The following is a 72089-nucleotide window of genomic DNA, read 5'->3' on the forward strand; positions in this document are numbered from 1 at the left end:
AAAAATATTTAAAAAAATATATTTTTTATCATATTAACATGAAAAAAAGTGTGACTAATAATACTTTTCGTATAGTTTTTAAGTACTGTAATTATAATTTTAAAATATTAAGTTAATCTATTTCAATTTATCTTCAAAAATTATTTAAAATTGCTGCCTAGAAATTATTAAGTTTCTAATAGAAATAGGATTAAGTAATTATAATTATATTTATATTGTAGATGTAGATGTGTACACACAATAATTTTTTATTTTTATATACATTTACTACTCATTGAGGTCCTTTTACAAATTATGTTATTACGTAAATTAATACGGACTAACTTGAATATTTTATTAAATAATTTTAAAAATTAAAATAAATATAATTTTAGTTAAGTATCACAAATAATTTAAATGTCAATAATAAAGCATTTTATCATATTGAATATAAACCAAAATTAGTCCAACAACTACTTACAATATATAGATGACAATGAAAATTATAGAAAACAAAGTTAAAAAATTTGCAGAAACAAAATTATCAATTTGTAAGTATGATTCTTTGGACATGACAATGATAGTCTTTTCTTTGCCTTTCTTTATCAAAAAATAAATTTTCTTTTCTTGCTTGTAATTCATGGAGAAAGAAAAACAAAACTTTAGGTCCAAAGCAAATAAGAACATATATATCATCAATTGAGTGTCGTATACAATTCCTACAAATTATAGTTAGAAGCATAACCTTTGATTTTTAGCCAATATAGCAATTGATTACATCATTTTATCCAATTCATTCCTTGATAACGTCGAAAAAAAACGCATACTATATTTTTAAGAGTTAAATCTTTGTTCACAAAAAGTTACTTAAATAGAATTATATAAGGTAGTATTTTGATAGTTTAATTGATTTAGAAGTGTACTAATTATTAGGAGTTTTACTTCTTTTAAATAAGTAAATGATTATATAAAGTAGTATTTTAATTAATTTAAAAATATAAAATAGTAACACTTTTACATATTTTTAAAAAGGGAAGATTACATTTAGTTAAAAAAATAAAATGAAACGGTTTACTTTTTTTAAAAAAAATATTTTTTCTTCTTTTTCCACTATTATGAATTTTGGTAAAATTCTTCAAAAACTTGACTGACCCAATAGATGAATCACATTGTTGATGTTATGGTCATGAGTCTCACTTCTATAATATATAAGATTGATACCTTTCTTTTGATGGTTTTAGGTTGTACAGCACCATTTTTTTGTAATTTTGTATTATTGATCCTGTGTAATTAAGATTTAGTTGGCTTCTTCGACTGTAATTTTGGAGTTTTACTTGTTAGGGATGTCAACCCAAGCTCCTACCGAGAACTCTTATAGGTGATGTTGGTAAAATATTTTTTCAAAAGAATTATAACTTTTTTCAAAAGAATCCTAAATTTTAGGTACATAATTCAAATAAGAAAAGGTTTAATAACTAAATTTTAATGAATTATTAAATTTTAAAATTATTTAAAAATAACAAAAAGATGATTTTGTCTATTGCAAAGTGTTTTAATGAAGGGCAAAAAGTTCAAATCATTTTTCTAAGGATCTTCACACTTTTAATATACTAGTTTAACTTCACGTGCTGCGCACGTCTAATGTTTGATCATTTAAAATTAAATGATTTTATCTATTGCGAAGATTTTAAATGAAGTATAAAGTTCAAATTTACTTTAATATAATAATATAAACATAAACATATATTGTAGTGTAAGCACATATATATTTTACCATCATAAATTCTAAGTGGTTGATGAATCATCACTTTTGCATTTGTCATGCAATACCTCTTTCCCGTGCTGCCAGAGGCTGAGAGAGACACAACAATTTGAACCATATTTGTGGTACGATTATTTTGTTTCTATATTTAAAATATTTTCTTGTTTTTAAAGTCAAATCTTTACAAAATCATTGATTACATTCTTATTACATACTTAAACTTTAAAAAATTGGTACTTCTTAAATTTTTCTTATTTAATGCTTTTATATTTATTTCTAGATTTTTCAAATCTTCTTAGAATCAAATTTAGTTGATTTAAAATTCCTAAACTAATGAAAAAAATATTAGTTGTCATTTATTTTGATGACTTCTAATAAGTAAATGTTTTCTCATAAATATATTTAATTAATTTTCAACTCAATATTAGAAAAAATTGTAAAAAGACGATTTTGTCTAATGTAAAGACCTTTAATGAAGAACAAAAAGTTCAAACAATATTTCTAAGGCCTTTCACACTTTTAATATATTATATCATAGATAAATTTATTATATGATTTTTTTTTAAAAAAAATATTTTGTACTATTTATTTTTGTAGTTCATTTTAAAAAGATTTTTTGTTTTAGTCAATATTTTATTTTCAATTTTTTTACCAGACATGTTTAAAATCATAATATTAATGACTATTTTGATATATTCTACATATTTTTAATCAAAACATAAGATGCAAAAATTTCTTTACTTTCTTAGACTCTAAACACCATGTCCAATAAGAATAAACATATAGATTAAAATGGAAGGAGTACCATTTATAAAAAAAAAATGTAAAAAGATACTTTTATAAGAAATACATTTACTTTGTCTCTTAAAGAATAAACGCTAAATATAAAAAATATTAATTATTTTTTAAAATTATAACACCTCCAATTTCTTTTTGACTTTAGGCCACTAACGTACTTGAGTCGCCCTTGATGTCACGGTGTTATTTTAAAGCACTTGTAAAATTTTAACTTAATTTTGTTGCAAATTAATTTTTTACATTTTCATGTACCCAACCCTTATTTTGTAAAGGGGTGGCATGTCATTCCTCAATTTTTAGGCGGCTTTTTGCATCCATGTTCTACTTTTTTTTTCCCCCTATAAATGAATCGATACGGTCATGTCAAACCCCTCTCCACCACAGAAAGACTTCAATAAATGACAAAAAAATATATAAAAAGTTCCAATAATATGAGATCCGAACTGTGATGAAATTAAGATAAGTCGACCTTTCTACTTTTGGGTAGTCGACGATCCACATACAGAACACAATTCTTTTATCGTCGGGTGTACTTGAGAGATTGATTTGTCTACTTGTTTATTTATTACATGGATTTAATGTGTGGAAGTTAAACCAACTAGAGTTTCGTCTTACTTGTTTTGATAGAAAGTTCGAGAGGAATCATGTCCAAGTAGTACACGTATTCATAAGAATTAAGAGCAAGAGCTTGCTCTTGTGTAAGTAATTCATACCAAAAATAATATGGATAGTGTGCCTTGAAAGAAAACGCAGCGAAAATCAATTTGCTACTGAAAAATATTTGTCCCAAGTCTTCTTCGTCTATTGTCTTTTGTTTCTGACCCGATTCTTCTCATATCCTTCTTGTTAGAAGAGTGAAAGAACATATAGGGAATTTGGGGCGGTAACAGTTATTATTGTATAACCGTTTCATCCTTTTTTGAAATGAGATTATCCATTAATCTCAATTTTTCTAACTAAGAAACGGGTCGGGTCCGTTTGGTATACATGGGCAACCCATGACACACGAAAATCAAACATCTCTCACTTTGCACATGCTGAACAAAACCCGAGCCAGTACGACATCAACAAGACACCAATTCATACGACAAATAGTTCGTGTGACCTGTAAGCATCACGAGCTTTACCTATAAGGTTTTACAAGTTACATATAGGAATCCAATCACAAGTGGAACGAATTCTCTACTAATATGAGGATACTTATACTCACAATACCCCAGAAATTATCCACTCCTTCAGTAGTTACTTATCTGATTCCTCATCCTCTTAAAGAGGTGAAATCGAGTACATGATTAACTTTATATATACAATTACACTTGACACCTTCATGGTTAGTGTAATAGCCGGCTTTTGTAGACAAGTTAATTTATTCATTTTAATCGTCTTCCCTGTCTATTCTAATCTATTAGTTTCAAATCAACTGCTTTCTTAGACATACACCGCATTGCTGAATTACTCATGGCTATTAGTAACATGCTAAAATAGCAACACTGATCAAAACTTCAAGAAACAGTCAAAGGTCCAATGGTATTTCAATCAAAAGTTAAAACAACTTTGAGGGTCTCACACAATGAAGAAGCAGGGATTCATTCTCTCATTAACCCTTTGGTCGCTAAGCACACATGGTATGAAACATGTTCTACGATATTCTCACCTTATATTGGTGCGCGTGTCTTAATCTTTTTAATCATTCAACATCGTACAGATCTAGATCTAGGCATCTCTAAATATCTAACCCGAGTTTCTTTCTTTAATAATCCTCAAATACATATTCTTAGCAAAACTCACATCTGAATTTACAAAACAAGTCAGAATTTGATAGTGGAACTTATCTTTTCACGTTCCTCAACGTAAGAGGTGATTGCTCGTGTAAGAGAGCCAAACTCGCGACTTGTTCGACACATGATATAATAAAACACATTTTCACTTGCATATGAGATTTAACATAAATTCAAGACTCTTATATTGATAATAATTACAATCAAGTCATCTTACAATACAGAAATACAATTATATCCTATGTAATCCTAGAGCCATAACATGTTTCTCAAACATGTCTCTAGATATCGCCTTTGTAAAGAGATCAACTATCATTTCTCGTGTAGAAATGTATTATAAATTTATTTCTCTACTTGCTACTATGTCTGTTACAAAGTTATATTTAATGTCAATGTGCTTGATCTTGCTGTGATATTTAGGATCCTTCGTATATGCGATAGTCGCTTGACTGTCACAATATAAAATTATGGGACCCTTAAATTTCTTTGCGATGTTCAAATGCTCAAATGCTTAAATAATCCATTCAACCAAACAACTTTTTGTACTTCAGAAGCACGAGCCATAAATTCGAATTTCTTAGTTGACAGGGCTGTTCAAGTTTGTTTCCTACTTTTCCATGAAATTGCAACACCATTTAGCAAGAAGGTATAATTGGAGGTTGATTTTCTATCATGCCGATCACCAACCCAATCAACATCTATATGATCACTTATGGATAAATCGGATCCACTATAGCATAGTGAATAATCAGCAGTTTCCTTCAGATATAAAAAATTATCTTTACTATTTTTGTAACGCCCCGAGAGTACACCCTGAACGTTACACGGTGCTTACGACCCTGAAGAACCACAAGCTAACTTATGACTGATATCTGATGTGAGTATTGAAACATGATATTGTAGTAAATGTAGAATAATAGGCTGAAATGCCAAAAGGTTCAAAATCTGTAAATACTAATAATGTGTATCAACTGAAATAACAATCTATAAAATTGAACACTATCTAAAAACTAGTCTGAAAAGCCTCTAACTGAAATTGTCTGAAAGTGGAGTTAATGGAACAATCTTCAACTAACTCCATCTACTGAAATACTGAGTCTACTTAAATAATGAAATATTGCCCTCTTTTCTATTGCCCTCTTTTGCCCTCCAACTAACAATATTGAAATATTGCCCTCCAACTAACAATATTGTCCTTTTTCGCCCTCTTTTTTATTGCCGCCTTCATCTTTTTTATCACCTTCTTCTCTCACCTCCTTTTCTCTTCTTTTGCTCCAGATATCAATTGCATGAAGCTAAATCAGATCCGATACAAATCTAATTAATTGTATTCCATTCTGGTATTTTCTTTCATTTGTGATTTTTCATTTCAGTTGTTAATCAAACTACAAAAATGGTTCTAAAAATTGTGTTTACTTTTCCATCTATTTAGATTTTTATTGCTAATTATTTAAAGAGTTTAAGGGTCAATAGTGTTAGTTTAGAAAATTTGACACATGACTTTAATAGAATAGTTGAACTAGAAGTGAGTGCTGAATATTAAGCATGTTTGGGTTTAAGAAAGATAGAGGTACAGATCAAGTGGCATTAAGCCTGTCAAACAGGTCGAGTTGATCCGGCCCAACCCGTCCTGTTTAAGAAAATCGACCCGATTTGACCTAATCCGGTCATTTCATGGGCTTAGGGTACCGAATCCCGGATCGATTTATTTTTTAGTTGGGTCCGGTTAATCCGATCTGGGTCCGCCGATTAACTGGCTCGAATTTTTTTTTCTTTTTAAAAAAGTGGGTTGTTGGGCCCAAACTAGCTGTTGGCCCAATGACTATATAGCCGTTTTTGGGTCCAAACGGTTAGTTTGGGATTTTTTATTAAAAGATTTTTTTTTTACTTTTAAAATTATTTTTTAACCCCAAAAAAATTTCGATAAATACCCTACACTTTCAAATCATTTTTCACACAATTTTTCATTCTCTTAATTTTCATTTTCTCTCAAATCTCAATTCTCAATTCTCAAACATTCTATATATTTAATTTCCTAAAGTGCTCACTTTAATTTTTTAATTTTGCGATTACAAAGTACGAGTGGAAGTTTCTCAAGTCGCAACCTTCGGATACTTCCAAAATTTGTTATTGTCGTTCCATCTCTTATGTTTAATTTTTATTCAGTGTATTAATTATTGAATATTTAATTTTATTATATTTGTGTATTTTAAATTTTTTTAGTTTAATTTATATAATGAATAAATTAAGAAACCTCGCTACTAAAGGTGTTAAAATTTTTTGTCCCAGAAGCGGAGTGATAGTAAAAAGCGAATTACTAGGGTAGAGGTACTTCAAGTAGTAGATATACCCGTGTGTCTTCGGCACCTCTTAGTCAACCTTTTGAGGAAGAAGTAGGCGTACCTTTAGGTGTAGGTGCCCACGATATGGATTATGTAGAAGCTCAGGAAAATTATGGTATAGAAGAAGAAAATAAAGTAGATGCGGTTAATTTAGACAAAGATGATAAAAATATTGGTGAGACACCCGCAGTAGAAAATGCTAACGTTAGATCTGAATCGGTTAATCTCCCTCCCCATCCTCCCCGTGTTCCAAGAGCTCGTAAAACAACTGGTATTGCATGATAATTTTTTGAACGTATATCAGATACTGAGGTGCAATGAAATTTTTTTCAACAAATATATAAGCATAAAAGCAAAGGCAAGCAAGGGGGTACGGGTTTGTTAATGAGACATATAGGTTATGCTCACGAAAGAGAGTTAAATATTGCACGAGGTAGTGTGAATTTTGGTGGGTCAATGCAAACTAGAATGGATCCAGCAACCGATCAGGTAATGAAGAAGTATAATAAATTGAGGGACCGGGAAGAAATAGCTAAAATGGTAGCTGTGGATTGTTTGTCTTTTAGCTTTCCTTCTTCTGATGCCTTTATTCATTATATTCAAGCAATTTATAATCCTATGTTTAATGGTATTCCTAGAAATACTTGTCGGGCTGATATTTTTAGACTTCATTCACAATATTATTTTTATTTATCAACATTGTTAAAAAATATTCAATGTAGAATGTCCCTAACTTCTGATCTTGGGTGTGCTGTAAATAAAAATAATTATTTAACTATTACTTGTCACTGGATAGATAATAGTTTTATTATTGAAAAACGTATTCTTGTGTTTTTATATTATGAAGGTCGTAAACATACTGGAGATTTTATTGCTGATTCGATTGCTAAAGTTGCAGAATTTTATGGTATCGAAAATAAAATCTTATGTATTGCTTTTGATAATGCTTCTAACAACAAGACTGCTATAACAAAATTAAAATCTAAGCTATCTCCGTCGTTTCCTAAAATTTTTCATATTAAGTGTGCATGTCATATATATAATTTAATTGTAAGAGAGAGTCTTGAGTTTTTTGAGTTTTATATTGAAAAAATTTGGCTTGCCATTGGTTTTATTCAAGGAAATAATCATAGAAGTAGAATTAGAGACTTTAAACTTAAAAGTGAACAAAATAGACTTGTACCGATATTGATGCCTGAAGAATGTGAAACTAGATGGAATGCTATGTATGATTTTTTAAAAACTTGTTATAAATATAGAGTTCCTATTACACTATCTTTTAACCAATATTGTGGTTCGTTTGTTGATCTGCTGATTGCATGTTACATGATTCTAATTGGGTTGTAATTAATGATCTTGTTAAGTTTTTGAAAAAAATTTATATAGCTACAGTTGAATTTTCCGGTGCTTATTATCCTACTATTTGTAATATTTTGGCATATATAACCGATATTTCTATTTCACTCAAAGAATATAAAAATAAAGAAGGTAACAAAGATGTTGTTGGTGCCATGTTTGCTAAATTTAAAAAATATTTTTTTTCGATTCTTCCTATTTACTTGGTTGGTGCTATGCTTAATCCGTGCATGAAATATAATAATATGTGCCACTTTAGTACTATTATTTATACTAATTTAGAAATAAATACTAACAATGCTTTTCAACAAGTACAACCTGATTTGTGGACTGCTATGGGTGATGCGAATGAATAGATAGAAAAATAATATAATCATTATGTTGATTTAGTTGATTTAGCCGTACCTACAAATATCACTACAACTGTCGCTCCTCATCCTCCCGATGAGTCATCATCTTCTAAAAGGCCCGCACATAGTGTTTTTTCTGATCACTTTTATGATTTAAATTGTTGGAACAGTATCGATGAGGGAGCTTACACATCAACTTATTGGGAAGAGCTTAAGTATTATCTTCGGTCGCCGATAGAGGATCGCAGACGAAAAATCAACGCGTTGGATTGGTGGAGGAGTAATGAAACACAATATCCTATGCTTTCAAGATTAGTTAGAGATATCTTGAATGTTCCAAAGTCAACCGTTGCATCAGAGAGTGCTTTTAGTCAAGGATGACAGCAACTTGGAGATAACCGACATTCATTGGGAAGCAATGCAATGAATGTTCTCGTTTGCCTCAGAGATTGGATTAGAGCCGAATGAAGAAATCAAGGAATGGAAGTGGAGCCAAACGACGAGCAGAGACTTGAAGAAGTTATGACTTCATGGGAGAACTCAGCAGAATCAAGTCCAATGCATGATTTTGCCCCTGTTGACTTTGACTATCCTATGCAAGTTCCCGCTAATATTAACATGAATGATTTGGAGAAAATGATGCAAAATTTGTAGATTTTTCATTCATGTAAATTATGAATCATTTTGCAATCAATAAAATTCAACATTCATTCACTCTTTAGTCCTTACTTTGTAATTTTTTCCATTTAATGATTTAAATTGAATTTCTAGTTTAAATTAAAAACTTAGTTTTAATATATTATTAATTTACTATTAAGTATTATACTATTATTAATTTATTATATTAATTAGCATATGTTTTATTTTAAATAGTGTATATATTTTCTAAAATAGTATATATTTAACGTATATATGTGTATATGTTTTATAAATTAGTGTATAACTATATATATATAGTGTGTGTATATATTGTAGTATATATATATTATAGTATATTTTATTTAAAGTAGTACGTATATATTGAATGATACGTATATATTGATTGGTACGTATATATGTGTATATATCTTCTATAGACGTATATATTTAACGTATACATGTGTATATGTTTTATAAATTAGTATATATATCATTATATTGTAGTATATATCTTGTAGTATATGTTTTATTTAGAGTAATATATATATTTAACTAACGTATAGTCACATACACGATTACACGTGTAATTGTATATGTGTATATATTTTTTAAATTCTAATGTAGTATATACTACATATATAGTGTATATATATTGTTTAATGTATTTAAAATGTATATAGATAGGTATATATAGCATATATTGGATTTTTTTTTTATTTTTTTGACTGATTTTGACTGAATTTCTAACCGAGTTTGACAGGATTTAGGTGGGTTAGACCGGGTTGGGCTAAGTGGACCGTTTCATAATAGTTTTTAAAACATTTATTGTTTAACTCGGACCCGGTTCGACCCACCTAACCATAACCCGGCCCAAATCGACCCACAACCCGGCTACCTGGCCCGACCCACTTGACACCCATAAGTGGCATGCACTCGAAGAATTTGCTACATTAATTCATGTAATTTTGATAATTCTTTTATAATATCCAAATTGGATTCGCAACTTTCTATTTATGAAAAAAAGTGTGTGCTAATGATTGCAGGGAGGGGTGTGGGAAGGTGGGAGGGGATTGTCTGATATCTTTCTCTCCTTTTTTTTTTGGTTAATAATATCTTTCTCATTATTTATAATGCATGAATTGATATATGGAACCACTTAATTTTAAAGTAATTTTTTTTTCTTTAATTTATTCCTCACGTTTTTTTTTGTTTTTTCAAGGTATCCCCACAGTCGGTAGTCGTGAGACTAATCTTCCGTTCCTACTGTCAGCGCACTAAGCGATAGAAAACTAGTCACAGAGTTTTTTCATTCACCAGAGGTGGGAATCGAATCCCCAATCTCTTGCTTAAGGGATGAGGTGCTGAACCACCACACCAACTCTTGTGGTTATTCCTCACGTTATTAAAATGGGCAGTAATATATATTGGTCACTTATTGATAAATTCATTATTGAAAATGGCACATAATTTTTTGGGATATATCTCAGTAAATATAGGCTCCTAATTATCTTATTTAATCTAAGTTTCAATTAATTACAATTCATAATCCCCTCTTGCATATTAATTATTCCTAATTACAATCCATAGTCTCTCTCATGTATTTGCTCTCGTTTTCTATCTTCTATTATTCTCCTTTTTTTTTTATTTTTCAAATTTTTTCCCTTTTTTGTTGTTTTCGCTTTCTTTTTTCAATTTTTTATTTATCATTTTCTTTTTATTTTTTTTCTTTTCATTATTTTCTCCTTTTTTTTGTATTTTTCCTCTATTTTCTGTTACTCTTTTCTTTTCTCCTTCCTTTTCTCTCATTTCTCTTTTTTTTTTTCTTTTTTCCTTTTTCATTTTTCCTCCTTCTGTTCATTTGTACGAACTAGCAAACACAAATACAAGTGCGAACTATAAATACAACTATAAATGCGAACTATAACATACAAATACAAGTGCGAACTATAAAATACAAATATAAATGCGAACTATAACATACAAAAACAAGTGCGAATTATCATTTGTATCTTTTAATTATTGAAAAGGAACGATTGATTTTCTTTCTACAAATATTTGTTTGTATTTATTAATACGAGTTGTATTTATTGACACAAATAAATATAATTTAAATTTCTATACAAATGCAATATATACAAATACATATTGTATTTGTAAAATCATTTGTTTCATTTGTTTGTAATTATATTTGCATCAAGTGATATTTATTTATTTATAAATTTGAATGATAATTTTGATATACAAATACAAAACGGTATATTTATATCAAATGATACATTACATATTGATATATTTTAGAATCAATAAAATACAAGCATTTACTTGTTAGTATACAAATACGAATGATAAATTGTACATAGTCACAGCTAAATACAATATGCAATCAATTTACAAATACAAATACAAAATAATTCTTTAAAAATAAAAAGGAATCAAAGAAAATAAAATACAAAGACAAGTATAATCCAAATATAATCTAAATATACAAACATAATAAAATCATAATATAAACATAATCCAATATAACATGCAGCAAATTATAAAATTCAAATACAAAACAGTTCTTTAAAATATAAGTGCGAATTATATAAAATATAAATGATGGTGCAAACTAATAAATACAAATACAAATGCGAACTATAAAATATAAATAAAGCACGAACTTTAAAATACAAATACAGTTGTATCAATGAATACAAAAATATAAATGACGGTGTGATTACAAATATGATAAACAATTGTGGTATTTACGTTATCATTCATGACTTGTGCTCGGCTAGTAATATTTTTTAAAAATACAAAAAATATAAAATAGAACAAAAAAATAATAAAGAAAATAAGTACAAAAAAAAAATGAAAAAATCAAAGAAGAAAAGAAAAGAAGAAAGAGAATAGAAGTTAGGGATTAACGAGAGAAAGAAAGAAAAAAAACAAAAAAAAACAGGAAAAAATAAAAAAAGAAGAAGAAAAATGAAAAACACGAAAAAGAAAAAAGTATAAAAAAATAATGGTATTGTTTTTGGCCAGACTAAATATATAATGTGTTTTTTTTGAAGATAGACCACTGAATAAAAGTGAATACAACGACTGAAAATCAAATATGACTATAAATAATAATTACGTAAAGTATGACTATAAAAGGAGAATTTTATAACAAATTGTGCTATTTCTGAAAGATACCCAATTTTTTTAAGTTCTCACACATGAAGGAGAGTGAGATCACTCTCAAGGCCACTTGACAATTTAGAGAATTTTACGCAGAAATATTAAAGTTCAATAATATTAAACCAATAAAATATGAATAATTTTTTTTTAGGTATTAACTCTAATTCTTATAGATTATATTTTCCATAAAAATTGATTTAGGCCAAAAATGGCATATTTTAAAATAAAAATAAAAATTGATTTAGGCCAAAAATGGCACATGTATTTGGTAATAAAAAAGAGAGAAAAAAGAGGAGGGGTATATGGCTGTACAGTATCCCAAGGAGCTCGTGATCCCATTTGTAATTATCAGGAAAAAAAATCGAATTTATTTCAATAATTTGATAATTAATTCTACCTGTGATAATTAATCATGTGATAAAGTATTTTATTAATTTTATCTCTATCAAATATGAATATGAGATAAACTCATTCAAAATTAATTTTCTCTTATTCATCACATCAAACGAGTCCTTACTATTATATAAAAGTAGTTTATTTCAAGAATTTAAGATTAAGAAAATTACCATTTTTATATTTATAACTTTTTTTTTTCACAAAAAAGAAAAAACTCAAATTTACTTCGACGATAATCACCACTTCTTTTGTGATTAACCTAAACCCATATTCATTACACTTAAATCTCATCTTAATTAACGTTGCCTCCTTACCCATTAATATCATCATCATCTTAATTAAATCTTATCGTAATTAGCATTGCCTCCTTACCCATCTAATATCGTCGTCATCATCCTTAATAACTATATAAGTATTGTTTCAAGAAATCAAGATCACGAAAATTCCATTTATTTATTTTTTTCATAATCTTGATCCTACTAGACATTTTGGTGATCTTGTTTATTTTTTCCAGTAATATATAAGGCAGCTATGAATGCACTTGTAGCTACAAACAGGAACTTTCGTCAAGCTGCTAGAATTCTTGGTTTGGACTCCAAACTTGAAAGGAGTCTTTTGATCCCTTTCAGAGAAATTAAGGTACATAGTACGAATTAAGTTATGCATATTACTCATCTGTCTCAATTTATGTGACACTTTTGTGATTTCAAGATTAAACAAGTCTTTATTTGATCGTAAATTTTTAATATATTTTTCTTAAATATTTTGAACCGTTAATTATTGTAATGGATAGTGCTTGCTACACTCTAGCCTCTCCGCAGTCTAGTTTGTGGGACTACACTTATAAGTTGTTGTTGTTTGTGATTTAAACTATTTCATGTAGTTCCTAGATATCTAAATAGTTAGGTTCGAAGGTTCAAAATTGAGAGGACGTTATGCGGAAGCTTGTAGCTTGCAAACTATTTGAGACGATAAATAAGATGACAAGAAAAACATACTAAAACATAAAATTGTTGATATGATTCGGCCAATTGGCTTACATATTAAAAACCTAAATTAAAAAAAAATAAATAAAACTAATGAGAGATAAAATCTTCCTATACTTTTGCTATTGTGTTATGACTTGAGAAAATAGTTGTTAAAAGAAAGAATAAACCTAGTAGAAATAAGAGATTTCTACTAAGAAGTCCTTTCCAAAGTGAAACACAATTATGGTAGAATCCAAGTAAGGTAAGATCAAATTCAGGAAAAATTCTAACATAAATTACTCCTATATCCCAATTTACGTGACACTTTTGTAATTTCAAGATTAAAAGAATCTTTATTTGATCATAATTTTTTAATTTATTTTTTTAAAATATTTTGAATTGTTAATTATTGTGACTGATTGACTTGCTACACTCCACCCTCTCCGTATCCCAGTTTGTGGGAATACACTTGATGTGTTGTTGTTTTTGTTTGTGACTTGAACTATTTCATGTAGTTCCTAAATATGTAAATTGCTCGTTTGTCTCAATTTACATGACACCTTTGCAATTTCGTAATTCAAATGAGTCTTTCATTGATGTAATTTTTCACATATCATTTAAATATTTTTAATTGTCAATTATTGTGAAGCAATCTTTGAAAGAAATATAGGATAAGGCTACATATAATAAACTCTTGTGGTTTGGCTTTTTTCTAGACACATAATGAGAGTTTTAGTGCACCTGGCTGCACTTTTTTTAATTATTGTAACTTACAGGACGTTTATGTAGTTTTCAAATATGAATTTTATTTCAAAAATTTAAAAATTCCATGATCAACTTCACGAGCAAAATTAAACTGCTTGACTCTTGAAATTGAAGCGGTGCCACATAAATTGAGTCTGAACAGGTACATAGAATGAATATTGTGATGTATATTAGAGTAAAGTTTCAATCTTTATTGAAGAACAGGTATATAGAATGAATTACGAGATGTATAAAAGTGTAAAGTTTCAATCTTTTTTTGAAGAACAGGTATATAGAATGAATAGTGTGATGTATATTAGTGTAAAGTTTCAATCTTTTTTGAAGAATTTTTTGTTCTGATTGAAACTAAGGTGGAGAAGGGTGATCTTGTTCTCAAAGAACTCAATTTTCCTATTTATTTTCTTCTCAAAATTTTGAAGAAACTACTACAACTACAACAACATACTCATTGTAGCCCCACAAGTGGGGTCTGGGGAGGGTGGGGTGTACGCAGTTCTTACTCCTACCTTTGTGGGGTAGAAAAATTATTTGCGATAGATCCTCGACTCTAGGAAAACTTTTTTTTCAGAACAAGATTTCTAAAACTACTGAAATGTGTTAAAGTCTGAAAAAATCATCAAAGAGTGGACAGTTTTATTTATTTGTTGAGATACAGGATCATGTTGAAATGTATAATTGTTTTGCTCAAAGTTTAAACTTATAAGTAGGTGAAAATATCTGTTTATTATTTTGTTATGGAGCAGATTGGTTGATGAATTTTGTATTTGATCAGGTAGAATGCACAATTCCCAAGGATGACGGGACGTTGGTTTCCTATGTTGGATTTAGAGTCCAACATGATAATGCTCGCGGACCCATGAAAGGAGGAATCAGATACCATCCTGAGGTTATCTTTTCCCATGTTCCTTCTTCATTTTGTCCTTTTACTTCAATGTCTTAACTTATTGCTTCTCTTCTGGTTGATTGAGTTTTTCTAGCAATAAGAATCTTTCATTTTGATGCCACATGTGATGCGAATTTGTTCTCTATTGACATAGTATAACATTCAATGATGAATCCCTATGCTGCTCGGACTCTTCAAAAATGTTAACGGGTGCTTGTCGGATTCTCCAACAATGATGTATTTTTGAAGAATCCGACACGTGTGCGGCATCAAAAGTGAAGAGTCCATGCAGCTGAATCCTCTTCATTTCCTGTGGCTCTGCTACTGATTCTAGATAATCATTGACTAGAAAGGTAGAGTAATAGATACACATTTTGCACAAGACTTCAAGAGCTGTAGTCCTTCACCAAATTACAGTATAGGAGTCCTATAAAACATACAGTTAGGTCTGTGAAACTGGTAAAAAACTGACACTCCACATTTGACAGCTTTTTTTGGTCTTTCAAATTTTTATTCTCTCAAGCTACCTATCCATTTGTATTTGATTCAAAGTCAGTGTTGTATCAATATTGGTTTAGGTATAACCAGTAAAAGTAGCATTTTTATCGTAGTTGTGTCTTACGACTTTTGTTGTCTTACAATTTTTTTTACTCGTTATTTACTGTGCTTCAGTTATTACACTAGTTGATTATTGTTATTGCTCCTATTTTTGAATGCTATTTTATGTTTCCCCTATTATTTTCGATGTCCTATTAATTTTTGTATTTTTCTTTTAACTGCTCTGATGTGTGTTACTGGAGCCGAGGGTCTTTCTAAACAGCCTCTCTACCTCCATGAGGTAGCGGTAAGGTCTGTGCACACTCTACTCTCCCTGACCCCTCTTATGGGACTACATTGGGTTTGTTGTTGTATAACCTAAATGTTTCCTCTACTATGTCTAAGAGAGAAATAAAGTATGAGAACTTGTAAAATGCTAAAATTCAGTAACTTCATTGCATTCTAAGAAAACAGGATGATCTTGTTTAATCATTAAAAATTTAGTTAACAGTTGGCATAGTTAATGGTCCAAATACTAGTAGGTTCGAGTCTGAGCTGCAGCACTAGGTGTGAACCTTTATTCACCAACTTCAATGGGAAGATTACCTTGGCTATCTGTGCTTGCAGGGTAATTAAATTAAATACTAGTAGGTCTTTACATAAAAAATGTTTAGCTTTTATTTATTGGTAAGTCTGTGTTTGAAAAATGTTTTCCTCAAAGCGATTGCTTAACGTTGATTGACGTCTTCATCATTTCATGATTTTATCTCCATGAACATGTTACTTTATAGTTCTTATAGTTCAATGTACGCCACGGTCCATGGTTGTGCTGGTTACCTCTGTACTGTATACTTCAATGTTTTGTTGTTTTAGGAAATAGAATTTGCGCTGAAATGGTTTAAATTTATTTTACAAGGTTGATCTTGATGAGGTGAACGCCCTTGCTCAACTAATGACTTGGAAGACTGCTGTAGTAGATATTCCATACGGGGGAGCAAAGGGTGGGATTGGCTGCATACCAAAGGAGTTAAGTGTGAGCGAACTGGAGCGCCTTACGCGTGTTTTCACGCAGAAAATTCATGACCTTATCGGAATTAATACTGATGTCCCGGCGCCTGATATGGGCACCAACGCTCAGGTTATTGATATAGTTCTCTGATGTAACTTTGTGAACATATTCTTCTTTGTGGAGCTTCAGATTATGAAGCAAACAAATGTGCTTATGTGGTGTTTCCTACGACAGACCATGGCTTGGATTTTGGATGAGTACTCAAAATTTCATGGTCACTCTCCTGCAGTTGTGACCGGGAAACCAGTTGTAAGTTTTTGTTCAGTAAATTATTAAATTCCTAATGTGCTATTGCACTCAAACTTATCCTATCGGAATTAAACGAGTCATTTGACGACCCCTTTTTCACTATTTACCTAGGATCTTGGCGGTTCATTGGGTAGGGAAGCTGCAACTGGGCGTGGTGTCGTTTATGCTGCAGAAGCTTTTCTTGCTGAGCAGGGGAAGCAGATTAAGGATTTGACTTTTGCAATTCAGGTAGAGTTTCTAATTAGTTCAATTCTAGTAGCCATGATATTGCACAAAACAAGTCAGTTGAAATGATTCTAAATGTATTTTTCCATTCCTAAGGGGTTCGGGAACGTAGGATCATGGGCAGCAAGGCTTATTCACGAGATGGGTGGCAAAGTAGTTGCAGTTAGTGATATAACTGGAGCAGTCAAGAATCAGAATGGTCTTGATATACCATCTTTGCTTAGTCACAAAGAAGCAACAGGGAAGCTAATTGATTTCAGCGGTGCTGACGTAATGAGTTCAGATGAACTGCTTACGCACGAATGTGATGTTCTTATACCCTGCGCCCTGGGAGGAGTTTTGAACAAGTACAAACCCATTATGCTTATGAAATATTGCTTCTGCGTAATATTTCTTTTTTTAATTCTTAGTACATTCTAAAAATTGATTGTATGCACTTATTTTATTTAAATTTAGTTTTCAGTATTGGCAAAAAATAGGTATCTTCTTCTGTGTTTAAATCTGTGTGGATATAGAAACTGGAGTTCTTTGCTGCTCAGATTTCTTCCTTATTCCGTATCATTTTAAGATGTATATATGGACTTATTATACCCACGGAAGTTTTTTAATTTGTCCTTGTCTATTCAGAGAAAATGCTGATTACGTGAAGGCCAAGTTCATCGTAGAAGCAGCAAATCATCCAACTGATCCAGAAGCTGATGAGGTACCACTGTTTGCCGGTTTTCAAATCCGTTTGACTAGCATGATAATAATTTCTAACACATTACTTGTCTTCTCCAGATTCTCTCTAAGAAAGGTGTTTTAATAGTTCCCGACATATATGCCAACGCCGGAGGTGTAACCGTTAGTTATTTTGAGTGGGTTCAGGTAAAAAAAATCTTTCTATACGTGACATCCTAACTCTTTGTGCTTTATATTACCGCATAAAACACATGTAGAGTTATTTTGACGATTACTTAAAGCTCAAATTGACATATCGCTAAGATATTGAAGTATACCGTAAGACCTCTCTATAACAGTCATACTTTATAACAACATTTCACTATAACAACCTAGTTTTCTTTGGAACCGACTTGCATATTATGTTATATTATAATATTCTATATAACATCTCGTTGTAGCAGTCAAAAAACATCCAGAAAAGAAGATGTTATTATGAAGAGATTTGACTGTATTTAGTTGGAATTGTCTAATATAGATCAAGCAGTTCTTTCCGCGTGTAAGAGTATAGTTTAGTAGGTGGCCTTACAAGTTACAGCAACTTAAATAGACAACAATCATCCGTTTCATAATTGACGACAAGTCTTCATTGCCACTCTCATCAATTACGGTGTTCAACTGCCATGTACTAATAACACCCTTGTTGCATTAGAATTAGGTGCCCATGTTCTAACGTTGTCAGTGAATCTCTTCCATGTTTTATTAGATATGTCCTCTTACAATTCTTAATTGTCCCTAAAAGCATATGGAAAACCTTTTCATGAGCAGAACATTCAAGGTTTTATGTGGGATGAAGAGAAGGTTAACAAGGAGCTGAAGAAATACATGACAAAAGCCTTCCATAATCTGAAGAACATGTGTCAAACACATAATTGCAATCTTCGAATGGGCGCCTTCACATTGGGGGTGAATCGCGTTGCACGTGCTACACAACTGAGAGGTTGGGAGGCGTAATTGTATTCGCCTATATTGTTTGATGCCAAATAATCTTTTCCATCCTCAGCTGAATGTTTACATGATCTTACTTTTCTTGTAAGAAATGGTCTAATATTATAAACAGGAATGTTGTACTTTTAAGCTTGTTGAAAACATTAGTGAAAGCTATCAAATGCACTTGAAGCAGAATTTGTACTGACACTGCAGGTGGTGTTAGTTGTAATTGTTGCATCTCCTTTGCCAACTTGGTGAATTGGCATTGTTGACAATCTAATGAGCCCAAGCAAATTAGCAGTCGAGAGGCTAAATCAAGATTTGAAGCTTATGAGTCTAGGATTTTAGTTTTTTAAGTTGCAAGATTTTAAATTTATTGAATGAAGTTTTCTTATAATAAATGTGGATCAAAGTTAACACGTTCGGCTGAGCCCATAAGCTTAGTCTAGATCTGGCCATGATCAACACATGCTTAATCCCCTGCCTGATTTCACAGGCATACTACAACCAAAAGTGTAGTTTCCCTCCAAAAACTGTTACAACTTATATCATTTTCGAGCTAACTGGTGTTTATAAATAATCTAGCACATCAAAGATAACTTTTGTCTGAGCTCAGAGGCGGAGCCAGGATTTGAAGCTTGGGGGTTCGAACGCCCATCTCAGGGACGCGGAGGTGACGCGCATACCACTGGACTATCAGCCATGTTTGTACGGGGGTCGGACATATATAATTATACACATTTTCCAAATTTTTTAATTGTAAATATAGGGTATACGCAAAAGTTAGGGGATTCGGCCGAACCCCAATCAAGCACACTGGCTCCGCCCCTGTCTGAGCTAATGCATCAAGTTTACTCGAAAAATAAAAAACGTCTAGACAGTTCATTTTGATCTTCTGCACATTCTCAAAACATTTGTTGCTTCTTTCTCTCCAAATTGTCCACCATATATATGCTGGGACAATCTTCCATCTCTCCTCGTCCTTTGAAGCATTTCTGTCCAGGTTCCAACTACTTAGAACTCCCTTAATGCCCCTCGGTTTCACCCACCTGATCCCTTTCAGGCAAATGAACATTCTCCAAAGCTGATCTGTCCATGGGTAATGCAAAAAGAGATGGTTTATTGTCTCAACTTGCTCTCCACATAGAGAACGCCTGGAAGCCAATTGATAACCTCTTTTTTTTTTTTAAGATTTTTGTGAGTCAAAACTGCTTCTTTAGTTAGTAACCATAGAAAACAGTTTACTTCTCAAGGCACCTTAGGTTTCCAATTCATCTTCCACTCCTGTCCTGAACTTGCAAATTATAGTTGATATACCCCTCGTTAAAAAAGTGATGCATATATACTTTTGTCATTAAATAGATGGTGTATACATACCTTGTTGTCTAACAAATAGGGTATATTTACCCTTTTCGTTAACAAATTAAGTTTAACAAAAACAAAAAAAGAAATCTAAAATTTGTTTTCAAAAAAAATTACTTTACCCATTTTTTTACCCCTTACTTGAGAAAATGAAAAAGATCTCTCTTTTATTCAAACCTGATCAAATACATTTTAGGCTTAAGTAAAACAAGGATTGAGTTTTTTTCATTGGATCAGGTCTTCAGGGGTTAAATATATGGGTTAGGTAATCTTTTAACTAAAATTTACATATATACCCAAGGTAACTTTATCTTATTACAATAAATCCCATATTGACAAAGTAATTACATAAATTCCAAAGTTATTATTAAAATTCTCTATTTTTTTATTTTCTCTCATTCCTCTTATACATAAAAAAAAAAAAAAAAGGCTTCGTTTCTTTACTTTCTCTCTTTCTCATATTTGTTCCCTTTTTTTCTCCCATTAAACAACCGATTGTTCCTCCATTATTGAATCCCTTTTTTCATGCCCAAATTCAAGCAATCGTGTACTTAGAGGTTATCAATTTGTAAGTTATCAAATATTTATTGAACTTATTGATTTTCTTCACTGATTTTTGATTCTTTTTAAAACTTTACCAAATCACAATCTGGTTCGATTTTTGGTTGCATGTTTGTTTTTTATGAAATTAATTGCTTTTGCAAATTCATTCTAGTTTGATAGATCGATAATATCGTTTTTTTCATTTATTAAAAGTCAGATCTTTGTATTTTTTATTTTAAAGTTGTTAGTTCTTATTCAATATAGTATAAATTTTGTAATGGATTCTTGTCCTAACTTTAGTTTAGGCCTTAGTCAGTTAGATGCTCAAGAAGAAAATATTTTTGTTGTTGGTTTTGTTACTGATACATTTGATTGCGAAGAACCCAATTTCGCAGAGATCGTTCCAAGAACCGAAACGATTTGGTAGCCATGGAGAAATTGAAGGAAGTGACCAGTTCTAGGTCGAAGAAGTCTGCGTCAAAATCGACAAGTAATAAGAAGATTGATGATTCTGGTCAACCACGTCTTTCGAAGGTATTGATTTTATATTATTTGATTTAATACAGTAATTGATTTATTATAAGTTGATAATCATATTGCCGTATTATACAGTGTTCATACCTTATACATTACTTTATTTATAAGATTAATGTATAATATAAGTCTTCTGCTTTATATTTTATTATATTATACATTAAGAAATCGTATTACATATATGAGGCAATTTGGTTCTAAGTGGAATTATACTTTGTGAATGTATGAATACTGTATAAGGTTACATTATACATTCTGATAATATTGTAGATAATTTATGTATAAGGTGAATAGTTTATATGTATGATGTGCCATTATACATTATGAAAGATTGTATTTTAACGTATAATTTATAATATTTCATACATTATACATTAGTTATCATGAACGACCGTCACACCTCTTTTTGACCAAAAAAAAGATTAATTTTAAATGCTTCGAAAGGGTTTTCTATTATTAAGTGACAAAATGAAGATTTGTTCCGAAAAAGACTTTTTATATTCAAAACTCAGAGTCGCCACTTGGCATAATTCGGTGTGCCAAATCACCTTTGAAAATCCTTTTCAAAACGGTTTTGACTCTATAACTGATCCGCGAACAAAGATTCCAACTAAGAAGTTCTGTTGACCGAGGGGAAGGTGTTAGACACCCCTCGGATCCGCGATTTGACCACGGTCACTTGCTGGAACGTATCGTCCAATTTGACACTACGAATGTATAAACCACACAAAGCACGCAAAATAATCAATAAAGCAAAACAAAACAAAAAAATTCAAAATTTAGTGCCTAGTCCAATCATACAGTCCAAAATAAAAATGTAAAAATATATACCTACGCTAACCTACACTAATCCTAACTATGCTCCAATGCTCTACCCGATTCCTCAAACCTTCATCACGAACATCCTCCGTATACAAGATACCTCGGGGCATTCCCCGGTGAATAAATATACACAGATATTTCGAGGCATTCCCCGGCCAAATAGTAGAATTGATCCAAAAGTGATGAAACAGAACGATTCAACACACATTTCAAGTATTCATCAATCTAACGTTCTTAAATTTGCCTACCCCTATCGTTTGCCTAACAATTATCGACTTAAAACATCAGACTATCAAATTTAAATAAAGTCGATGTTTATTCCGAATCAAGCGACTATCAATGAATTAACATAAAACTAATACTCACTTTTATCAATGTTTTAATTCTCGCCCTAATTTATCCCAAACAATGATTAACACATGCTTCTATTATCTAATCACATTTCAAAATCCGAAACCAACATAAACCAACATACAACAAAGATTCAAACATCTCAAACAAATCATTCACATTCGTGTAAAAAGTAAAGGGAGGTAGGATAGAATTGGACCTCAATGCCGCTTTTAAACTCGATGTATTATTCAATTAAATTCGGTAGAATCCACACCCAAAATCTCGAATCGAACCTCAACCAACAAACCAAAATCAGTATAGAGAAATCCAACCCAAACAGATTTGAGAACCAATGAAAATCTCAAAAAGAATGTCTCTATCCGGTATCAAAAACCCCCAAAAGAACTCTACCAGAGATGAATCACGAACAAATGAAAATGAAATCCCTGAAATTTAATAGAGAACTATAAAACAGTACGAATTGGAGCTTCAGTGATCTGTGAAGGGAAAAAATTGACAGAAGAAGGGTTGGATTCCGACGGATTGGAATGTTTTCTAGCCGGAGTCGCCTGAAGATGATAAAAAATGACCGTGCTGGTGAAGGGTTTGCTGAAAAAATCGAAACGACCTAATTCATAGCTGATTCTCATTCATTTCCCCTCGATCTCACTTTTGATCTTCTCTTTTGATAGTTTTCTGTGTATATTTCCTTCTCCGGTGAACTTCCTCCCCTTTTTCGGTAAATACCCGTCCTAATGTGTATGTGTGTTTGAACAATGATGAAGAAGAAGAAATCCGATCCCTCTTTCTGTACCAGTGTTTTGAGTAAGAAAAGGAACCCAAAAATGCCCAAATCTCGTCTCTCTATGTGTATTTTCCTTGGAAAACCTATCCCTCCTCCATTCTCTCTATCCATGTATGTGTTGTATTATTCCCCAGAAAAATGGAGCTCCCCTCTTCTATTTATTGACCTCTACATATGTTCATGGAATCTTGATCCTATGTGTGTTGTGATGATGAAAAAAATGTGATCCCTTGTCAATTTATGAGCTGTGTATATGTGTGTCCAAAAAAGAATACAGAAAAGGTGAGGGAGGGGGTGTACGTAATAGGGGTGGGGTGAGGTGTCCACTTTTAGTTGGTGAGGTTGTTATTTTTTGTTATGAATTTGTTCAAGGTTGGTTATTATTTTTTGTTCTTATGTGGAAAAATTATCAACTAAAAGGGGGTGTATGGTAAAGTGGTAAATGAGTAAAAAAAATGACTTCGGGCGGGACAAAATTAGGTGTCTACAACATGCCCCCTTTGAATGTCAACACGAAGTATTTTCAGACAAAGAAGTAGACAACGAGATAGAATTTTGTGCCGATCATTATTCACAAAGCAAGAAACAGAAGGAAGGAAGGAAACCAAGTTTTGATTTTAAACATCACACTCATCCCTAATTATGAGGGAATCAAGTCACAAATATCTCAGAGGGTTGGAAGGAGAAGGACTATACCGAGTTGGAGAGTCGAGTAAGGCCCTATTGAGGTTTCGGTCTGCGGTTTTGTTATTACATCAAAAATGAAAATTACAAGTTAAAACATAAATGAAATTAGAAAAGTCCTATCTGTGCAGCTTCATTTGAACTCTTAACTTGAGTTTCATCACCCTATTCTTCAGGCGGGCTCCTGACTTGCAATTTCTTCAACTTGTTGCTTGCCTTTTAATTTCTTCACCCTGTTCTCTAGGCGAGTTCCTGACTTTCTATTTTTCAATGTGTTGACTTTCAATTTCTTCACTTTGTTGCTTGACTTTCAACTTCTTCACTTTGTTGCTTTGAATTTCCATTTATTTGCCATTGTTCTTCAGACGGACTCCTAACTTGCAATTTCATCACCCTGTTCTTCAGGCAGGCTCCTGACTTTCAATTTCATCAGTCTGTTCGTCAGACGGGCTCCCGAATTACCATTTTATCACCCCATTCAATAGTCTGGCTCCTGACTTGCTATTTCCATTTGTTGTCTTTTAATTTCTTCACTTTGTTTCTTGACTTTCATTTCTTTCGCCCTGTTCTTCATGCGGGCTCCTGAAATCACATCAAAACTAAAATAAAATTATCCCAGACCAATATTATTATAAAGAGAATTGATATTCCAGGAAAGTGAAGTTCCAAATGCAAGAATTAAATTTTTCCCCAATTTATCATAAAAGGACTTTTATGAAAGTCATATCATTATAGGAATCAAAGGGAATGACTCGACTAAAAGGTACGTCTTATAGGAATCAAGGGAATGACTCGACTAAAAGGTACGTCTTCTAGGGGTCAAGGGGAATGACTCGACTAAAAGGTACGTCTTCTAGGGGTCAAGGGGAATGACTCGACTAAAAGGTACGTCTTATAGGAATCAAAGGGGATGACTTGAGTAAAAAGTATGTCTTATATGAATCAAGGGGGAATGACTCGACTAAAAGGTACGTCTTATAGGAATCAAAGGGGATAACTCGACTAAAAGGTACATCTTATAGGAATCAAGGGGGACAGACTCGACTAAAAGGTACGTCTTATAGGAATCAAAGGAAATGACTTGACTAAAAGATACGTCTTCTAGGGGTTAAGGGGAATGACTCGACTAAAAGGTACGTCTTATAAAAATCAAAGGGAATAACTCGACTAAAAGGTAGGTCTTCTAGGAGTAAAGGTTTAATTTAAGAAGTGTATCACCTGAGGGTCGCCGAGGGATATGGAATGGTGAATTTTACCATGATTTGACTATTAAACCTGTGCAGCAACATTGCTTTCTGCATTTGTAAAAGTGAGTCATTGCAGCCCTTGATATTTATGCTTTGAAGTCCTTACTTTGAATGTAATATGTTACCTGTTTCATCAAAGAAAACTTGTGAGTTTAAAACATGGTAGCTGGTTTGTGGCTTTAGCTTTCGCGGCAATCGCTCTTTCCCTCATCACATTTAACCTTGCTTCCAACCATTAGCATATATCATTGACTTGCTGAATCATTAACTCGAACTCAGATTATTAAGAGTGACTAAAACAAACACAATATCTCTGCTTTGCCATGCTTCTCAGATAGACCCTTTAAACCTTGGTATTTCCATGAGTTCCCCAGACTTGTCTGTTGAGAAAAATTTTGCATGCCTTATTTCAGCTCACAATCATGTGCCTTTTATGTGCTGGCCTTTTGTTTTGCTTTGTGCAATTAAAGAAGCTGGTAGCCAGTTTTGAGATCCTTTCTCACTTGTTTTGACATGGACTTGACTCAAAGACAAGAGAAAAATAACAACAATTTTTTTTATTTGGATAACTGACTCAAGAAAATAAAAATATAACTATAGAAAAGAAAGAAATGACAATGAATGTCCTCATTGAAAAAGATGAAAGAAAAGTTTATCTGAAAATGACAGTCAACTCTAATGATTATGACATGCATATTAGATTAAAATGCCTGATCTTTCCATCCAAAACTCTCACAAATCTTTGTTGAGTTAATGACCCTAAAAGTGAGTTGCTTCCTTGGGCCAATTATATTCGGAGACCTCATTCGGCTAGTGGTGCCTTGAAGGGTTTCCGTCAACAAGCCTCTCTCATTTTTTTTATTACCTCACCATTGCCTTATGGTATCCGAGAGGGTTTTTCACCAATAAGATTCCCTTATTTTTATTTCTCTCAACTCACAATCGTCTCACAGTGCCCGTAAGGTTTTCACTGATAAGACTCTATCATTTTATCTCTCTCAACTTACCATCATCTTACGATGCCCATCAGAATTTTCACTAATAAGACTTTTATTTTCATTTCTCTCCTGATTCTGCTGAGGAAGACAAGTAGTTCCCAAAATGCGTCATCACACCCATTGCATGCTTAGCCTTAACATTCTCAAAGATTGATCTGAAGGTCTTTCTTTGGTTGAAACTTGGCTTTTGGACCGGGTTAGAAAGAAAGGATGGAATGGGGCCCAAATGACACTTAAGGTGGGATATGACTTACAACTTTTGGAATCGACTCAAACAATGAGGATTAACTCATGCCCCAGTTTCTTCTGACTGGGTGACTCTAAATTTTTTATTTATTTGGACCGAGCCCTGGGTAGGGCAGCCTACGTATCTCACCCCCAAAAGAGGAGAATCAAGTCATGTGTAGTTTTGACAACTTATTCTTTTTTTTGCTTGATTCTAACTTGTTCTTTTTTTTTCTTTTGACTTTTTTTTCTTTGTGATTTTTCTGACTTTAATTTCCTTGACACTCTTTTCTTCCTTCTTGGACATATTTTTTTTTGAAGCTTTTGACTCTATTCTCTTGCTCGATACTTTTCTTTTGAGCTTTGCTGGCTTTATCTTGATTCCAAAAGAGGGGTATGAAATAAAATGACAGTAAGGCTCAAATGGGGTAAACAAAGGATGACACAATATTTGGATAGCAGAATAAAATGCCTTCGTCATATCAATCCTTGAAAATACTAGTACCTAGCATGCAATGTGAAAGTGCACGATCAATATCACTTATGACATATTTTACGACACTAACTTGCCCCGAGCATGTGTTTCACCTCTTTTCTATACTTTTCAAACATATAACTCTATATTTGTTGTACATCCCTCACATTGAATGACTCATGCTTTCGTGAAGTTGATTTTCTTTCTGTTCCTCTTGATAGAATCAGCAGACACTGTTTGACCTAATTGAGCTATGTTTTTCAATTGATGACCAAGTTATTCATGTGATTCTCAAAATAATTGCCTTAATTTTCTGAAAAGGCTTCAACTTGTCACCAAATGTCTCAGCACTCTACCTATTTTCACAAATGCTTTTCTAAACTTAACCTTCTGATTCCATGTTTCATGGTTAAATTGGACTTTAAGATCTGGCTGAAAATTCCGCAAGCATGTCATATCACTAGAGTCAACATAAAATGAATTGTATAAAGAAAACAAACAAACAACACATATTTAAAACATAAAGGAAAAGGGGCAATGCATTTAGTTGAGATAAAAGATAGAAGGGTTTGAATATAAATGACAAAAAGACAAAACAAGATAGATCCCGAACTACAACCCTGAAATAATTCAAAAAATATAAAAGAAAATAAAATAAACTACCAGACCTCTTCTTAGTAGGGAGAGGGATGACTTCTCAATTGCTCAGCTTGACAACTTAGCCACTGGTTTGCATATCAGCATAACTAGAGCTACCCACACTTTCAATGTTCTGCACCATAATTGATCCATCTTGAATCATATTTTTAATTTCTCTTTTCAAATCTTAACAATCTTCAATACTATGACCCTGAGTATCAGAATGATATGTGCATCGTACATTAGGATCAAAATTTCTTGAACGTCGATTAAGAGTGCACCCAAGGAGAGGAGTGATCAGTCCCCATTGTACCAATCTCTGAAATAAACTGGCATATGACTCTCCAATTAGTGTGAAGTGATCTCTCGACTTCTGCCTCATTTCATCATTTGGCTTGGATCAAAAATCAGGCTTAGAAGGGTTTTGGTATGTTTGTGGAGTTAGATGAAGACTCTGAGGAGTTGGTGTGTTCCACTGTGGGTAAGATGGGGGTTGAACATGTGGCTGTGTGTTATATACTAGATATGGAGATGGAAGAGCAGATTATAATGGATTTTGGGAGTGATTATATGGATCTTGGGCATGAGCTCGTGTTTGAGCCTTAGAGTGACGACAACGGGATCTTCTTGACCGTGCCCGCTGTCCAACTACAATAGAAGATGCAACTTCCTCATTCTTTGACTACCCAACACTTCCTGAACCCTTTTGAATTGCTTGAGTTGTCGCTTTCAATGTTGCAAAACTCACAATGCGACCAGTTTTAATTCCCTCTTCTATCATCTCCCCCATTTTAAGGACCTCAATAAATGACTTGCCTAATGCAGGTAACAAGTGTTGATAATATGTTTCATCCTGCACTTGAATAAACACCTCCACTATTTTTCTTTCATTCATTGGCGGTTTTACTCTAGCAGCTTGTTCGCACCATCTGATCGCATACTCCCTGAAACTCTCAATATTTTAATTTTTTAATAAAATTTAGGGATTTTTCGTCAGAGATCAACTCCACATTATATTGAAATTATTGCAGAAATCCATTAGCTAGGTCATCCCAACTAATCCAATTTTCAATGTCTTGGTCAACAAACCATTCCGAAGCTAGGCCTGAAAGACTCTCCCCAAAATAAGTCATGAGTAGTTCTTCCTTCCCTCCAGCGCCTCTTAATTGGTTACAATAGCGCCTAAAATGTTCCACTGGGTCCCCATGTCCGTCATACTTCTCAAACTTTGGCATTTTAAAGCCAGGAGGAAGGTTGACACCTAGAAACATGCATAAGTCCTTATATGAGACACTTTTGTAACCCCCAAGTCCTTACAAGTTCTTCATAGCCAGTTCTAAAATTCTCAATTTTCTGGTCATTTTCTCTTGTTCTTCAATCATAATAGGCTTCTCCGTGTTAGGAGGAAATTCAGGCGGGTGAGTGTCACTGTAAAGACCAGTTAACTTAAATGTAGGCTCAAAAGTATAATGCTGATCACCAGTAATATTAAATACAGACTCTCTTGTAGAGTAGGGAGGCGCAACTTGTGGATGAACATCAAAAGTAGAAGCTTCAGGTGGGGATAGCGCCACAAAAACATGAACAACAGGTGGATCCGAGTATGTGGCAGTCTTGGATTGGGGAGTGAGGAAATGAACATTGGAAGTGGTTGGATATTGTTGCCTCAGAGTTGATCCTGATGCATGTTGTGGCATATCAATAAAAATGGAAAATTGGGCATGTGACACTGGAGGCAAGCTAGAAAGATATTCTAGATTATCAGTAGGAACTTCGGGAGGCGGCAACCCATTAGCCTAAGCTCAATGCATTTCTATCATTTGCTGCCTTAATTTCTAAATCTCTTCATTAGCTCCTAAATTCTCATTTCTCGAACTCCCTGTCTGATTAGTGACAACAAACTCGGTATCCTTGTTGTCCATAAATTTCTCTGTGACTTGGTGTAATATGGAGAATCAGCCAAAATGCCACAAACCAACCACCTTAAACTAACTGGATAAGAGATAGCAAATGCATTAGAGTTCAACAATTTTTCAAAACCTCTTTTTTTCTTGAAAAGATCACCGAACCCAAGAAGGGTACCTTCGTATCTCACCCCCGAGAGAGGAGAATCAGGTGTGCGTAGTTCGTGAAGTCTTGCCAAAATGGCCAACTAAACTCTTTTTCCTTTTTTTTCTTTTTCTTGAAACTTTAAAAAGAAAAGGAAATAATAAATTGTCAAAAAAATCGATGAAAATCTTTTTGCATTTTTCAGATTTAAACCTATACAAAATGAAACCTATGATTACCAAAGAAACTCTTTTGGGGTTTTCAATTTTTAATTTAATATGAAAATGAAACTTGAAACTATTAACAGAATATCTTTTTGTGGTTTTGTTTTAGAAGATGTATATGAACACCAACTCTAAGTGAAGAGTGAAGAAAATCTTTTTTAAATTTTTTTAGATTTCTATACAAAATGTAACCTATGATTATCAAAGAAAAATAATTTTAGATTTTCAATTTTGCATTTCATACGTAAATAAAACTTGAAACTATTAAAGGAAAATCTTTTTGTAGTTTTCTCTTGAAGATGTATATGAAACACCTACTCTAAATGAAGAGTGAAGAAAATCTTTTTGGATTTTTGAAATAAGATCCCCGAACCCACAATAGGCTGCCTACGTATCTCACTCCCGAGAGACGAGAATCAGGGGTGCGTAGTTCGTCCAGATAGGACAATTTAGGATTAAAGAACAAACAAAACCTTGACTTGAGACACGACTAAAGACAAACGAGTGAAGAACATAAATAAAATCTTTTTGGGGTTTTTAATTTGACACATGACACCCACAACTAAGAAAGAAAAATCTTTTTTGAGACATTTTCGCTATATGAAATGTATAAAACTTCTACCATTTTTGAATTTTCTTTTATAAAACTCCTATTAAAAGAAATCTTTTTTTTTTGAATTTTCAAATTATGGAAGCTTACTAAAGAAATAAATAAAAATCTTTTTAATGTTTTTTGTTTTTGACAAAATGAGTGCAAAAGGTAAAAAATCTTTTTAAAATTTTGAATTGTGAAAAACAAAAGTCATAAAGAACACTAAAAGCTACGAAACCCTTTTTGACTCACTTTTTTTTTTCTCTTTTTTTTTTTCAAATACACCTTACTTCTAACACATGCTTTTCCCGAATAAGTCCATCAAATGACCACATTACCCTCAAAGATGCAACATTTACCACATAGGCATGCTTTAGAGGTGAGTCTCTTACAAAGGACCAAATAGGCCCCTCTAGGTCTCAATATGATGCATATAAGCATGACCTAAAGGCTGACCTAAGCTGGGGTTCACTAACAAGGCTGTTCAGGGGAGCGTATCGTCGATAGTGGCTATGACAGCTTTTCACCCACTCCATACGGCCGACGACTCCCCCTCCTAAAAATAAGGATGACTCAACTAAAGTTCGTGTACACGACGTGCACTTCGAGACTTGTTGCAGAAAGAATTGACTCGGGTTATGCAAATGATGCCAGATATAAAGTGATAACACATAAAGAAAGACTGTAAATACGTAGCATGTAGGAACACAACCATGATAAAATAAACACAAACGATAACAAAAATAATGTTTATACACCCATAATGTCAAACTAAGCTGATACAACTCAAAAAATAAGCTCGAATTCTGAAAAATCCCCAGCAGAGTCGCTAGAGCTGTCACACCCCTTTTAACAAAAAAAAAGATTGATTTTAAATGCTTCGAAAGGGTTTTCTATTATTAAGTGACAAATTAAAGATTTGTTCCAAAAAGGACTTTTTATATTCAAAACTCAGAGTCACCACTTGGCATAATCCGGTTTGCCAAGTCACCTTTGAAAATCATTTTCAAACTGGTTTTGACCCTTTGGACCCGCGGTTTGACCACGGTCACTTAGTGAAGCGTATCAGCCAATTTGCTACTATGAATGTATAAACCACACAAAGCACGCAAAATAATCAATCAAGAAAAACAAAACAAAACAATCCAAAATTTAGTGCCCAGTCCAATTATACAATCCAAAATAAAAATGTAAAAATATAAACCTACGCTAACCTACACTAATCCTAACTATGCTCCAATGCTCTACCCGATGCCTCGGGCCTTCATCATGAACGTCCTCCGTATATAAGATACCTCGGGGCATTCCGTGGTGAATAAATATACACAGATATTTCGGGGCATTCCCCGACCAAATAGTAGAATTGATCCAAAAGTGATGAAACAGAACCGTTCAACACACATTTCAAGCATTCACCAATCTAACGTTCTTAAATTTGCCTACCCCTATCGTTTGCCTAACAATTATCAACTTAAAACATCAGACTATCAAATTTAAATAAAGTCGATGTTTATTCCGAATCAAGCGACTATCAATGAATTAACATAAAACTAATACTCACTTTTATCAATGTTTTAATTCTCTCCCTAATTTATCCCAAACAATGATTAACACATGCTTCTATTATCTAATCACATTTCAAAATCCGAAACCAACATAAACCAACATACAACAAAGATTCAAACATCTCAAACAAATCATTCACATTCGTGTAAAAAGTAAAGGGAGGTAGGATAGAATTGGACTCAATGCCTCTTTTAAACTCATTGTATTATTCAATTAAATTCAGTAGAATTCGCGCCTAAAATCTCAAATAGAACCTCAAACAACGAACCAAAATCAGTATAGAGAGATCCAACCCAAACAAATTTGAGAACCAATGAAAATCTCAAAAAGAATGTCTCTGTCCAATATCGAAAACCCCCAAAAGCACTATACTAGAGATGAATCACAAGAAAACGAAAATGAAATCCCTAAAATCTAATAGAGAACTAGAAAACAGTACAAATCAGAGCTTCAGTGATCTACGAAGGGCAAAAATTGACAGAAGAAGGGTCGGATTCTGGCAAATTTGAATATTTTCTAGCCGGCGTCACCTGAAGATGATAAAAAAAGACCGTGCTGGAGAAGGGTTCGTCAGAAAAATCAAAACGAGTAGATTCATAGCTGATTCTCATTCATTTTTCCTCGATCTTACTTTTGATCTTCTCTTTCGATGGTTTTCTGTGTATGTTTCCTAATCCGGTGAGTTTCCTCCCCTTTTTCGATAAATACCCCTCCTAATATGTGTGTGTGTGTGAACGATGATGAAGAATAAGAAACCCTATCCCTCTTTTTGTTCCTGTGTTTTGAGCAAGAAAAGAAACCCAAAAATCCCCAAATCCTGTCTCTGTGTGTGTATTTTCCTTGGAAATCCTATCCCTCCTCCATTCTCTCTATCCGTGTATGTGTTGTATTATTCCCCAGAAAAATGGAGCTCCCCTCTTTTGTTTATTGACCTCCGTATATGTTCATGGAATCCTGATCCTATGTGTGTTGTGATGATGAAAAAAATATGACCCCTTGTTAATTTATGAGTTGTGTATATGTGTGCCCAAAAAGGAATACAGAAAAAGCGAGGGAGGGGGGTGTACATGGCTAGGGATGGGGTAAGGTGTCCACTTTTAGTTGGTGAGGTTGTTATTTTTTGTTATGAATTTGTTCAAGGTTGGTTATTAGTTTTTGTTCTTATGTGGAAAAATTATCAACTAAAAGGGGGTGTATGGTAAAGTGGTAAATGAGTAAAAGAAATGACTTCGGGAGGGACAAAATTAGGTGTCTACAACGACCAATGTATAATAAATTTATTATTATATATATTTCATTATGTTATACATTAAGAAGTTATTATTATATAGAAGATCCATGTTATGTTATATTTGGTTTTATACAACTAGAAAGTCTTAATGTTGTATAAGGTTATATTATACCTTCTGTTAAGTTTATATTTCATATGAATTAAAATATGAAGTAATAATATAGAAGTTGGAATGCTGTAGAATATGCATTATAATATTGGATCCTCCAAAAATGCACTACTATTGGAGGATCCGACCGGCACATACATTTTTGAAGAGTCCGGCCAACGTAGCTTGTTTCTATTTTTTTTTCTCTCATAGCACTTCAACCTTCTTTGAGACAACTTAAAAATGTTGGTTATAGTAATTGAATAGTTAAAAAGTTTTAGAATTGGCCATTGTTCTAAAAAGGATCAACTTTTATGTTGCCCAGCGCTATCTTAATGCTTGGCTGTTGTAGTTAATGGAAATCTTTTTTGATTACTGATCAAATAAGTTGCGAAACCAGAAGTTGGAGACGTATGAGAAATATGATTGGATAATATTTTATATAATATCCCAACAACAAATTCAGGACTTGTAGTCTAGTTCTTGATATTTTTCAGTAAAGAATTGTCACAGCCCAAAACCATGACATGCATTACATTTGTCCCTTGAGCTATGTGATCATCTAGGTGCATACCATGTGTACGTATATTGTCTTTATATCACTTCACTGTTTTCTCTCTTTCCTATGTGGGTTGACCTAAACTGTCATATGCATTCCTTGTTCAAAATCTTGTTATCCTTGAGACTGTCCTCCTCTTTGACTCTCTTGTGGGCATCACAAGAACAATTGATCTGATCATCCTCGATAAGATGACCCTGCATCTTCTCTGACCCTTTAATCGAATCTATTAGATAATTTGTCTTTCATCTTATTATTATGTTATGTGACTAGTCTCTGCTTGTTTATGAAAAATGTTGCTTATTCTGCAAAGGCTTTTCTTGAGTCGAGTTTCTTATTAGAAACAACCTCCGTAAAGTCTGTGTATAACAACACCCCTAATGGGATCACACTAAAGTATGTGGTACTGATTGTCCCAAGGGGCGATTACAAACAACCTTTGTAAGGTTTGCGTATATTTCACCATTCGAAATCTCACTTACGGGATCACACTGGTTAAGTAGTTGTTGTTGTTGTTCTGATTGTTTTGAAGGGTGATTATAACATTTGATTTTACCGCGCAGATGTCAGCAGATGAGTTTAGAGATGATAAAGACTCCATCTTACAGAATCTAAGAGACAGTGCTATTATGGATCCTAGTTGCGGACACACTGCAGTTATTTAGAAGAAGGTCATTATGATTCCTAAAAGTGAAGTCATGGTACATGCCATTGTAACAAATATTGTCAAGTTTGCTAGAAGCTATAGAGATCTAAGTAATGGCTCATGCAAAAGAAAATATGAATGTTATAATGGCATAATTTCATCGCGAAAATGATCAAATGGTAGAAAATCCAGAGCTGTAATTATTGAAAGGTGATCTTCAGGGCTATACAGCAACTACTGTAAATATTCTTGTAGTAGAAACTCTGGAAAAAATATTAATATGTGAAGACTGGGTGAATTTTGATAGTTAATACACTCAGTCTGGCTCTTGGTTAGAAAATTGAAATTTCTTAATCAATTTTTTGGTGTTAGGACTAAAGTTTTAAAGCACTCATTTCTTTTTGTTGAAATTCATATACAGGTATATTATTATTGATCTAACTTCTTTTGATATATGTAATTAGTTTCCTCCTTTTATGACTCTTGTAATTGAAGTTGACAATATACTTGAGTTTAAATGCATAACATATACTTTTTTTTAACCTCTTGGGAAATCATTAATTTTTCACAAGCTACGTTTATTTAGTACTGCCATCTTGGGGCTGTTACGATTTCATCATAAATTCGTTCGAATGTATAACAATATATTATACATTCGTAATACATTCGTTGTTGTTTAAACATAAAATTGTACATGTGACCAGTTATAAAGGTAATAGATAAGGCAATGCAATATGATCTATGTATAATGTAACGCATCGTATTATTTTCAGTATGTAAATTCTTTTATAAGTTAATAATACATTGAACATGTAATTCATACATTTAGAGTTATGTATTACATAACATCATACAAATTGTTAAAAGTTTCTTACTTAATAGAAAATAATGAAAATTTAACATCATACGTATTACTAAAGTATAAAACTATATCATAAATTAATTACATACCGTTGTCGTATTTTACGTTTTTTACTTTATGATTGTTTTCAATATTAAATGTATGATTAGTACGCAAATAAGAGTAAGTTATACCAAAAACAATTTATATCATACATATATACTTAAGTATAATACATTATCATACACATAACACATTATTGAATGTCAACTAAAATTTGAATAAAATACGACACATGAGTGTGTCTTTTAATTTTATTGTTCCAAACATAAAACTGTACATGTGGTCAGTTATAAAGGTAATAAATAAAGCAATACAATTTGATCTATGTATATTGTAGAACATTGTTATGAAAATGTCAAACACTTATTAAGAAGTAAACTTCAACTAATAATTAAAACATAATTCAAAATTATACAAGTGTGTCAACATAATCTAAGTAAAATGATTATTCAAGAAAAACCAAACTAAGCATCAACATATAGATAAACCAATTATCTTCGTCACGTTTTCTTTGGGAAGAAATCGCACGTTCTTCGGTTGTGACCTGCACATTTCAATCCTTCATGTCTGGCATTGGAACTATCGAAAGTTCATACGTCTTGACAATGGTGTTTGACCTGTACAATTCTTAGCAGTAACAACCATAATCTTTTACATCAATATTTTTACTTTTGAATACGGCAATTGCGTGTGGACAGGGTATTTCATCAATTTGATATCGACCACAGTTGCATGTACCATGATCACTATCAATAATGTACCTCCTTCCTGATTCATATACACAGTAAAGATAACTACCAACTCCTTTAACCTGTTAGAAATAAATTATTTAATACAGATGTTCCGAATGATTCATACAAGACGCCTTGAGGACCTATTTGCATCTTTTGTTACGACAATGCAGTATATAGATGCATCAAATATAAACAGGTAGTCAATGTATTAATATAGATATAAAATTCCTAATTTTAATTAAAATGCTGAATTGTCCCTGTTACGGTTTCATTATTCATTTGTTCTAATGTATAAGTACATATTTTACATTATTTATACGTCTTTCAACAAACAGATAACAGCGTCCAAACAACAATTCCATCAAAACACCTATTACAAAAAAAAAAAAACATACATTAAACCTTCAACAAATTAAGATAATATTTTGTTCATACCTTTGTTTGTTAGATTGTTTAGCAAAGGTGTTGAAGCCATTCGATATCACATATTTTGCCATTACCGAATGAATATTGAAAAATTCACCCCACCAACCCAACCCCCTTTCCCATGCGCCCCTCTCCTAGCCCTTCAAAATTTTCCCTCTTTTTCCCATAGAAACAAGCACACACACACTCTCAACGATACACAACACTCACACACAGGGATATACACACAGTGATCTACACACTCACACAGATAGAGAAAAATAGAGTGAAACAGAGGAAAGGCGAGAGGAAATAGTGGAAAAGTGAGTGAAAAATATTAAAGGAAACAAATAGTAAACGAAAAGGTAAACTCAGATCCGATCGAGTTTTTTCGGTGAAGTTTTAATCGGAATTACCTCGACATCACGTAATCCGACCACTTCCTCCCAAAATTCGATCAAATCCAGGGACTAACACCCAAAAACCATCGAAATGATTAATTTGCGACTCCCAAATACCCGAATGACGTAATAAAATGAGGATGTTCATATTTATTTTCTACAGAAATGAAGAACGCAGTATAAGATTCTTTTTTTCCCTTAGCGTAAATATACAGAGAAATGCTTTTATTGTGAGGTTTAACAAAATATTTGAATTAACTTCCAGTTACTATAATTACTCATACACTATATAATATTAGCTAATTAATGGCTATAATTAAGGAATATAAAGATAATATCTTATTTATTATCTTAAATTTAGGATTAACAGTTTTATCATACATTCAACTTATGTATAAGGGACATACTAATGTATGGGTATATTTTTAAAATCCGAAAGAGAGAAGGCCTTAAGGGATTTTATGTAATTACTTTGTCTTGGGAGGGGATTTATGTGATCTATACATCTTTTAAAGCCATGCTTAAAGGTATTTTGAATGGTACATTTGTGAACAAAAATGATAAATATGCACCCTTTTTTTTTTTAACCAGGGGCACTCTAAATTACAAAATTGAATGGGATATTTGCCAACTTCCCCTAAACTTTATATGCCACCAACCACTAAATTTGTCTTTGAAAAGCCTGTCTTAAATTATTTCGTCTTGAAGTACTTAACAACCAACTACAATTTGAAATATTTGATTGATCGACGAATAACATCATTGATATCCCATGAATATCCATCCAACTGATCATATATTATCAAGAGACAATGTGCACTTGGCAAGTTCCTAAATCTCTTTCATAAAAAAATAATTCAACAAGTCTTTTGTTTTCTCTTTGGATCTTTTCATGACACGTGTGTGAATTTTTAGGTCGAAATTTTATCCAACTACACAAAGTTAAAAGTGTTTTAATCCAAGTGATGAGTGCTATTATTTGCACCTTAGAAAGTGGTGCATATAGTGGGTTGGACATATAAGTCAAAAGGATCACACCAAAATGTGTGCATTCTACCCTTAATTAAAAAGTTTCAAATTCAGATTTTAAATGAATAATATTTTGTTAATAAGCGTTTTCTCCGTTGAATGAGTCTATTCAATACAAATTCAAATTAGTAATCCAACAAGTAGGAAAAAGGACCATAACGAGTAGCGCGAGATGTGTTGATAGATGCATGAAATGTTTTCGTCCTTAATCAAAGATTGTGAATTCAAATCTTGAAAATGAAAAATATTTAGTCAACGGGCATTAAGCCCCACAATCTATATATGATGCAAATTCATTAGTAGTCCAAAAATAGGCAAAATCAAAAGACCATCCTGAGATTCGAGATGTGCATGATGGATTGCTCAAATCTCGTCATTCTTAATCGAAGATCTCAAATTCAAATTAAAAAAGTGAAGAATATCTTGAAAGCGATTATTTCACCCGCACAATGAGTCTATTTGGTGCAAATTCAAAATAATAGCCGCCTAACAAATAAGGTGGCCAGTTAGTGATCCACCATTCTCTCATTACAAACATATATCAGATGTCTCTATTCTTCCTATCCATGTATCATATACACGGATCTATCTTACCCAATAATTTAAAGTAAAGAAGTTAAAAAGTTATATACACTACTAACAAGAATATGATGTAGAAGAATATGTTGTATTCGTGTGAAATGTGATTTATCCATGTAAAATTAAGTGATGTATTCAGAAAAATGCGATATATATGTGTGAACTAAATCTAATATTTTAGTAATTTTGTAGAAAATTAGAATAGAAAGTAATTAGCTCGAAAAGGCTGAAATTTATATAATTTTTTGCTTAAACTAAATTATAAATGGAAAAGGCTAGGGAGGGACGGTTGTGCAAATCATGGGTGGAAGGTGCACATTATCTTTCTTCTCGACAAGTGCATCTATAAGGTCCACGGGCTTCTTTAGCGTCACGGGTCCATAAATAAATAAATGTCCACTATCCCATGCATAAACCTTAAAAGACACAATTTGGACCAACAACAAAAAAACAAGAAGAGTTCACTAATATTGCTAGCATGATAGTGCAAAATAACACTTTTCATTTCAGTCTTTTGATCATTTTCTTGATCTCACCTCATTATCTAGCCTTCAACAACGGTGGTGGAGACGAAAGGGAGATGACCTCATTGGAAACATTCTCATCCCCTAGTGGTAGTGGAAGTGGTGCAGCACATGGACCTAATTGGAATTACAACTGGGGTTGGGGTTCTAGCCCTGGAGGAGGATGGGGTTATGGCTCTGGCTCAGGTAGGTCTCCTAATGGGTTAGGTCGAGGTTGGGGTTTTGATTTTGGGTCTGGGAGTACAGAGTCTGGTACTGGTTATGGCTTTAGTGCTGGTAGTGGTGGTGGTGGTGGTGGTTATGGAGCTGGAAGTGGTAATGGTGGTAGCTTAAGAGGAAGAGAGATGCCTTCGCCAGAAACATTTTCATCCCCTAGTGGAGAAACTGGTGTAGCTCATGGACCTAACTGGGATTATAACTGGGGTTGGGGTTCTAGCCCCAGAGGAGGATGGGGTTATGGTTCTGGCTCAAGTAGGTCTCCTAATGGATTTGGTCGAGGTTGGGGGTATGGTTTTGGGTCTGGGAGCGGGTCTAGTACTGGCAATGGATATGGTTCTGATGGTCATGGTGATAGTGGTGGTGATGATGGTCGCTCAGCTGGCTATAGTAGCGACCCCACGCCATCAATTTCAAATGAGAGAGATCATTGTGGCTAATAAAACATATTGGTCATGTACTACTTACAACATGTTATTTGTTTACAAATATAAAGAGTATTATGAACTTTAATGTACGTGTTATAATAGAGTCTGATATGTCTTGTATACTATACCATGAGAATATAGTAAATGAATATAATGAATAATATATTCATAATAAATGTTTGCATAACATTTTGAGTTTGTATTCTAAGACATAACGAAACTACTTAATTCTAGTACGTCGCAAACATATGTCGTGTATATAATCAAAAAGAGTTTTACCCATCTAATAGTATAGTTTGTCGTTGTCGATGATATACTTGGTGTACACCGTATGTATAATCAATATATCGAGGACTCCTACAAATTATACAATTACATGGATAAAAAAATAGTTTAGCCAATAATTAAAAATATTCTATTTTGTTACCATATCAATATTGATGGTCATAATCTCAAATTTTTTGTTAGTAATTTAAGATTGAATTTAAGTTATATATGATGACAATGTAACTTTTTTCTTACACTAATAGCTGAATATTAATTTATACTAACATATTAATTATCATTTTTATTTATTAAACTACATATTAAAGTAATATTTTTATCAAAAAAATTTCCTATAGTTACCTAACATGTTTAACTTATATAGATCGACAGGTTAAACAATTTTTACACAATTAGATTACCTAAAAGTTATTCACATGTAATATAAGGTTATAGTTTAATTCTTATAACAACAACAAAAGTAAAGAATTAACTTAATTAATTTTATGATATATATATATATATATATATATATATATATATATATATATGTTAAATCGTAATTAATAAATAACCTGATTATATAAATATATAAAGAACTTGTCCTCCACTCAAGATCCTAATTCATTGCTTTCGCCTTTCTTTACTCTCTCACTTTTTTTTCCTCTTTCGCTTCTCCGATATTTAGTCATCTCAAAATCAACATATTCGAATTAAAAGGGAAACTATAGCTTATTGCGCAAAAAAAAAAAAAAAAAAACTAAAACATGCATAGATCATCAAGCACAAATCGATTCTCAGACGATTATTCCACGAGTTATTATTCATCATCTTCTATTTCATCACAAAAAGTGCCTCCAGCACTAAGAACATTGTCTTTAGAAGCCAATGGATTATTACCAATATATGAACCTCTCTCTGATATTGCTAAAAAGGAAAAATCTCATGCCAAATTTGCAGCAAATGCTGTTCATATTATACCACTTGTCTTATTATTATGTGTATTTATCTTATGGTTTGTGTCTAATCCAGGTAACATAACTTAGTTCTATGTACATATTCTATTTTCTCCTTTGTTTTTAGCTTTTTTTATGATTGTTTAAGTTCAGACGAAGTTAAGGATTGATTCAGTATCGAATCCCAGATCTTTTTAGACATTTTCGGTTAAAAGAAGGGTAAATTTCATAAATGATTGTATATTTAAGATTTTTTTTATTCATTAAGTTATACAATGATGTTTTCTAACAGAAACATCATAAATCTTTCACCATACTAACGAAAGCCGTAATTAATTATCAGAGAAACCTATATTTAGATGAATGAAAATTTTATAATGTACGTGCTTTCTTACGGTGAATGAATTATTTTTTTTGTGATTATTCACTCATTGGAAGGTTTTGAATTTTCCAGCAATTGTGACTTTTCTGTTCATATATTTGTGATTTTAATGTTCGAAAACATAATAATGCAACTTCAGTTAAAAAACGAAGAAGAAGAAGTTATGGCTAAGTGATCATTTATGAAATTTATCACAAATATTTGTGACAATGTTATTATTCCATCCTAAATATTTTACGATGAGCGATTATCTGACAATTGAGAATTGTCATAAATCTGTTACAAAGTCAAATGGGTCTATGATAATTCTTGTTTTTTCTTGTAGTGATATATATATATTTTATGTAAAAAGAAATAGTTTCTCGACTTTTTGTCATTATTTAAAAAATCAATTAAATAAGTGAATTTAACCTACAACTTATGCATTTCTCTCTAATTATGAAAAACTGTGGCTGTGTTTTTAATTATTAATTAATTAATCAACTAAACAAACTTGTCTCTTAATTATTTGTAAAACAGACGTTGATGCACCATTAAAAGGGGAAATTATTGCTACAACAATAGAAGGATTGCCACTTGAAGGAGATCTCGACCCTGATGGCACAGAAATTACTAATTTACCCCTAGATTTGAGCGATGTCGATTTGATAAAGCAAGGTCAAAGTCTCCAAAAGTCCTATATCGAAAAATAATTTCTCCATGAAATTGTTTTTGATACTAAGTTGTTGATAATCACACCAACATGAAAGTTTCATTATGTCTATGTATTACCTTTAGAAGGGTTCAAATTTATATATTACATCAATGAAGAAATACCACTTATTTTTTGACTTTCGCTTGTTTAGAGTGATGATTTACAAGGCCAATACATTGATAAAAGTTTTATTTAAAAACAAAATAAAACTAGCAGAAATGTAAAAGTTTTATAGTTTCATGGAAAGAAGCAACCTTAGAGAAAATGATTCCTGTTTGATAAAAGTTTTATTAAAAGTTAATATTTTGCTACAAATTTAAAAAATTATAGCAAGTAATTCATAAATGTAGTTGAGGAATGATATAAATTTTATAAAATTATAGCAAAATATTTTAAATTATGTAATATATTAGAGAATAGAGTTAACAAAGGTTCAACAAAATTATTTAAAACTATAAAACATCATTTAACTCAAACATACTTTTACAAAAGAAAATAAGTATTCAAGTCCTTGTCAATCTTGATTCTTTCGTCACTTCTTCACAAGCTACAATAACAATTCAAACAATCAAATAAGAAAATGATAAAGTATGATAATTACTTAAATGTTAAATTTAACTATTAATGTGAATATTTTCTTCAAGAAATTACATATTTATTAAATAAGTGATATAAAATAATATAAATAAGCACTTTGCAGTTAGATTTACATCATTTGATTGTCGCCCTTGAGTTGCAGTCGATGATATATGCAAAAACAAGGTCCTCAAATTAATCACTTGGCCAATGACGATATTCTTATATTCTGTTCTGGTAAGATTAACACTCTTTAAGTTGATCATGAATTGCTTACATGAATATGAGTTGAATTCTAGCAAAAATATTAACAGGAACAAGAGTTACTTTATGATTGATGGTTCTATTCCCGAAAAAAAGAAAGAACATTGTCACTTACTCAAATTGTACAAAATCAAGATTAACTCACCAAATATTCCAGATCAAACAACCTACTTGAATGCCCACCTCGAATGGGAATGTTAGTAACTTACCAACTATGTTGGTCAACCTATTTGGTCGATCATATGAATTCTCACATCATCATTATAACAAATAAAACAACTTAGTGAATCTTGCATCTTTCACAATTTCAAGAGCAGAAATGTTGAGTACTGTTATAAACCAAACGGGAGAGCCCAACTCAAAAGACTAGTCTAATAGGTGGGAGAACCCATTTGGCTTATAATCCCCTTAACATTTCTCTATTTTTCCAATGTGGGACAATTGGTTCATAACAATCCAATGTTATAAATCAAATGGGAGAGCCCAACCCAAAAGACTAGTTTAATAGGTGGGAGAACCCATTTGGCTTAAAATCCCTTTAGCATTTCTCTATTTTTCCAATGTGGGATAATTGGTTCATAACAATCGCCTCCGCTTGAGAACACCAACGACCTCGTTGGTCACGGCTGAGCCCAGTTGCTCACGGCTAGAGCACCCTTCTTAGGTCCAGGCCACCACTCCTGGCGCATAGGCCACCACTCCTGGCGCATAGCTCCACACGTGGATCGATCCTCGTTGGTCATGGCTATGCCCAGTTGGTCATGACTGGCACCCCTCTTGGGTCCAGGCCATCACTCTGAGTCACGACCCAACGCGTGACACTCTCAATGAAAGCATCAATGTTATAAATCAAAGGGAGAGCCCAACCCAAAAGACTAGTTTAGTAGGTGAGAGAACCTATTTGGCTTATAATCCCCTTAGCATTTCTCTATTTTTTCAATATGGGACAATTGGTTCATAACAAGTACCTAAATTGTCTAATCTAAACTTTAAATGAGGTGATTTGCTTAATTCAACATGGTATCAAAGTAGATATATGTAGCTCACATTTACTAGATTCAACTAAGCTAGTCTAGAAATATATACTTGAAAATTCACCAAAATTTCAACAAACATTGAACCCATAATTTCTAAGAAATTTATACTCCTTCTGTCCCTTTTTAACTACCGTCTTAGATTAAAATAATTATCTAAAAATCATTATCGCTTTAGGAATTCAGGAACAAAATCGACAAAAGTTTTCAAAGTATATCCTTAACATTACAGAATTATGCACAATACTTAAAAGGAAAAAATCAGTCAACCATTATAAAGTAATCATAGTCAAGTAAATTATACCTTGTATTTATCATTTTCTTAGCAAGCATGAAAAGATCTAAAATGATTGATGAAATAAGACTGACAGAGTATGTTGAACACGTCAAGTTTAACTTTTGGATTTCCCCGATTAATAAATATAATATCAAGACAAACAAAAAAATTAATACTAGTACTATTTTCATAACCAAAATGTATGGATAACCTTCACCAGCTAAAGAAACAAAAATATTATCTGGAGATTTGAATTATAGAGGGTTTAGGAGGGTGGATCTTAGGAAATACAAATGAGGGTCTAAACAGTTGAAAAATAATTTCAATCAGAATTTAGGAGCAGTAGATTAGACAATTAGTAGTATTATTTTGAGAAAGATAAGAAAGAAAGAAATGAAGGAGTAGATGGAACAACAATACTTTGGATACCATGGGCTATGTCGGTCTGATCAAAACCTGATCGACTAAGCTCCAACATGTATGCCGCATGAATTTGTACCCTTATGTATATAACAGCGTCAAGTCATTCCAAACCATCCTCATTGAGGGATTATGAGAAGTCATTCAAATTACTTAACAAACCATACCTACGTCGCAAAATGTATTGAATAGTAAATCCCTTTGACTCACACTTTCTCGATTAACCATCTGATTCTCTAAGCCCATATTATATTCATGTTCAACCCAACAACCATCTAATAGATTTTTAAAGCTTCATATAAAGTTAGTACCCTCATATCATACTAATAAATTCATGAGTTCATAATATAAAGAAACTCTATGAATGTTGCGGGAATATTATAGTACTTAGACAATTTATGAAAATTAGTACAAAATGCTTCCTTGAAAACAAACAAAAGGTTTTTTTTTTTTATGAAAATGGAACTTCATGTGTTGGAACTTTCAAAATCGATTTACCATTAAATTCATAAACTTTATACTGTCTCAAAAGGGATCATAACATTTCGTGATTTCGTAGGGTTTATGATTTGCTCAATTTTATAAGAAAAAAAAGTTCATATACTAGGTCAATCGAATGGGACAAGAACCAAAGTGATTAGCATTCTTGTCTTCTTGAATACAATTGATGAGTTGAATAACTAACTTAAGATAAGATATGGCTATAACCCTAGATTATCAAAAGGACACGTAAATGGATATAAGGAGGTTATAACTGAAGGAATTATGAAGTTGAACAACTTTACATACCTTGAAGAAGAAATTTACGAAAGAACTTTTGAAGTGAAACTCTAGCATTGATCACTCTTTTAAGACATAGTATTGGAGTTTGGGAGAGGAGTGAGAGATTTTAATCGATATCTGTAGGAAAAAAAGTATTTATTTTAAAAATAATTTATATTTAAAAATATATTGAAAAAGCCATGTCATTAATATGTATATGTTACTTGGAAAAATGACAAAGTGGAAGAAACTTGGCAACATGCATGCATGTCTTTTGACACTTGTCATTTTGCATGGAGATAGCTAGACAAGTATATGGACACTTGTCAACTTATTGAACCTTTTAAATCACTATAAATAGGCAATATTCTTTGACATAATGCAGTAATAAAACTTTCATATTTTTTTTGATTTTCTTACTCTTCCATTTTCTCATTTCTTTCACTATAAATAGGCAACATTCTTTGTCATAACGCAGTAACAAAACTTTAATATTTTCTTAATTTTCTTACTCTTTCATTTTCTCATTTCTTTCACTCCTCCTTTATATTATATGTTTAATTAAAAGGGCTCTATTTGAATTAGTTATATCATTTTCTAAATTAACTTGTTGGTATTTGTATTAATAATTTTGTTGATTTCTGTATCCTCTGGTTAATTAGGGAAGATTTATTTAACTAAAAATATCCTCTAATTAATCAGTAAAATGCTTGTTTAATCTTGGGAAAATATTTTACACTGCTGAAATAGTTTCTTAGGACAGTGCTTAGCACGATTCAAGTATAATTAATATATCACTTAAAATAATATCACAGTAATATTTATTTAATATCAGTACCTTTAATTTGTCAATAAGAAATTATATTATTGTTATAATATTATTATTTTAGTAGTAGTATTATTATCGCTGTTATGTTATTATACTACTAATATTATTATTGTTATATTGTTAAAATTTAAATAATATTGTTATTATTATTTTATCATTGTTCCCCAACAATCTAAGAAACTAATCCATATAATATTGGTCCTAAAACCGTTGATAATACTAATGCTGGTGTTGCTTTGGCTGCTTCCATTCCAGTTAGTTTGTCAGAAGACTATGGTACTGCAGAATACAGATATGAAAATACACTTGGTTATACATCTAATGCTAATAATAAAATCTTCATAGAAGATGCATCTCAATGCAAGAGAATATATGAAAGAAATGACAATCCCGCTGAGTTAAAAATAAATTTGATTGAAACGGATGATATAACCATTGCGGTTATTTCAGAAATGAATACTAAGACCAACATGAGAAATTGGGTGGTAGACTCTGGTGCTACTAGGCACATTTATATAAATAAAAATAATTTTGTATCATACACCCAAGTTGAAAAAGAAGAAGAAATTGTTTATCTTGAGACCTCGAGAACTATTCAAGTTCTTAGAAAAGGTAAAGTTCTTCTCAAACTCACATCTGGTAAAAATTTGGCATTGAGTAATGTACTGCATGTTCCTAATACCAGAATTAATTTGATTTTTGTGGCATTATTAGGATAAGTTGGAATAAAAGTTATATTTGAAAACAATGAGGTCATATTAACTAAAAATAACATTATTATTGAAAATGAACGTTGTAATCATGAATTATTTATTCTTAAAACTCATAATGATATTTCTAAAAATTTATTTACTTTTACATATTTGACTGAGTCTATTTTTTTATGGCATGGTAGATTAGGACATGTTAATTTCTCTTATATAAAGAATATGAAATCACTTGGTTTAATTCTGGTTTAAACTCAAATAATTTTGATAAAAGTAAAATATGTGCTGAAGTTAAAATTACTAAAAAGACATGTTTTTCAGTTAATAGAGAAACTGAATTATTATCTTTGATTCACACTGACTTGAGTGATTTAAAACAGACTATGACTAGAGGTGGAAAAAGATGTTATGTAACTTTTATTGATGATTTTTCTAGATTCACTAAGTTATATTTATTTAGAAATAAAGATGATGCATTTGATGCTTTCATTTCTTATAAAACTGAAGTTGAAAAATCAACTTAGTAGGAAATAAAAAAAATTAGATCTGATAGAGGTGAAAAATATGTATTTTAAATGCTTTTTGTGGAAAGAAGGAATTATTCATGAAGTAACTCCGCCTTATTCTCCTGAGTCTAATGGTGTAGCTGAGAGAAAAACTAGGGCATTGAAAGAAATGATGAACTCAATGTTAATTAGTTCTAATGCACCTGATAATTTGTGGGGTAAAGCTATTTTATCCGCATGTCATTTACAAAATAGAATTCCTCATAAAAGAACTGGCAAGACTCCTTATGAATTGTGGAAAAGTTATAAACCTAATTTGAAATATTTAAAAGTTTAGGGTTGCCTTGCTAAAGTTCTTCTTCCTGAGCCTAAAAAGAGAAAAATAGGTTCTAAAATTGCTGATTGCATGCTTATTGGATATGCTGAACATAGTGTTGCATATAGATTTCTTGTATTGAAAAGTGATGTACTTGATAGCAATACTATAATTGAGACAAAAAATGCTGAATTCGTTGAACGTATTTTCCACTAAGTGATGAAATCTTTCATGCACCTTTTGAAAGAGAAAACGAATCTACCTCTAATATTGAGGAACTGAGAGGATTAAAAGGCCTAGAAAAGAATATTTTTCTTATGAAAATGATTTTCAAACTTTTCTTGTTGGTAATGAACCATCACATTATTTTGAAGTTATACCTTCTTCTGATGCTAAATTTTGGAAAGAGCCAATAAAAATTGAACTTGATTCAATCATGAAAAATAATACATGGGTTTTAACTAATTTACCTCCTGGTGCAAAACCAATTGGTTGTAAATGGATTTTCAAAAAGAAATTTAATCCGGATGGATCGATAGGTAAATATAAAGCTCGGTTAGTAGTTATAGGATTTTTTCAAAAATAAAATATTGATTATTTTGATACATTTGCACTAGTAACAATAGTTTCTTCTATTCAAATATTAATTTCTTTGACATCAATTCATAAGCTTTTTATCCATCAAATGGATGTAAAAACAGATTTATTAAATGGAGATTTAGAAGAAGAAATTTATATGGTTCAACCTGAAGGATGTGTAATTTTTGGAAAAGAAAATAAAGTTTGTAAATTAATTAAATATCTTTATGGCCTTAAACAAGGTCCTAAACAGTGACATGAGAAATTTGATCAATTCTTAATCGAAGACAACTTTTCTTCTGTTGAGGTGGATTAATGTGTTTATACAAAAGTGGTAGACGATGATTATGTGATAATTTGCTTATATGTTGATGACATGCTTATATTTGGTACTTGTTTAAATATTGTGGAATGTACCAAATTATTTTTGTCAACTAACTTTGATATGAAAGATCTGGGTGAAGTGAATATGATATTAGGAATTAAAGTTACAAGGAGTGAAGATGGTATAATGTTGTCACAAGAACATTATGTGGAAAGACTTCTTAAGAAATTTGAATGTTGGGAGGTAACTCCTGTAGCCACTTCTTATGATGCTAATTTTAAATTGAAAAAGAATCATGGTGAACCAGTTGCCCAGTCTAAATATGCCTAAATAATTAGGAGTCTAATGTATTTGATGAATTTTATCAGGCCTGATATAGTATATGCTGTGTGTAGATTGAGTAGATATACTCATAACCCAATTAAAGAGCATTGGTCTGCATTAATGAGATTAGTGAAATATTTAAAAGGAACCATAAATTATGATATTATATATAGTGGATTTCCTTCTACTTTAAAAGGAAATTGTGATGCAAATTGGATCTCTCAGATGAGACAAAATACACTAGTGGTTATGTGTTCATGTTATAGGTGGTGGTGCAGTATCATGGAGATCAGCTAAGCAAATAATCATTGATAGATCAACTATGGAATCAGAATGTGTAGCTCTGGAGTTAGCTAGTATTGAGGCTAAATGGCTAAAAAATTTCTTAGCGAATATCCTTTTTAAAAAGGATGATCTGTTGCCTCACAACCCTTTTAAAAAAGAATGATCCGTTGCATCATAGACCTTTTAAAAAGATGATCTATTGTATAATATTCCTTTAAAAAAGGATAATCTGGTGCCTCCTGTGTATATACATTGTGAATGTCAAGCCACAATTGCTATTGTGAAAAATAAATCTTACAGTTGTAAGAGTAGACATATGAAATTGAGGCATGATGTTGTTAAGCAACTGCTGAGAGATGGAATAATTCTCATTGATTATGTGAAGTCAGAGTTGAATTCAGCCGATTCACTGACTAAACCTATGGAAAGAAAATTAATTCTTCAAACCTGAAAATAAATAGGGGTTAAGGCCAATATGATTATCAATAGAGATGGTAACCCAACCTATGTGATTGGAGATCCCATGAAGTAGGTTCATATGGGTAATAAAAAATCGATATTGACTCTATGCACTTATTGAGAGTGCTTGAACTGATACTAAAATTGAGGGATGAGTTACAAACTCTTTATAAATTCATAGTCCTTATGGATGGTGTATTTAAAGCAATGTACACTTGATGAATTCTCCTATATGAGAAGTGGAATGAGGCCATTCCTATGTGACTTTTAGCCTTATTCTCTAGAGCTCTCATAAATACCAGGCACGCGCATGGTCTATTGGCATAAAACCGCGTTGAACAATAAAATTACGGTCAAAATGTGATTGATAAAGTTTCTGGCTTACAACAAGAGTTATTCGGTTCATAGAAATATTATATTTCACCGATAATTCTCTAAGTTAAATTTTATTGGACTAAGTTTGGTTCATAGTCCAGAAGACACCAAACCAACTGCATTTTATCCATACAAATCCAGCAAGTTAAAACTCTTTTTTCTATAAATTATTTTGAAATAATGTGGAGATTGTAGGAAAAAAAGTATTTATTTCATAAATAAATTATATTTAAAAATATATTGAAAAAGCTATGTCATTAATGTGTATATGTTACTTGGAGAAATGGCAAAGTGGAAGAAACTTGGCAACATGCATGCATGTCTTTTAACACTTGTCTTGCTACTTGTCATTTTGCATGGAGATAGCTAGACAACTACATGGACACTTGTCAACTTGTTGAGCCTTTTAAATCACTATAAATAGGCAACATTCTTTGCCATAATGCAGTAACAAAACTTTCATATTTTCTTACTCTTCTATTTTCTCATTTCTTTCACTCCTTCGCTATATTATATGTTTAATTAAAAGGGCTCTATTTGAATTAGTTATATCATTTTCTAAATTAACTTGTTGGTATTTGTATTAATAATTTTGTTGATTTCTCTATACTCTGGTTAATTAGGGAAGACTTAACTTAGAATATCCTCTAATTAATCAGGGAAGTGCTTATTTAATCGTAGAGAAATATTTTACACTGCTGAAATAGTTTCTTAGAACAGTGCCTAGCACGACTCATGTATAATTAATATATCACTTAAATTAATATTGCAGTAATATTTATTTAATATTCAGTACCTTTAATTTGTCAATAAGAAATTATATTACTATTATAATGTTATTATTTTAATAGTAGTAGTATTATACGCTGTTATGTTATTATACTGCTATTATTATTATTGTTATATTAGTACTGTGTTAAAAGTTAAATAATATTGTTATTATTATTATTTTACCATTGTTCCCCAATAATATAATTAAGGAGCCGTTTGATAGGGGGAATTAGTTTTTTTAATTCATGTATTAAAATGTGAGATAAATTAATACATTGTTTGGCACCAAATAAGGAGCAATGTATAACTAATACATGGATTAGTTATACACCCTGCATGATATCATAGGGTGTATAACTAATACACCCAATTAGGTGGGATTAGTAATCCATGGATTACAATCAGTGGATAAATATGAATAAAGACAAAAATGCCTCAAATTCTTTGAAATGTTTTCTAAATATTTTTTAATTTATTCAATGTGAGTTATTTCGTCTAATTTTCAAGATGATTATATCCCTCCAAATAATTTTAGTCATAAAAAAAACTATTCCATTAACTTAAAAAATACTTACTGGTCAAAGCTCGAAAATAAATTGCGTGGTTTCATAAAGCTTTCATTTTGTAAATAGAATATATCACAAATAAAAATATTTTTTTATTAGATTTAACACTTTACAGAACACAATTTTATGTTAACAACAATTCAATTGTCTCATTCAAAAGTAACACGTACCCCCTCCAACTTAAATACACCACAAAGTGCGAAAAACAAACAAATGATGAACAAATAAAGAAAAGATAACAAAAAAAAATCTGGCAAGTGAATGATTAAATCTTAAAATTCCAAAGTAAGTTATTCCTATAGTTATATTGTTGATTTTTTTTATTTTAAAAAAAGAATAATAAAGCTTTGTAAAGTAAATATACAAAAGTATTATATGTCGAGGGTATTTTGGTAAACAAACAATATTCTTTTTTAAATATAACAATATATATTATATTCAATACATCAAATCAAATACTGTATAAAAAATAATCCCAGTATTTCTAATTTCAACACTACTAATCTCATATTACTAATTGTACCGCCTCAAAAATCTGTCTCGAGACGTCACACGGTGCTTAGGACCACAAGTGATCTCAATCTAACCCATGAACTGTCATACTGTTAAGCAAATGATTAAATACATATAAAATAACTGAGTTTACTGCGCGGAAACATAAAAATGATGGAATCTGTGAAATTACAATACTGATACAACTTTTACATTCTGATAAAGTCTGAAAAGAGGAACTGTAATTACATAACTGACTCTAACTGACGTCTATGAAGCCTCTACTATACTGACTATAGATAGCTGAGACGCGACTCCAACTACCACTAATCAATACATATGACTAAGAAAGTAAAGTATATAAATAACATCTAACTAAAGTCCCCGAAGTAGGAGGACTCATCATCTGCTGACTGAAATCTGCAACTGTCTGAATATGGTATGCGTTCTATAACTCATACCTACATTATGAGACAATGTAGCACATAGGCGTATATGTGGATAAGTACTTTGAGGATGTACTGAGTATATGGGGGTGAATGCATAAGTAAAACCTTATCTCATCATCATAATTTGTAAAACAATGCATGCTAAATGTAAATGACTCACATAAGCTGGAATATTTGAAATACTGAAATCTAAAATAATAAGAAGTAAATCATACTTTATAAATCTAGTGAATCATAACATTTAGTTCTGAAAGATGTACTAATGTTCTGTTTGTAAATCATACTGTCTAAGTGTAAAAAGGAGCCCACTTCTGAATCTGGAATCTGAAATGTGAAATCTGTAGCTAATATCTTTCTGTAAAGCATAATCTGACTAAAATTTGTGAGCCTTTACACTTAGTTTACTAAAAGCTTTTCTATTAATATTTTCTAAAATTTTTTGTCTATAGGGGAAACACTTTATCTTAAGGCTTTAGGAATCTAAAAAAAATCACGGCTTCCAAAATATATGCTTTTATCTTAAGGCTTTAAACTAAAAGACTGTTTTAAGAGTAGGGGACTTCTTTTGGGAGGTTCTTCTAACCGACATAAACCATGTGAGCATTCATGGAGTCTAACGTCTTACCCATGCTAGGGAGAGCTGTTCTACCCTTGCCATCAGAATAGAACCTTTATCTTAAGTTATCACAATCTTAGTCATCCACGTAGAAGTGGGAATAATCTTAATCCTATGGTGGCACATAGTTCTAGGGCATGAAACCTTGGTAACATACCCATATCGGTGCTAAATACTACTCCTATTCTTATGCTCAAGATCTTAGGAAATCCACTACAGAATAGCACAGGGGTCTACAAGAAAATCAATTATGCTCTTTATTTTCTTTAAATCTCAAGTCATATGAACAATGTGGATTCTTTATCTTAGCTTAGGACCAAAAGTTCAATTTTTAATCAAAAATCTGAGAATAATCTTATCATAGGGTGCACGTAGCACAAACAACCTTGAAATAACAATCTTTAATTAGGGCTTAATGACCCATGCGTCAAACTCATGTTAAAATATCATAATGTTCATGCTTGATAATGTAAACATTGATAAATTAATTCAAAATTTAGAAATTTCTGAAATATGCATGAAAATATGAACATAATCATGTAATTAAACTTCTAAATCACGGGAAATCTCATAAGCTTGTGAATAACAATAACGGGTATAAACCCTAACTTGAATTTCATGGGAAATCATATAAAATTTAGTAAAATTGGAATTAAAATAATTTTTTGGGCACAAGAACGAAAGGATTGTCCTTGTTCATAATCCCACATACTTTAATTGATGATCTTAGACGAGAAAGCTTGAATCTTGAATTCCTATGATGTTTTTGAAGATGAGTTCTTAGAGTTCTTGAATTGAAAATTATTAATTTTGAACTATCTTGGAGAATTGATGAGGAAAATTAGATTTCTTGGAGAGTAAGTTTGACCTTTAGGGTTTTCTTTTGAAAGAGAATTGATGAATAAGTTTGACTTGAATTCCTATTTGTATTCTTGAATCTTGTTTCTCGAAGAAGATAACTCAAATTGATGTTCTTGGGATTGTTCTTGAATGATCTTCCTGAACTTCTTGGAATAGAAAGCTTAATTCTTGATTGTTTTCTTGAATAGAAGGTGAAGGTGATGGAATGGATGAATCTTGAAGAGAATTGATTAGGGTTTGTTCTTGGGAGTAAAGTAGGATAATTGGGGCAAAATAATGCACCAATGACGGCTATTCATTGCTACATTACGACCTGGGTTGAGGGGGAAAAGACCCAATTGCCTCTCATTAATTTAAAGCAGAAATTCGTAACCCGTATCCCGATTTTGCTCTTCACCGCGATGCGGTACCATCGCGGCAACTTACTTCCTCACACGAAAATGGCCATAACTTTTTGCTTGGGTGCTGGATTAAGATGAAATTGGTATTGTTGGAAAGCTAATTCAATTATCTACAATTTGGTATGTCTTAAGATATAAGATTATACATAGATAAAAAGTTATATACTTTCAAATTTGACCCTTGTAGAATTAAACACTAAACTTTGAATGAATCTAATGTTCTTAGCTCCACTTGGCTCTAAGTGACTTCTATGAATATTATTCACCTAATAAGATCTCCACATACTTAGGATGAAAGTCATGGAATAATTATTCGAATTATGGATCAAGAAAACACCGATTAAACCTTCACTGCAATACGATGAAATCGTGTTAAGCTACTGGAAAATGACGAGTGCGAATTTGCACTCTGACACGATGCGGTGCATTCGCGTTGCGCCACTGGAAATTAACAATTGGGAATTTGGAACTCTCTGCGATGCGCCAATGTCGCGGAGGTCCACTGGAATTGACAATTATGAAATTTTCCTTCACCGCAACACGGTGGTTATTTTGGAACACTGTCAACTTAAAAATGCTCCAACTCCTCAACCGAGTATCGGATTTGGGCAAATTTGGTATTGATGGAAAACTTATTTAATTTCCCACACAATGGAAGGTCTAAATCTGAAAAATTCCATATGAAATAATTATTCTTCATTTTGGAAGCTATTTCTTAACATTCTAGGAACGAATTTAAGCTAGAAAAACTACGGGGTGTTACAATATCTCCCCCTTGGAAACATTCGTCCTCGAATGTGGCTAAGCTGAAAATACTGAGGAATTTGAGGATATAAGCTATCATGCACAACTAAAATAAACTGAATAACTGAATCTTAAACATAATGAGCTACTGAACTGCTCTTCTAGTGTATGAATTCTCATGAAAATAGCTATATGGTTGAGATATAAACGATAGCGTCAACTTATGAGTAACCATTACTTTAGGCTGGATCTGATTTCGTGAGAAAAAGAATGAGAGGTTTAGGACAGGAAAACTTGGGGTATTACAACATCTCCTCCCTATGGATCGTTCGTCCCCGAATGATACTGATTTGGTTGAAATCCTAGGAAAAGACTGAGATGATACGCGGGGTACTTACGAACTAAATCATGACTAAATGCTCACACCCAAATAGGGTATTTCTTCAACACTCTTTTAGGAAGTTCTAACAATATTAGGGAGTAAAGGACTCCGAGCAAGATCTGAGCAAGACATCTGAATAGGAAATTACAACATTGCCCCAAATCTATAGCATGGAACATAGACTTATGAATCATAAGTTAGGCTAGAAGTACTAGGCCTTAAGCAATGCATTTTCTTACTTAAAAACTTAGCAACACTTCCTCAAATACTCTCTTAACTATACTATCCCCTTAAATACCATAATAACTTGATTTAGCTTATAATCCTTATGAGCATCTTTCTCATATTCTCTAATACCTCTATCAATAACAACTTCTTTACACTATTAAATTATTAGGAAGACACACATAAAATATTCCCAACTAACCAAGTCAGACACAAAAAGCTTCACCTCAATAATCCTTCATTTATAGACCTACATAAAATAAGCATAAAACAATCTTCCCAAACATAACACATTCACTTTCTCCCATCTACACAAGTATTCATCATCACTATAATTTGGAAGTATGACCTTGTTACTCACTCTATAATATCCCCCTTAGCTTTAAGCCATCACTCTAAGTATGTGGAACCCTTTTCTATACTCTAAACTGAACTATACTCACTGCACTCTAGAGTCTGGAACACAAAAAGACATGTAAATAACAAACTTACTCTGAAATACTACACCTGAAAGTGTAAAACCTACTTACAATATTCCTTCCGAGGTACAACTCTATCTTTCTATAGCCCACTAGTCATCACATAATAACTTGAACACTTACTTAGAGTCTTCATGAGTATCACTACATCCAAAGTTTACACCATCTAGAGCTTTAAATTTTATTTCTATTTGCTCAATCTTCAAAGTTTCAAACTTAGATTCTAACACTTAACACGGATATCTTCAACCTTTAATAAACCATACTGCTTCCGTCATAGCCTACTAATATCACATCTCTAAACTTATATTTCTAAACCATGAAAATTAAGATCATACCAAGGTTCAACATCATCTATCCATAACCTCTTAACTTAGCTATTAAGAACATCATATACTATATAACTAGTCTCCTTTCTCTTAACAACTCAACGGTACTACTAAGCACACAGAACACGTAATAACCTCGGAAAATAATGCAACCTTATATCACCTTGGTCATACCTCTACATCATACCTGTAACATCATACTAAATTTCTAATAAATAAACCTAAGCTCTTGCATACACTGTTCAAGCCTACTAGATTACTTCCAACTAGCCGCACTAGCCAAGAAATCATTACATCCTCCTTGATGACCATCCACTGTTTAAACTTAATGTCTAGTGTTAAACATGAGTACCAACCCAACCTCATATACTATACTATTCTCACTGGGAAACTATATAATAAAGCATCAAGAAACACTAGTCCAAATAACCAATCATAATCATTTGGCCTATCTTATTTACAATCCATTAACACATCCTTCTTCTACACATCATTACTATTTTCCCTTTTATACATCTAAATTACTATCATAGCTCTATAAGTTTCAACTAACTTCTTTTTTTTAACCTCAAGAGAAGCCTAAATTAATGATACTAAACCACCAAATACTTCATTGATATCCTATACCTTTTTAAACACAATAAATTTCATCAATGAATCCTTCCGCACTTCAAGCAAACAATAGCTCACATTAACTAATAACTCCTTCTTCATCCTCCACTAAAATAACACACAAGGACATATCACTTTAACACATCTCAATAATATGCACAAGTTTACCTCTACACTTTCTACCAATCGCCATTCCCACTTTTCTTATCACTACTCTTCTATACCCATACTTCTAACTATAATAAGGTTCTAATATTCATAAATCATAACAAAAAGTTCATAACATCCCTCAAATGCACACTACGTTTAACAATCTAGGTTTATACTATCTACTTTCATGAGCACTATCTGTATGGAAAAGGGTCAATAGGCAATCTGAATACATATCTAATTCTGTCTCAGCTAGACAACTCATAAGGATGAGAATGTAACTTTCAACTTGAAAGACTTATGAAACACTAGAGAGCTCCTCTCAAGCCCTTTGTATGACTTCTGAAATTTTCGATAGTAAATCTGAGAGCATTATTTGGAGAGGAATTGGAACTTCCTGATCATGTTATCTTGTGAATATGTCATAGATAAATAAATTTGTGATAACACATGAGTAGACAGGAGTTTCTGAAGGAACAACTTTACAGCACGATCTAGAGTATAAAAAGAAGGGAAACTTTTTCTTAAATACCCTGTAGCATCTCGACGAAAAATACAGACGTCTCCATACTATTTTGCAAGACTCTACTAGACACGGCTTCACAGACACCCTAGGAAACTTGAACCTTGTGCTGTGATACCAAGTTTGTAACGCCTCAAAAATATGTCCCGAGATATCACACAGTGCTTAGGACCACAAGTAATCCCAAGCTAACCCATGACTGGTATATTTTTAAGCAATTGATTAAATAGGTATGAAATAATAGAGTTTACTATGAGAAAATATAAAAATGATGGAGTCTTTGAAATTACAATACTGATACAACTTTTTCATTCTGATAAAGTCTGAAAAGATGAACTAGAATTACATAACTGACTCTAACTGACGTCTATGAAACCTCTACTATATTGGCTATATATAGTTGGGATGCGACTCTAACTACAACTAATCAATACATATGAGTAAGAAAGTAAAGTATATAAATAACATCTAACTAAAGTCCCGAAGAAAGAGGACTCATTATTTGCTGGCTGAAATCTGCAACTGTCTAAATATGGTATATGTGCTACAACTCGTACCTACATTATGAGATAATGTAGCACATAGACATATATGTGGATCAGTACTTTGAGGATATGCTGAGTATATGGGGGTGAATGCATAAGTAAAAAATTATCTCATCATTATAATTCGTAAAATAATGCATGCTAAATATAAATGACTCACATAAGCTGAAATATCTGAAATACTAAAATCTAAAATAATAAGAAAAAAATCATACTTTATAAATATAGTGAGTCATAATATTTAGTTCTGAAAGATGTACTAATGTTCTGTGTGTAAATCATACTGTCTAAGTGCAAAAAAAAGCTCACTTCTGAATCTGAAATCTGTAGCTAATATCTTTCTGTAAAACATAATCTGACTAAAATTTGTGAGTCTTTACACTTAGTTTACTAAAAGCTTTTCTGTTAATCTTTTCTAAAATCATTAGTCTGTAGGGAAAACACTTTATGTTAAGGCTTTAGGAATCTAAAAAAAACCACAGCTTCTAAAATACATGCTTTTATCTCAAGGTTTTAAACCAATAGACTGCTTTAAGAGTAGGGGACTTCTTTTGGGAGGTTCTTCTAACCAACATAAACCATGTGAGCATTCATGGAGTCCAACGTCTTACCCACATTGGGGAGAGCTGTTCTATCATTTCCATCGGAATAGAACCTTTATCTTAAATGGTCACAATCTTAGTCATCCACATAGAAGTGGGAATAATCTTAATCCTATAGTGGAACGTGGAACGTATTTCTGGGGCATGAAACCTTGATAACATACCCATCTCGGTGCTAAATACTACTCCCATTCTTATGCTCAGGATCTTAGCAAATCCACTTCAGAATAGCAGAAGGGTCTACAAGAAAAACAATTATGCTCTTTATTTTCTTTAAATCTCAAGTCATATGAATAATGTGGATTCTTTATCTTAGCTTAGGACCAAATGTCAAATTTTTATCAAAAATCTGAGAATAATCTTATCATAGGGTGCACGTAGCACAAACAACCTTGAAATAGCAATCTTTTATTAGGGCTTAATGACCCATGCATCAAACTCACGTTAAAATATCAAAATGTTCATGCTAGATAATGTAAAATTTGATAAATTAATTCAAAATCTGAAAATTTCCTAAATATGCATGAAAATATGAAAATAATCATGTAATTAACTTCTAAATCACGGGAAATCTCATAAGCTTGTGAATAACAATAATGGGTATAAACCCTAACTTGAATTTCATGGGAAATCATATAAAAATTCAGTAAAATTGGAATTAAAATAAGTTTTTGGGCACAAGGACGAAATAATTGTCCTTGTTCATAGCCCCACATACCTTAATTGATGATCTTAGATAAGAAATCTTGAATCTTAAATTCCTATGATGCTTTTGAAGATGAGTTCTTGGAGTTCTTGAATTGGAAATTCTTAATCTTGAACTATCTTGGAGAATTGATGAGGAAAATTGAATTTCTTGGAGAGTAAGTTTGAGCTTTAGGGTTTTCTTTTGAAAAAAAATTGATGAATAAGTTTCACTTGAATTCCTATTTGTGTTCTTGAATATTGTTTCTTGAAGAAGATAACTCAAATTGATGTTCTTGGGAATGTTCTTCTTGAACTTCTTGGAATAGAAAGCTTAATTCTTGATTGTTTTCATGAATAGAAGGTGATGTAATGGATGAATCTCGAAGAGAATTGATTAAGGTTTGTTCTTGGGAGTAAAGTAGGATAATGGAGGCAAAATAATGCCCCAATGGCGGCTATTATTGCTATATTGCGACCTGAGTTGAGGGGATGGAAGACCCCATTGTCCCTCATTAATCTTAATCAGAAATTCGTAACCTGTATCCCGATTTTGCTCTTCACCGTGACGCGGTATCATCGCGGCAGCTTACTGCCTCACATAAAAATGGCTATAACTTTTTGCTCGGGTGATGGATTAAGACAAAATTGGTATCGTTGGAAAGATAATTCAATTATTTAAAATTTGGTGGGTCTTGAGATATAAGATTCTACATTGATAAAAATCTATACACTTTCAAAGTTGACCCTTGTAGAATTAAACACCAAACTTTGAATGAATATAATGTTCTTAGCTCCACTTGGATCTAAGTGAATTCTATGAATATTATTCACCTAATAAGAAATTCACTTACTTAGGATAAAAGTCATGGAAAAAATTTTCGAATGATGGATTAAGAACACGACGATTAAACCTTCACCACGACGCAGTGAATCACGTTAAGCCACGGGAAAAGGACGAGTGCGAATTTCCACTCTGGCGCGACGCGGTGCTATTGCGTTGCGCCACTGGAAATTGAAAATTGAATATTTGGACCTCTCTGCGATGTGCCAATATCACGAAGGTCTACTGGAATTGACAATTATGAAATTGTCCTTCACCGTGATGCGGTGGTTGCTCAGGTGGGACACTGTCAACTTAAAAATGCACTAACTCCTCAACCGAGTTTCGAATTTGGGAGAATTTGGTATTGATGGAAATCTTATTCAATTTCCCACATAATGGAAGGTATAAATCTGGAAAATTCCATATGAAATAATTATTCTTCTTTTTGGAAGCTATTCCTTATCATTCTAGGAACGAATTTAAGCTAGGCAAACTACGGGGTGTTACACTAATACGCCCTATTATCTTACAAAAGATCCCAAAGTGTCTAACTCATAAGTCGTACGAGTTGTTTTAAGTTTAAAAAGGGGGCAGAACAGTGGTACAATACCACTTATCATTCGGAAACAAAACAATTTCAAAAGGGTATAATGACTGAAATGCCCTTTAAATAAATGAATTTGGGAAATCTTGTCTAGAATAGGCTGCCTCATGCTGTGAGGCCTGTTGACATCTATTTTTGGCTCTCCATACTTAAAATTAGTACTTTTAGGCTTTGTGATCGTTAAAGTACACAAAATGCTGTTTTTCACACATTTTTTTTTTATAATTTTTTAACGATAATAATCATTTTTTAGGATTTTTTATTAATTTATTGTCATATTTTAACTTTGCATTATTTATTGATAATTATCCCTAATTTCGTAAATTTTAGAATTTTTATCAGTTTATTATCATATATTTGCATAGTTATCTACATACGTACATAGCATAACACTGCAATTCTTTCTTACATATTATAATTTTAAATGTTTATAGTGTAATATAGTTTTTTAGATAATTATATTTTTTATTTATTATTTATATTTTTCTGTAATTATAAATTGTCATTCATATTCTTGTATAATCCATAAACGTAAGTCGGTTCACTTATTTTTATACACAGAGCGATAAATCAAGTCAAGGTCTCGTTGCTTTTTAAAAGTTGACACTTGAGGTGACAGATTGATATTTTTGTCCATTAAATAAAAAGTCTTTGTACATAGATTAAAAGAAGATATATGTATTAATGAAGATAGTAGTAGAAGGATATTACAGTAGATATTATTACCATTTGTAGGGGGGTGCGCGGATTTAATAGGTCTAATAGATTGATTAGGTCTCTAGTGAATCTATTTTTATTTATGCGTGGATATTTTTTAAATTTTGTTTCAATATCTTTTAATAATTTACTTTTTTCGTAAGATATATTCATTAATTATTTTATCCTGTAGTAATTGCAGAGTTACAAATTTCTGTATAATAATTTATCCTATCTGTGCTATAATGTATATCTAATTCTAGATTTTCAATGTTATTTATTATCTTGTGTTGTTCTTCTCGTAGTGAGTTTTTTAAATTATATAAACTATCACATGTACTTTTATCTAAATTTTCTAAGGTTTTTTCTATCCATACTAATTTTTCTTTTAGGTTTTCCATTATTTTTCTAATTCGGTTTCTATAATTAATTTCATTATTTAGATTTTCTTGATTTTCTCTAGTTTGTCTAATATATTCTAACATTTTTTAATCTGAATAATATCCTTCTGGGTAAATTTCCTCGTATAACTGTTCTAGACAATTTGTAGTTTCAATTTCATAGTTTATTACCTCTTCTAATATTATTTTCTTAATATCTATTATTTCTATATCTTTGAGTATATATAAGATTAAAACTTTAAGATAATCTAGGTAATCTATCTTTTAAAATTGGTTTTATTATAGTGTTTTGTAGTTGTTTGTTTTAGCCTTAATAGTTTTTGCATATTTTTATTAAGAAATTTTATATCTTTATTTTCCATGTATTTATCTATATTTATTTTTATCTGTTTTTCTAGTAACTGTATTTTTATTTTTTTTATATCTTTTTCTAAAAATTTTATGTAACTTATCATCGTAAGTATTTATAAGAGTAGTTAGGTAGATATGGTATATAATTTACTCTAGTCATGTAATATTTACCAAAAGCTTTTTCTAATATGATTTTTCTTATATCTGCTACTTTTATATTTCTAAGTGCATACAAAATAAGTATTTTGAATTTATCTACCATCACATCAGATAAATTATCATTCATTTTCATAAAATTGCTTTTTTCAAAATATTTCCTTCAACCATGTACATAACAAAATATGGTCATCTTAGCTTACTATATACTAGATTATTCTTAAATAATATGTTCTTCCGTCACTATTAACATGGTAATCCGGATACTTTTTCCCTTAAACAACGCCTCTACTCTGGTTACTCCCCGCCACGGCTTCTTGCCTCATTGGTTTCACCTTTAGGATGGCATAGTACTTAGGGATATTTCTCCGTTTCCTCTTTGTTAATAAACTTCTTAACATATTATTCTTCGAATAATTCTACTATAAAGTAACTAGTATGAATTTATTTTATCATATCATGATTGTTGGGAATTATGAAATTAGCTATTCATAATCATAAATGGATATACCTGTTCAGGTAGCTTTGATATTTCTGAAGTTTGTTGCTCCATAGCTTTTTCTATTGGAATATGTTTATTTTATTAACTGAGTAAAATATTTTTTATGGAGTGGAGAGAGGAAAGTTGCTTCAACGCATGAAGGCTTGCCTTTGCAATGCCTTCTGCCTTTGTTATATATAGAACGAAAATTTACAAACTTTCTTTACACGTTTTCTAAAAACTAAAAATTTAAAACTTAAAGAAAATAAAGTCAACAAAAATGGCCTATGGCCTATCCTACTCTAAAGAAAAGTCATAAATGTAAGAAAAGTAATAATTGCTTTACATTATTGTATCATAAGAAAAATTTGTACAATAAGTCCAAATATCTTCCGTTGTCGTATCTGCTCCATTATTGCTCTTTATCTTATCTTTCCAGCTGGCATTTTGTCTTCTTGATTTTTATTCTAGATGTACCTCTGGAATAATATTATCTTCTCCATTGCACCTCGAACATTGGTGGTCTGGATATTTGTGTCCAATTATTTTACAGTATCTTGTTAGTAGTCCGTCTGAAATAAATCCTTTTTTGATTGCTCTTGCGGTAGATTGTTTTTCTGGGTTGAGTAGCGTCATTATCCATTGTCTTACATCTTCCATATCTGCTTGTCGTAGCTCTTTCGAATTTGAATATATCATTTGATGATCTCTTGAATAGTAGCTCCATATTGGGTTTCCGTTAGTATAATTATTTGCTAATTCTTGAATGATCGTAGCTAGTCCAATAAGTCGTTTATTTGCATAAAAATCTGGTATCTCAATTCTGGGTATCTCCAGTTGTTGCGTAATATCTTCTGGTATAATCATATCTCTTGTTAGTCCTATCTTTACAACTTGTATAACTAGTTTTATTTCATCATATAATATCTCTGCTGGTGCAGTATAACACTTTATATAAAATAAATTTCCTTTTGTTATTCTTTTGTAGGTAGTGAATATCTTGTAAAATTCTTCCATAGTTGTTAGCTCTTCTCCGTCTTGGGTATATATGGTATTTAGTAGTCCATAGTCAAAACAGGTTTTAACTAGGCTTGGGTTAGTTTTGGGTAGTGCAATTAATTTATTATATCCTTGTAATTTTTGCGTTATATAATTGGTATTTGGTTCCTTGATGTCTGTAGCTCTGGGGTTATGGTTTAGAAAGGTTTGTACTCTGTATATATTTTCTATGTATTTCTGGGCGGTGTAGTTGTATACTTTTTTATCTTTGTTTAGGCTATCTCGGTATGTGTTAACTTGTGGGGGTATGAATAAATGGTCTTTTTGTGTTTTTGGTGTAAATGATTTTTCAAATATTTTATTCATATTTACATTCTGGTATCTTGGTCTATTAACTCCTTTGCTTGTACCTGCAGAAGTAGATTGATAAATGTTATGGGCTTTATGGAGTGTCCCAACGTCTCCTTCTAGCTCTGGATTTTTAATGTCTTTCGATCGACATAGCTCTACACACTGCTGAGTTAGCTGATTTGTAGCTATAGACTTCAGTTTATCTTCATTAGTCTTTAGCTTTTCTATCTCATTACCCATACTGTCCACTTTCATTGAAAGCGTAGTTAGGGTGTTAAGTATTTTTTCTAGAGTATCTTCCTCTACTATTTCAGTCTGTGTAGCTTTGTCTTGATATGTAATCTGCAATAACATTTTTGTTAGTACTGATCACTTCAATTGTAAATGTGAAATTTAATATATTTAAAACTAGTCTCCAAATCTCTTTTGTTGTAACTGAATTTTGTATTTTCTTTGTTAACCACCAGCGTACCTGTGTATTATCTGTTCGTACAATAAATTTGTTATATACAATATATGGCTCAAATGCTAATAAACATTTATATAATGAACATAATTCTTTCCTATTTATTTCTCATTTTATTTCTGTCTCGTTGAATGTACCTGAGTAGTATCTACAATGATGTTCTATTTTTTCTGCTTCATATCGATATTTAAGTACTCCTCCGTAACTATATTCACTAGCATCTGCTTCTACTATATATATAAATTTTCTATTTTCATCTGGAAATTGTAATTTTGGTAATTCTCTACAAAGTAATTTTATTTTTTGAACTTGTTTTTTATCTTTTTCATCATAATTATATTCTATATCCTTTTTTAATTTTTTCTGCAGTGGTTTTAAGGTTTCTGCTAATTTTGGAATATATTCTCTTACTTGGTTTACTAATCCTAAAAATGATTGTAATTTCTTTTTTGTATCTAATTCTTCTTTCGAATTTATTATTTTTTGTACTATATGTTGTTGCATTTTTACTCCACTTTTATCTATTTGTATTCCTAAAAATTCTATCTGGTTTTTCATAATTTCAGCATTCTTTTTGCTTAGACTTATTCCCGATTTTTCTATTATATCTGTAAACTGTTCTAATAATTTTAAATGTTCTTCTTTGATTTTTGTATATAATAATATATCATCTATGTACACTATACAATTAGATAATTGTTTAAAATAATTATCCATAAAATGTTGGTATCTACCTGGTGCATTTTTATATCCAAATGGTAACACGTTCCATTCATAAAATCCTTGTGGTACCGTAAATGCGGTTAATTCTTTAGATTCTTCTTCTAGCTTTAGGTGGTAAAATCCTGATTTACAATCAAATTTGCTAAAATAATTATATCCTTGGATTTGTCTTATTTTTAATATCTTATTTGGTATCGGATAATTATATGTTATAGTTTTTGCATTTAAATTTCTATAGTCAATAACCATCCTACTTTTTCCTCTTTTTTGTTCACTATGTTTATTTACTATAAATGCTGGACTATTATGTTTACTATTACTTTTTTGTATATATTGTTTTTCTAATAATTCATCTATGTGCATTTTAAATTCTTTTAAATCATCAAAATTATATGTTAATGGTTTTTGTGTTATTATGCTATTTTTATCTATTAATTCAATTTTTATAGTAGTTTTATGTTTTTCCCATCCTTTTAATGGATCTTCACTATATAATTGTTCTAATTTTTTTTGAATTATTTCTATTTTATTTATTGAAAATGTAGTTATTTCTATTTTATTTATCGAAAATACTACTAGTTCTACTGTATCTTCAGTATTTTTTATATTTTCTAACTTTTATGTAATTTTTCACTTCCTTTTATCCAATCAGTTTTCTTTCTTATTTTATTATTAACTCTTTTTGCTTTTACTTTTTGTTTACATGGTGTTGTAAACCACCAGTCTGTTTTGGTTATTATATGTGGGTATAATTTATCTAAAAATGGCATTCCTAAAAGTATATCTTTTGATGTTAATTCATAATTATAAATTTCTTCTATTGTTAATATCTTATCCCATACTTGTATTTTTACATTCTTAGCTTTATAAGTAATTAGGCTTCCTTCATTATTAATCCTTTAACTATTATTGGTGTTTTTAATTTATCCCATTTGCTTTCTGGTAAGCAATTATATCTACATAAATTAGCTTCTGCTTCTGTATCTATCATAGGCGTATAATATCTAGTGTAATATCCTTCTACTACTATCTTCATTAATACATATATCTTCATTTCATGTTAAGGCTATTTTTAAGAATAACTTTTCTTTGTTATATGTTAAGGTTAATTGTGTATGTTCTATATTATATGGTTTTACTTGTTCTAACCATTTTATTCCTAATATTATATCTGCTTTTTGCATTTCTTCCTTTATTTCGAAATCTATTTTTATTTTTCTCACTCCTAATATTATTTCTTTTTCTGCTATATTTTTATTATTTATTAAACTTCTTGGTAGATCTGGGCATATATCATTGTCAGTTTTTATTTCTTCATTTTTTACTAGATATTTTGCTATATGATTTTCTTCTTGTCCTGTATTTAAAAGTATTAGGTATTCTTTTTCATTTATTTTTCCTGTTATGTAATATTGGTTTAAATTACTTATTGAATTTGTTTCATAACTTGTTCTTTTTGATGAGCTTGATGATTCTGGTTTTTCATTAGCTATTCTTTTTGTTGTACTTGTTCTATCATTTACTATTTCTAAATTTTCTTCTGTATCTATGTCTCTATAGGTATAGTCATTATAATCTATTGTTTTTACTATTTGTTCGAATGGGCTTTCTATTTGTATTTTGTTAATCTTATTTTTTCCTGTTATTTTATGTTTTGTTGTTAATACATATAGATTTTTGCATCTTGCTGTAAATATTTTACTTCCTGGGGTTAATTCTATTCCTGATATTTTCCAATATAATACTAATGATTTATCTATATTTCTATCTGTTACTGCTACTGAATAATTTGCACTTATTATAAATTTAAATTTTTGATATATTAGATTTCCTTTTACGGCAGTTATTATGCTCTTTTCTATAGGTTTTATAATTCTATCGTCTGCTAAATATAATTCTATTGGTGTATCTATTCCTTCCCTAAAACATGCTTTTATTAATATCTCTGTACCTCCAAGGTGTACATATTTTATTGGATCTCCTTTACTTTTTATATCATTTATTTCTTTATTAATTATTCTTTTTGTTACTAGTGGTATACTAGCTTTTCCTTTTGCATATCTGCAGTCTATTACATGTTCTTTTTGACATACTACATAATATTCATCTTTTTTCCTAATAAAAATATTTTTTACTGTTGGTATTTTAACACTTAAATCTAATTCTTTCCCTTTTATTTCATCAAATATGTTACTGTCAAATATTATTTTTTGTTCCGTTCCTTCATCATTTAAATATTCTTCCTTTGTTATTATTTTTATATCTTCTTCAGTCATTTGATTCATCTATTTCGCTATCTATTTCATTATCTGTTTCGTTTTCTGAAATTTCATATATACTATCTTCACTTTCTAATTCATAATCTATATAATCTATCTGCATATATTCTGTATTATCTATTCTTATTTCTGATATTTGTTTATTTTTTGGATTTTTAGGTAATTTACAATCTCTAGCTAAATGTCCTAACTTTCCACAATTATAACAAGTACATTCTTTTATAGATTTCTTTTTTCTATATGGTCTTTTATGTGTATAATTTTTTACATAATATCTTTTTCTTGGTTTCTTATATTTATATTTTGATTTTTTATATTTTTTATATTTCTTATGTCTTTTTCTTTTCTTATAATATCTTTCTTCGCATCCAAATTGGGGTGCTATTTTATTTTTGCAACAAGCTAAATTTCTTATTAATGTTTTTTTCATTTTTAATTCTTCTCTATATTTTTCACATAAGTTTCTATACCATTGTTGTAAATATTTTATTCTTGCTCCTAACGTATCTACTATTTTTGCTTCTTCCCAACTTTTTATTATTTTCGAACTAAATGGCTCGGGTAATTTATTAAAATACAATTTTCTTATTTCTTTACTTTCTTCTATACTATATGCTCCTTTATAATAATATTTTTTAAATGCGCAAGTATATTCATCTATATAACACATATTACATATTGCTAATTTTAACATTAAATTTCTATTCATATCTCTTTCTTCATTTTGTTCTTCTTCGATTGTTGTCGTACTACCAAATTCATCTTTTATAGCTGTTTCATATTTTTTTAATAATTCTATAGGTGTTAGTTTAGTTGTTGTCGATGATGTTCCTTCTATAGGTTTATTAGTTCTTAATACTTTTTTGCTATTTTCGGTTAAATTTGCAAACCATAGTTTTACTGATCCTATTAGTGTTTTTTCTATATATTCCGGTGCATCTGTTATATTTATATTATTATCTAATAATTGTTTTGTCATATATCCTATCCATAATTGTATTGTTTTTTCTGAATCTATTACACAGTCTAGATCTAAAAAGTTATAATTTTTATTCACTATTTGTTTTGGTATCCATTTATCATATTCATTATATTTTTTAAACTTATTCTTATAATATATGGATTTTCTTGTTTCTGTTGTTTTAGGTATTATATTTCCTTTTTCTTTTTTATCAAGAGTATTTATTTCTGTGTGGGTATTTTCTAAGTTTTCCTCATTAATTTCTTTTTGTTCTTCATTGATTTCTAAATTTTTTGTATTTGTTAATATTTCTGTATATGTTTCACTATCTTCGGACTCATAATTATCTGTCTCTTCAATATCTATATTATTTATTTCTAATTCTTCGTTTTTTATTTCTAATTTTTCCTTAAATTGATTTATCTCATTTAGTAATTTCTGTTCTCTATCTTTTTCTTCTTTTTCTTTTTGTCTTTGTTCATACAGTTCTTTTAACATTTGTAATTCTTTTTCTAATTCAGCAATTCTACTATTTTTGGTTTCTTCTATTTTTCGTATTTCTTCCGTAGTGTGTTGTCTTATTTTTTCTATTTCTTTTTTCCTATCTATCTCTTCATTTTCTTTTTCTATTCTTACCATTGCTGTTAATTTATCTTCTAATTTTAATTCTTCTTTTTCTAACATTAGATATAAATGTTCGCCTATTTTCTTATATCTTCGTCCTAGATTAGAAAATACTATTTTTATTTTTGATCCTTCGTAGTTTTCATATATTTTTTCATCTATTATAAATTCTTCTTTATTCATTTTATTGTGAATAGTTCATGTTGATATACATATTCTAAACTATTTATTTGTGATTCTAATTTTGATATTTCATCTTTTTGTGTATCTATTGAATTTTTACTAACTCCGGCAAATATATTATAATGTAGTCTTTCTATTCTTATTTTTAATTCTTTACGTTTTTCAGAGATAATTTGTTTTAGTTCTTTATATTGTTGTATTTTATTCATTTTAATTATATTTCTAATATCTTGGTGGATATCTAAATCTAATTTTATCATAATTAGGTGGTATATGTTTTATTCTTCTGGATTTTAAATGTGTTATTAATTTTGATTCAATACTAGATATTAATGTAATTAAGTAGGCTAATTTTTGTGGATTTTCTTTTGTTTTATTTAGACTTATATATTCTGAATAGTTACTAATTAAAGATTCTTTAATTTTTCTAAAAGCTTCTCTATTTTTAAATGGTCTTCGCATAATTAATTAATTATAAGTAAATTGTTTTAACTCTAACAATAACCTACGGCTGAGAAGAGTCTTAAGAAGACAAGAAAGGGTCAATTTTTATTTTTTGGTTAAACATGGGGTCACTTTTATTTATAATATAAAGAAAAAGGGGTCAATTATTGAGATGCATTTTTCAACTACCTACTGATTTTATCTCCTTTCTTTTTATCACAAAAATATACCTCCACACATATAAACACAAAATACTCAGACCACACATACACACAAAAACTATTGCTTCTCCACCATTCTTTTTCTTTCTTTTTCTCCCCTTTTTCTCTCTCTTTCTCTCACTCCCCAAAAGCCTTAAACCGCCACCGGCGAACCAACGGTGATTCGGTGGAATCCCCCTTCCTTTGCCTCACCACTTTGACAATCACCAAGAAACCATCAGTGCCACCCCTTGTCTCCCTTTCTAGCAAAACACCACCAATTTTTCCTCTTTTCGTTGTTCCTTTTTTGCGCTGCCTTGCCGAAGGTCGTGGCCGGCGAGATTCAACCGTACCACCGCTACGCGCCACCCAACACCGCTAAAATAGCTGCACCACCACAAACCACCACCTTCTCTTCCTTATCACTATTTCGGCCAACCAAGAACAAACCCATGTCAGATTCCGGCTAAACTCAATCGGAAATGATGAGCCATTGTCGGTTTATTTATCAGTTTTTCAGATCTGGGCGACAATACTATGACAATACAAAATATGACATCGCAATTTGAAGTTATTCTATTTCTTTGTTAAATTGTTGGTACGTCTCTTTTATTGAATTGCCCGTGTCATTTTGTTCTATAATCTAAATTGATATTTTTGAATTTTGTGGTGATTGATAATATTTTTCAGTAAGTGCCTCTGTTTCGTATGGTTTCGGCTTAGTTTTGAATTGTTGACTCTATTTACTAATTGTTTCTTTATTTGTATTGACATTTATTAACAATTTACTTTAATAGCTTTATGTTATTTGTGGCTTTAGTTTATTTAATTATTATATTGTAAGATTTTTTCTTTTGTTAAATTTTGTTTGCAGTTTTGATTATCCTATTTGAGTTGTATTGTGTCAATTATTGTTTTGATTAATTTATCCTTTCAAGATATGTTGTTATCGTTGGTATTAATTTGATATGACCAATGACATTATCTTTCCGTTAGATTTTTGAGGCCATTCCATTATAAAAGACGGATGTTATTTTCTCAAATTTATTATTTTATATCAAGGATCGACACTTGGACGATGAAGAAATTTTTCATCGATTTTTGAGGCCTTTGCAAACAAAGAGACGGATATTACGTATATAAATATGTAATAAAATAAATTAATTCGGGCAATGATGAAATTTTTATAATTTTCTTTAAAAATTTATCTGAGCCCGCTTTTTAACAAAAATTATACTTTTAAATACATATATGCACACATACCTTTATAATTTATTTTGTAATTAGTTATTTGTTACTAACTTTGTTATTAGAAATGTTTATACAGATTATTGGGAATACTCGTTGGGAATGGCATGCAAAGAAGACCTTAAATTTTGTGTTTGTATTTTTATATTTTTATACTTGTACAAATACTATCATAGTGAAATTTTATTTTTTGGGGCGTTGGACGGGCATATTCTTTATTTATACAAACTTCACCACGTGTATATGCAAACATAGGCCGTTAACTTTTATACAAAAAAGAATTAAATTAATTTAGATATTTAATCAAACAGAATTAAAAATACTTTCTTTTATGAATTCTTTTTCATTTTTCAAACAATTTTCTTATGTACTTTGATTGCATGTCTTTACATACTTTCACGTTCATATTTTTACAATGACATATGTAACTTATACACACTTTAAATGAAGATTATTTTAAAATGCATTCTATATTTATATTTTAAACATCGATTTTTTCCTTCATCTTTTAATAAACC

The 72089-nt window shown here is 31.2% G+C and overlaps 3 protein-coding genes and 1 long non-coding RNA gene across 5 annotated transcripts; all 4 read left to right on the forward strand.

Moving 5' to 3' along the window:
* The first annotated feature begins 12721 nt into the window (after positions 1-12721).
* LOC124898980 (glutamate dehydrogenase A) lies at positions 12722-19118 on the forward strand. 2 transcript variants are annotated; one of them, XM_047413330.1, is made up of 9 exons: positions 12722-13204; positions 15071-15184; positions 16635-16856; positions 16962-17036; positions 17148-17264; positions 17358-17608; positions 17889-17964; positions 18042-18128; positions 18750-19118. In XM_047413330.1, the coding sequence occupies exons 1-9, from the start codon at positions 13097-13099 to the stop codon at positions 18933-18935; spliced, it is 1236 nt and encodes a 411-aa protein (XP_047269286.1). In that variant the 5' UTR covers positions 12722-13096; the 3' UTR covers positions 18936-19118. The 2 variants fall into 2 exon arrangements, with proteins under 2 accessions (XP_047269286.1, XP_047269287.1); XM_047413331.1 differs by lacking the exons at positions 12722-13204; positions 15071-15184 and adding an exon at positions 16099-16346.
* Positions 19119-39013: 19895 nt separating this feature from the next.
* On the forward strand, positions 39014-40000 carry LOC124898981 (putative glycine-rich cell wall structural protein 1). Its single transcript, XM_047413332.1, has one exon. It carries the CDS (start codon positions 39124-39126, stop codon positions 39823-39825), a length of 702 nt encoding a protein of 233 aa, XP_047269288.1. The 5' UTR covers positions 39014-39123; the 3' UTR covers positions 39826-40000.
* A 770-nt stretch (positions 40001-40770) lies between these two features.
* On the forward strand, positions 40771-42245 carry LOC124898982. Its single transcript, XM_047413333.1, has 2 exons — positions 40771-41109; positions 41935-42245. Exons 1-2 carry the CDS (start codon positions 40845-40847, stop codon positions 42105-42107), a joined length of 438 nt encoding a protein of 145 aa, XP_047269289.1. The 5' UTR covers positions 40771-40844; the 3' UTR covers positions 42108-42245.
* A 28044-nt stretch (positions 42246-70289) lies between these two features.
* LOC124898984 lies at positions 70290-71780 on the forward strand. Its single transcript, XR_007056126.1, has 2 exons — positions 70290-70921; positions 71651-71780. It is a non-coding gene; the product is annotated as an uncharacterized LOC124898984 (long non-coding RNA).
* Positions 71781-72089: the final 309 nt, after the last annotated feature.

Source organism: Capsicum annuum, chromosome 5, assembly GCF_002878395.1.
Source record: "Capsicum annuum cultivar UCD-10X-F1 chromosome 5, UCD10Xv1.1, whole genome shotgun sequence".
NCBI lineage: Eukaryota > Viridiplantae > Streptophyta > Magnoliopsida > Solanales > Solanaceae > Capsicum > Capsicum annuum.

Bases quoted from the DNA above. Each gene is read 5' to 3' on its own strand.
- LOC124898982 (XM_047413333.1), top strand. From the start codon at position 40,845: ATGCATAGATCATCAAGCACAAATCGATTCTCAGACGATTATTCCACG. The intron at 41,110-41,934 runs GTAACATAACTT...TTTGTAAAACAG, and splicing joins ATGGTTTGTGTCTAATCCAG to ACGTTGATGCACCATTAAAA.
- LOC124898981 (XM_047413332.1), top strand. From the start codon at position 39,124: ATGATAGTGCAAAATAACACTTTTCATTTCAGTCTTTTGATCATTTTC.
- LOC124898980 (XM_047413330.1), top strand. From the start codon at position 13,097: ATGAATGCACTTGTAGCTACAAACAGGAACTTTCGTCAAGCTGCTAGA. The intron at 16,857-16,961 runs GTTATTGATATA...TTCCTACGACAG, and splicing joins ATATGGGCACCAACGCTCAG to ACCATGGCTTGGATTTTGGA. The intron at 17,965-18,041 runs GTACCACTGTTT...TGTCTTCTCCAG, and splicing joins CTGATCCAGAAGCTGATGAG to ATTCTCTCTAAGAAAGGTGT.